Source organism: Agelaius phoeniceus, chromosome 4 (assembly GCF_051311805.1).
Source record: "Agelaius phoeniceus isolate bAgePho1 chromosome 4, bAgePho1.hap1, whole genome shotgun sequence".
Taxonomy (NCBI): Eukaryota; Metazoa; Chordata; class Aves; order Passeriformes; family Icteridae; genus Agelaius; species Agelaius phoeniceus.
The window spans coordinates 66,970,030-67,038,907 of NC_135268.1; the positions used below are offsets into that span (position 1 = coordinate 66,970,030).

The 68,878-nt window shown below is 42.2% G+C and overlaps 4 protein-coding genes across 18 annotated transcripts in view; 3 read left to right on the top strand and 1 right to left on the bottom strand.

Moving 5' to 3' along the window:
* Nucleotides 1–8,767: 8,767 nt before the first annotated feature.
* On the bottom strand, nt 8,768–28,622 carry TACC3 (transforming acidic coiled-coil containing protein 3). 3 transcript variants are annotated; one of them, XM_054632495.2, is made up of 16 exons: nt 28,513–28,622; nt 24,797–24,977; nt 24,513–24,658; nt 21,102–22,184; nt 19,862–19,961; nt 19,209–19,401; nt 18,174–18,220; nt 17,187–17,320; nt 16,452–16,563; nt 15,600–15,752; nt 13,205–13,281; nt 13,071–13,114; nt 11,957–12,117; nt 10,493–10,599; nt 10,169–10,289; nt 8,768–8,945 (listed from the first exon to the last, which is right to left on the bottom strand). In XM_054632495.2, the coding sequence occupies exons 2-16, from the start codon at nt 24,974–24,976 to the stop codon at nt 8,880–8,882; spliced, it is 2,724 nt and encodes a 907-aa protein (XP_054488470.2). In that variant the 5' UTR covers nt 24,977; nt 28,513–28,622; the 3' UTR covers nt 8,768–8,879. The 3 variants fall into 3 exon arrangements, with proteins under 3 accessions (XP_054488470.2, XP_054488471.2, XP_077033926.1); XM_054632496.2 differs by lacking the exons at nt 16,452–16,563; nt 17,187–17,320; XM_077177811.1 differs by lacking the exons at nt 24,513–24,658; nt 24,797–24,977; nt 28,513–28,622 and adding an exon at nt 23,198–23,263.
* Nucleotides 28,623–30,112: 1,490 nt separating this feature from the next.
* Nucleotides 30,113–38,577, top strand: TMEM129 (transmembrane protein 129, E3 ubiquitin ligase). The gene is made up of 4 exons (XM_054633036.2): nt 30,113–30,533; nt 31,620–32,094; nt 34,300–34,459; nt 36,956–38,577. Exons 1-4 carry the CDS (start codon nt 30,329–30,331, stop codon nt 37,202–37,204), a joined length of 1,089 nt encoding a protein of 362 aa, XP_054489011.1. The 5' UTR covers nt 30,113–30,328; the 3' UTR covers nt 37,205–38,577.
* Nucleotides 38,578–41,595: 3,018 nt separating this feature from the next.
* On the top strand, nt 41,596–60,649 carry LOC129120305 (uncharacterized). 13 transcript variants are annotated; one of them, XM_077177812.1, is made up of 19 exons: nt 41,596–41,731; nt 43,224–43,340; nt 44,582–44,686; nt 45,047–45,166; nt 45,912–46,061; nt 46,875–47,012; nt 47,621–47,740; nt 48,141–48,248; nt 51,603–51,719; nt 52,969–53,073; nt 53,434–53,553; nt 54,299–54,448; nt 55,220–55,384; nt 55,993–56,112; nt 56,512–56,619; nt 56,993–57,141; nt 57,425–57,538; nt 58,300–58,474; nt 59,349–60,649. In XM_077177812.1, the coding sequence occupies exons 1-17, from the start codon at nt 41,679–41,681 to the stop codon at nt 57,514–57,516; spliced, it is 2,037 nt and encodes a 678-aa protein (XP_077033927.1). In that variant the 5' UTR covers nt 41,596–41,678; the 3' UTR covers nt 57,517–57,538; nt 58,300–58,474; nt 59,349–60,649. The 13 variants fall into 13 exon arrangements, with proteins under 13 accessions (XP_077033927.1, XP_077033928.1, XP_077033929.1 ...); XM_077177813.1 differs by having other exon boundaries at nt 58,332–58,474; XM_077177814.1 differs by having other exon boundaries at nt 46,878–47,012; nt 58,283–58,474.
* Nucleotides 60,650–63,619: 2,970 nt separating this feature from the next.
* The window catches only part of LOC129120576 (histone RNA hairpin-binding protein-like), a 7,723-nt gene continuing 2,464 nt past the window's right edge, over nt 63,620–68,878 (top strand). Inside the window, exons 1-6 of the mRNA XM_054633242.2 lie at nt 63,620–63,961; nt 64,319–64,450; nt 66,606–66,710; nt 67,242–67,301; nt 67,551–67,682; nt 68,265–68,414. Of these exons, the coding sequence (XP_054489217.1) occupies nt 63,918–63,961; nt 64,319–64,450; nt 66,606–66,710; nt 67,242–67,301; nt 67,551–67,682; nt 68,265–68,414 (623 nt within the window). The 5' untranslated portion in view covers nt 63,620–63,917. The remainder of the gene's footprint in view (nt 63,962–64,318; nt 64,451–66,605; nt 66,711–67,241; nt 67,302–67,550; nt 67,683–68,264; nt 68,415–68,878) is intronic.

A 68,878-nucleotide genomic window follows, 5' to 3' on the forward strand; every position in this document is an offset into this window, starting at 1 on the left:
GGTGCTGGAAGCAGTGCTGATAACCCAGGGGTGTTTTGGTTGCTGCTGCCCAGGACTCACACACAGCCAAGGCCTTTCCTGCTCCTCACCCCACCCCAGCAGGAGGAGGCCAGGGGTGCACAAGGAGCTGGGAGGGGACACAGCTGGGGCAGCTGACCCCACATGGCCCAAGGATGTTCCACACCATATAGATGGCATCAGGCTCAGGATATAAAGCTGGGGCAGGGAGGAGCAAAGGGGGGTGTTTGGAGGGGTGGCATTTCTCTTCCCAGGTCACCATTACGTGTGATGGAGCCCGGCTGTCCTGGGCATGGCTGAATTCAGCCTGGGGAAGGGCTGAGTTTATTCCTTGCTCTGCTCTGTTGCATGCACAGCTTTTGCTTTACCCATTACACTGGCAGTATCCCAGCCCATGAATTGTCTCACTTTCACTCTTCTGATTGTGCCCCCAAACCCACTGGAGGGATGAGGGAACAGCTGCCTAGGGCTGAGCAGCCAGCTGGGGTTGAGCACCACAGCAGGATTTCTGGGAGCTGCTGAGCCCCAGTGGGGCTGTGAGGGGCACTTCACATCCCTGGCAGTGGAGGGCATGGGGGGATGAGACCAGGCTGCCTGACAAAACCACTGCTGTTTTGTCGTGGGACCTCTGAGACAAACTTATCATCACCTGCCTGTGAACTTCTCTCATCCACAGCACACAAAGATTTTGGGATATCACTTGTAGAGTCAAGAACCTTGGCTACTTGTACTCAGGAGACAGTTGGACTAAAAGTTGCACACCTATTTTTCACAGAGGGCTTTGAAACTCTCTTCTTGTGCAAAGGGGAGTAGTCAATTCTCTGCAGCCAGACTCTTGCTCAGAGATCCCCCAAAAACAACACCAGAGACCAGCAGCTCCAGCTCTGATTGCACTTGCCACAAGTGGCATCTTGCCCAGCCAGTGCTGGGATAAAAATGAAAAGATGGATTTTAAAAACATGCTTAACTTTCTAGCAAACAGATGCACACTTCCTCTGCTTCTGATGTCCTAGGAAGCTTTGGTAAAACAGCAAGGAGTGAAATCTACAGATATGTGCATATACATATGGACACAGGTACATCCATATGTACACATAGATGAGCAGAAAAAAGGCAAACATGCTGCCAATATTTCCAGCTGCAGTTCTTTTCCTGACCAAGTTATCATAGATGTTCAGATTAGATCTAATCCTGGAAATTAGGATTAGGTACTGCTAACCCCAAAAGTCTCTGGAAGACTAATTTCTTTCCAGATGGGATTCCTCCTCTCTCAGGAGCCAGCCAAAAAAATATCAATGTTTACTCTCAAGTGTACACAGTTACTTCCTAATTTATTTTGTGTGTGTGTGTGGTCTGAATGAACATAATCTTCTCAGTCCAGACCAAGGACAGCTCATGGTACGTTCACACCTGGTACAGATATTTATCACACACACATTTCTCTGTCACCTCATTCCACATCACCAGCTGGTGTCACCACCAGCATCCTCCTCCTGCCTCTGAGCTCTGTCATTATCCAAGTGCTTTCCCTGGGCTCCTCAAATGGGGTTTATGGTACAACAGGACAACAGCACTTGGAAGAATGAATTACACATCCCTGCCAGACAAACAGACTCCAGGCTACACTTTGCATAATTGCCACTGCAGGGACCTCAGGCTCCAGAAGGAGGTTAATAATAACTCTCACTGCTTGTGAAGAGCCACTCCAAGCACTGAAATATCCTGAGCTGGAGTCATGGATTTGTCAGTACCAGCTGCTCTGGGCTCTACAAAGGGATGCCATTTGCCACACCTTAGAAACTCCTTAAAAGCACTCATTTTACAGAAAACATGGAGCTGTTTCCACTTTAATTTTGCAACGTCACATTTTGCTCATTATAAATATGTGATGTTTTACCACATGATCTAAGAACAGACATAGCTCCTCCATGGCTTGTCACAGGTACTGCAAAAAGCACCCAAAAAATTTAGGTCAGGTTTCTCTTTGGAAGGGGGGTTTTGGGCATCAACAACATTAAAGAGTTAAATCCACAGCAAATCTACCAGCCCTGCTGTCCCAGATTCCTGTCATACTAGATCTGGTCTGGAGACTTCAGATTTGGGACCCAGATATGAGTTCTATTGTTTGGAAACCAACTGCTGGTCAAAACACTCTTTGGAAAGGATTTTATTTATTTACAGAAATCTCCATAGAAACTACAGCAGAGATTTTTCAACCAGATGTGATGCTTCATTGTTAATTAGTTCATCTATTGGAACAACAGCTTTCCTATCAAAAGATCTGGGCAGCTAAAATTTGAAGTGCTAACTCCAGGCTGCCCCTCAGATGGAAAATATTAGCAACACACTCAGCTTTTGGAACTGAAAACCTCAAGTGTGTGGTGTGCAAGCAGCAGACACTGTTAATCTCCAGACACCTCCATGGAAAAGAGAGGGGCAGAGCACCAAAGTGATTTCTCCCAGAGCATGTTACTACTCAGATCCCTGTGCTCCAATTCACCTCCTATCATCTAGATCATTAAACCCTGAAATGAACTAAACCCCATCTTCACTGCAACATCCAATAAACAACATCATTTACTGATATTATGGATTATATCTGGTGACTTTCTGCATCTAAACTCTGGGGGCCAGGGTGAATACCATGAAAAAAGATCAGAGTAGCAGCAGATGATGCTGTGATTGGGAAAACAAAGCAGTCATTGCATCTGAGTCTCCTCAGTTTACGAGCCAGGCTGGATGTATTTTTAGACCAACATCTACCTCTCTTCCAACCCAAACATAGTTCTATGTAACACCAACAATGCCTTCAAACAGAACAGTGAAGTGTGGTGCCATGATCATAAATAAAATTATCAGCTGTCAGGCACAGGCTCTCACAAAACTCCTCAGTGTAAGCCAGGGGAGCTCTTGTCACTTGCCTCCCAGGCCAGTTGGCTTTGCCAAGGGAAGAAAGGCAGGGAATGGTGTTTAAAATGCCAAGAGACAGACAACCAATGGAACTTCCTGCGTATTGAAATGTTGCATAACTAACTCTCCCAAAAATGTTCAATTCCTGGATCTACCATCAAGTGCTGGTTTGTTTCATTGTTTTTGTTTCTTTAATGCTACCTGTCCATTAAATTGGAGACAAATCCCAGACATGAGATGCATGGGAAACATTTGGATTTCCTCATCACCTTGACTGGCACCTTCCTGAGCTCCAGGAAGCACAGCCTGTTCATACTGACTAATGTGGGCTGCTTGATCCCCAAAGCTTTCAGTTATCTTTGTTCTCTTTTTAGTTGGTGCATTCCCCAGAGGAACTAATGGATAACTGGTCTGAAGAACTTATTCTAAAGGAAATGGCTTCATTGAATTTGACACACACATTTACTTGTGTTGGGAGGAAGTGATATAGGCTCTTGATTTAGAGAAAAAAATTATATGGCACATGGAGAGAAGGTATTAGAAGGAATGAAAAAGTAAAAAGTACAGTAGTTAACTGGGCTCCAGGATGCAGTGCTGCTTAGCAAGCTTGGAAAACAGAGATTAAAAAAAAATAAATTACTCATTAGCTAATTCAGTGCCATCCTGCACCATTTCCTCCAGAAGAACCTGAAGTTGATCCTGGCATTGCAGAAAAGTCATCAAGTTTGGGGCTGAGGTGATACAGAAATTAGCATGGAAGGGTTTGATCTCCCCACATAGTCTTGTGCTGCAAGTGTAAGTGGATTTAAAGAGGAGAGAGGAAGATTCACCATATTTGTGTCCCCAGTGGCTCTTGCCTCAAGCCAAACAAGCCATACAAGACCAGTGAGCAGCCCTGGTGCCACAGCCTGTGTCAGCCCACTGAGCAGCCCCAGCTGCTCCTGGGCCACTGAGACCCATCACACACACACAGCCAGACAGGTCCCCAGCCCCAGCAGCTCCTGCAGTGGGCTGACAGGGAGCACACCCAAGGGACTGTCCCCTTCCACACCCAGAGCCAGGAGAGATGGAGAAAGTTACACCACAAACCCCTTGAGGACAGCAGAACTTCATTGTGAAACCCTCTCACAACAGGGAGAAAAAAAACCCAGGGTTTGACCCAGGTTCTGTCTGCAAAGTACAAGAGAGACTTTCAAACAGCAAAGACATCACCAGCAAAAATCTGGTAGCAGGAGCTGAAAAGCAAATAGCTGGTGTAAATTGATGTTAATTTTACATGCACTATCATCAAAAATAGGACAAAATTCACAAGGACCTTCCTTCCCCATGACCAATACAGAGGATTTAGTTTGTCTGTATTAGATGTGCTGGAGAGGAAAAGAAATCTGTAAGAAAGTAGATGCTGTGACTGATCAATTTGTCAAAGTCAAACCACACAGATTCTTTCAAAACCATAAAAGGATTATTCATGTCATGATCTAATGACTTTTAAAGAGATGGAGAGCTCCTCATACAGCCAAAGATAACATGCTAAAATTAAAAGCTTTCACCATTTGTTTTCTAATGGAAAACTAGCACTAATTCCCCTTTTCTGCTTTAAGATATTCTGTTGGTTAATAAATTCATCCTCCAAACTGAGTAAAAAAAAGGAGACTGTTAATTATTTTTCTGATTTTCATCTGTGTTTTAATTTTTACATCAGGGAAGAGAAAAATACTTGATTTGGAGGTGTAACTTGCAACCTAAGAAGTAGAGCTGTATGTTTAGAAGTCCAGCTGAAGTCAGAGTTTGAGCCCTTGCCTGGTTTCAATGTCATACCAAGGTGACTCCTGAAATTCCCTCATGTCAAACTGTGACATTTCTTTACATACTTTGTGCTGTCAAAGCTGCAAAACAGGACTGGAAAATTGATCACCATATAACCCACTGACTCTAGAATCAATTTGGAGAGATTCCCTGACTCCAAAGAGGTTTAAGCCCCAATTTCTGAACTGAAGTCTTTACTTGTGCAAGAGACTAAAGTCTGTGCTTGGACCATGATGAATGCTCTGCTGAAAATTGGTTTTGGTGGAACAGGAGTGGAAATGGCTGGGAAGAAGGTCCAGTACCTTTGTTCCACCTTAATCATCTCTGAGATAAAATACATCCTCCCAAGTCCTTCAGCTGGAACAGGCTGTCTGGAGCAGGAACTGTCATCCTCTGTTTGTACAGCACCTGACAGTTTTTCATATCAGTTATAAATAAAACTAAGTGGGCAGAGGCACCAAGTAGTATCACTTTTCTGTCCTATAACCTGCTTGCAGAGCAGGCAGTTCATCAGTAAGTAAATGGCAATAATGCAAAAAACAAGACAGCTTAATTCTTATCTTAGTAAGAAAACACTAATTCTACTGAAACCCATGGGTATTTTCCACACAACAGTTCACACAAATTGCCTAACATGTGTTAGGCACCTCCATTGTACACCATAAAGGTGAGTTCTGAGGGGACTGTCCAGCTTTAGGATAGTAACAAGAACAATTCTTTAAATAAGGAAGGCAGCACTTAAATGATGCTTTCAGGTAGGAATTACAGAATACCAAATTCTTACAGATGGTGGGAGTGTTAAGTTGGTGGTACACATTGCACCTGCAGAGAAAAATCAACCATCCTTTCTGAGCAGCTTAAAATGCAGAGGCCTTCCCTGCCCCACAGCCTCTGGCAAGGAAAAGAATTATCCAAGGCAGTGCATTGAAGTCAAGCCTCAGGGGCTCTTACATACAACAGCTGCTCACTCATCCTGCTCAGTGCCCTGGCATTTTACAGCCATCTCCATTCAAGCATTGCTTTCCATGTACTGTCAGGTTTCTTGTAGGTACTGACACAAGCAGCAAACAAGAGAGCCCCAGGCAGATTTCCCGGGGGAGGGGTCACAGATTACAGTAGGAATGTGGCAATTTCCAGTATTTAATATCAACAGGCAGTAACTGGACACACAAGGTGCAATTCCTAAGAAAACTTTTGATATCAGACAAGAATTTTCAGGCACCCAAACAATGCTTGCACCTGTATCTGGCATCCTGGTCTCTACTGGCCTTCTGTATTCACCTCCATCAATACACTGGGGATGGTGGTGTCTCTACAACTGCTATATTCAAGAAACAACAAAATACATTTTAAGTCTCCCCTCTCTTCACCCAGCAAACTGGACCAGAGATATGCTGCATAAATAACAGAAAGCTAGGGGGAAGAGTAGAAAGTAATTTTACCCTGAAAGAATACAGGAAGGTAAGGAAGAGCCCAGTGCTCCCTGATGCAGCAGTTTCCTAAAGGTACACAAGTGGTGTAATGCTTTGCCACCTGTAGCACAAAATCTCCAAAGAGCATTGTCACTATTTACAGTTTACTATTTATCATACATCCCTGTGCAGCTCTTTATCCATTCCAACAGAAATGCATAAAAGCAATTGTCTTACTAGCATTAAGCACAACTCGAGAAGAGGGGAAACCTCCAGCTCTGACACCATAAAGCACCACCCCATAAAGCCTCTATTTCACAGAGCAGCAGCTACATCTTGTGGAAATATTTAGGATTGCAGGCTTATCCCTAATAAATATCCATTTATCCCTGAAATGCTCTGCCCTTTGCTGCCCTCTTTTTGTGCACAATGTACAAAGTGAACCTGCAGCACACATTGATCTGTTGTAGAACAGCAGCTGCAGCCAATCACTCAATCCCCCAGAGCAGTCTGGCTCATCACACCACAGCAATGATCCAACACCAGGGAGCAAAGCTCAGCTCTGGCCTCTGGGGCTGAATGCTGAGCCTTTGCTAATTGTAGCCTAATAGAAGCAGCAGCTCCGGTGCCAGCCTCGTGTGTTGCCCAGAGATTCCGTGGATAATTCACCCCTGGAAGTGTTCAAGGCCAGGCTGGACAGAGCTCCAAGCAACCTGGTCTCATGACCAGGGGTTGGAATGAGATGATCTTGATGTCCCTTTCAAACCATTCCATTGCAAATCTAGTGAAAATCTGTTTCCATAACTAAGACATTTCCAAATTAGACCAAGTACAATATTTCTCATTGTCAGAGCCCAGGACATTCCTCTGGCTGCCCTGGAGGACTCAAGACTCTGGGAGGGGGCTCAGAGACTTTGGCACGGAGTCAAAGACACCCGTGCCTTTGATTTTAGCCCGTGGAAAAAATTATCAACTTTGTGTGAGGAGTTACAAGCCACAAGAGTTTGAGTAGAACGTTAGTGAATTTATCACAGGGTGGAAAAGTAGGATTTTGGGGCTTTTAGAATGGGGGTCCAAGAGGCAAAGATGGAGGAATCTGGGCATGTCCTGTGTTTCTCCTTCTGGTCCTCCATCTTCTGCTGTGATAGTGGTACTTTTGGATTGGTTTAGAGTAGAGACAGACTGTTAAACATAGGTGATAGGTATTGGAAAATTGTTATAAATAAAGTACATGTAGTTTTTAGTATAAAACGATAACACTGTCCTGAGGGCAGTCAGTGTGCCTCAACCCAACCTGCCAGACAGACCTCAGCAGGTCAGAAAGACAATGTATTAGATAAGAGCAAATAAACAACCTTGAGAACAAGAGCCAAGGAATCTCAACTTCTTCAGTCTTGGGGCTGGGAAAAAGACTTTCTAACACCTCAGGGTCATCTCAACACCAGAGACCTCACCATCTCATAAATATGGTTATTTACCAAGGAACAGCCCAAGGCATGCTACAGCCTGAAGTTAAGGCAGGGGATAGTGAACTTTGGTTTTGTGTACTCTTCTATGGCTATTTCTTCTCCTCTCCCACCTGCCACTTTCCTAAGCTGTAAGTTAAAAAGTACAGCACAACTTCCACAAGAGCCAGGCATTTAATATTACCACTGCTGTCCCCTCTCACATTAGTGCAGGAATCACAAAGAAAACCCCACAAATCACAAACCTGAAGCATGTTTATTAACTAGCTTTGATCTATAGGGAGTTCCTGCTACCTACACTGAGCAGGAGCTGCCTCACAGAGGAGTGGACTCTGGACTTGAAGGCACTGCTGCTCATTTTTCCACCTGCCCAGGCAGACCACCCTGATTTAAGGGAAGGGCTCCAAGTGCAGCTCAGCACAGTCAGCAGCAACAGCCCTTCTGAGGGAGCTGCACCTGCAAGTCAGGGAAGTGGGGGAATAACCTCCCAAGTAATGTTAGAAATCAGAAGCTGTAGCTTGCACTGAGACAATCCTGCTGTCTGCCAGGTAATAACAGCTTATCCCAGATGTCTGCTATTGCCTAGGGCTGATTTCATCATGGCCTGTGACCTGCAGCCCACAGCTCTCAAGGCTCTCCACTACAGGCAGGGCCAGGGAGATTGATAGAACATTTTATAGCCTAGAGTGTCAGACAGACTGATGACATGGAAAACCCCAGAGAAGGAGAGCAGCAATCAGTCCTGCCATCAAACCCTCTGCTTAGCTGATCTGCAAAAACAAAATCACTCCAGCTCCTCTTAATAATAAAAACCCAAACCCACAAACCAAAGCTCCAAATCTTTTTACATTACTAAATACTTTATAGCATTTGTGCAGGTTCAGTTTTACTTCAGTCTGGTAACTCTGGAATGCCTTAAGTGAAAGAGCAGCAAGGGCAAAATAGAGACAATGCCCATAGCAACCCTCCCCAGCAAAGCCAGGTCAGGAGTATAGAACTCTGAAGTTCTTATACAGGGCACAGACTGAAGGTACACTGATTAAAAGTTTTTCCTTTGAGCAATGTGTGAAAATGCTATGAAAGACATTGTTAATTGGAAGCAGCAATTAAACATAAGTTAATAGATGTTTCCTACAAAAGATACAGCCAACAATATGGAAGTGTGAATCAAGAATTTTATTTTTTCCCCACATACATTAAAAAAGTGAATGAACACACAAGACAGCAAGTCAGAGAAAATAAACATATTTACAAGACAGTTAAGATATCAATTTTTTTCCATCTTCAAGATCAAGTCATCACAGATTTTCGTTAATTCATCATTTTCTTTAGTCTGTGGAAGAAAAAAAGAGTGAGTTTCAGGTATGTCCAAACTATGTTAGAACCTCGTAGTGAGCTGATTGCAGTAAGTCCTGTTTGCCAGTATATGCAATAGGAAGTCCATTTACATGATGGTGGCTCATGCAAATTTAATGTAAAGGAGAGTCTACTATGCCAAAGATCACATGGCATCCTTAGGAGCCTCAGGAAATGAGAAATGAAACCCAGTGTACTGTTTCTGCTTCTTCCACAGACATTCCCATAACACGTGGAGACCAACTGATCCAAGGAAATAAGGCTTTTGGGGCTCCGCCTTTGTTAGGTACACCAAAATTCAGGACATGGACAATTTAGATTTTAATCTTCACAAAACAGACTCTGCAAAATGATGCCTTTTACTGACATGTGACAATTTCCAGTTTGTATAATTCCTTATGGAACAGTTAAGCCATTTTAATAAGAGCTCTTATAGTGTTACTGTATTTATGACAAGCCCAAACTTAGTTCTGTGTTAAATGGCTTGTCTCATCTCTCCAGTTACAGGCCTACTGTTTCCTCTGCTATGCAAACTTCAGCCATAAACCTGAAGACTCACAAATATGGGTTTTTTCCATAATAGGAATCTGCCAGCATTATCAATTTTTGAGTCTTCAATATTGGCAGCAACAACAATGATGCAGTAAAACTAACAGCATGCACTTCCAGCAGTGACTTTTAATCTTCAAAAAGCTTATTCCTTTGAAGGGTTACAACAAAGGATATGCCTTTACAAAACATTCTAAGACTTTACCTATGGAATATGAAACAAGATAAAGTACAAGGACTAATGGCCTGAACAACATTGAAATCTTGAGTCACATACAGTTAAATATGTGCTAACAGCTTACATGTCATGTTCATGAACAAGCTGAGCCAGACAGTTATTCAAATTACTGCCAGATTATGCTCTGCACCATGTGTAACTGTTAGTCACCACCTCCTTCAGCAACCTCCTGACACAGGAGCCCAGACTGGTTTGGAAATGAACCTTGTGCTCCAAAAAAATCTAAACATACAGACAAGTCCTGACATGACACTTATGTCAGGTCTCAATGCTAATTTCCCAAAGCCTGCCAGGAGAGCAGCCATCAAAACCAGCACAGTTAGCAAGGCTCCTCCTAGCCCTGATGCAAGGGAGTTCTTAACTGAGTCCAAGGCAATAGCTTGAGTAGACTCACCCATGGTGTTGTGACTCACCTTTTGTTCAAGGCTCCTCTCTAAAGACTGGATCCTCATCTGCTCTTTGCGCAGAGTGGCTTGAAGTGCTGCAGTCTCTGACTTCGCTTTGCTGCGGACCTGAGCAATTTCCTCATTGGCTCTGAAACAGGCACAAGATGGTGTTTATATCCCTTCAGACAGCAAGCAGACCTCTCAGAATCACATTAGATGCTTGTACTTGAGATTAATTAGTAAATGAAGTATGTTTAAACCAGGTTTTGGCACTATTGAATCACATTCTGCAGCTACTGTGAAAACTATGTATGCCATTCCTGGTACCTGGCTTTTTTACATGGTACTTACTGCTGCAGCTTTTCTTCAGCATGTGCTTTCAGTGCCTGGTATCTCTGCTCCTCTTTTTTAATTCTAGCCAAGTAATCTTCTGCACATTTCTTCAGAACTTCTTCATTCTGTCCCAAAACCCAAATAAGTTCAATTAGTTGTTTAAGCTAGTAGAGGGAGGAGTTTCCCCACTTGACAAAGGGGTTATTTGACTACACCTGAGGGGCAGTATTTGCTCACTGCAGTTACAGAAACAACTATGAAATCCCACAGGCCTATATGGACTAAACTGCTTCCTTTCAACTATCTTAACTTTGCAGACATTTATTCACCATATTTGCCCCCAATAAATTATTCAGTAGCAAACTCTAGTAAAAGAAGGCCACTAAAACAACAGTAACTAATTGGTTTTGGTTTGCTCCATTTTTTTAAAATCAGCTTTGTATTAAGTTGCAAATGTCACAAGAATAGCTAGAAATCCAACTTTTCCAAAGAACCCACAGAAACATTCAGGCTTTGGACCCTGATATAAAAAAATCCAACACTAACAGCAAGGAAGTTACCTTGGCAGTCACACTACAAAGATATTTTATTAGCCATTGTAGGAAGTTGGAACTGTTTGAAACAATTGCTAGGACTCTACTAATTGTAGGCCTTGAATTTAGTAATTGTGTCTCCAAGCAATGTTTATCTCCATGCTAAGGAAAGGGCTCCTGAACTTAGGGTGGAGATGGAAGGGACACAAGATGAAGGAAGCCTGACATGTTAGCAAAGAAGAAACTGAAGTTTTAACAGACACTATGCCTATTTCTAAAACCTAGACTAGCATGAAACTTCTAAGGGACTAGTTTCTTAGTTTTAGTAAACAGGGACATTAAAAGATAATTGAATGAAAAAATCTGAAGGCACTTGTTAAAGCACTAACTGAATCAATTTTCAGGCATTTCATGAGTAAGAAACCATAGCTTATACTCATTACCTTCTTTCCTCCAGCCTCTGAAGAAGCTGCAGAAAAAGGCTTGACTTTAGCTTTAGAAAAAAGCCACAAGCATCTTAGTAGGGAGCACCTAATAATCTATTCTTCTGACTTGTGCACATCCTCTCCAGCATCCATTCAATATGGTGTAGGGGAAACAAGCTGCTCTTATGCAGCAGCTGCCACATGAGAGTATCTCTATGATTAGCAAAAAAAGATGTGCTGCAGCAAGAAAACAGCTCACTTCTGTTTGAAGAAACTTTGCCTTCTAAGGTATTATCTTACTTTAAGTCAGTCACTAAATACAACAAATTAGTATTTTTTAATAATCTTTAAATAAATAACTTAGCACATGGTTTTACCTTTTTAGGTAGTCCTTATACTGGTTTTCACCTTTTTAGGTAGTCCTTATACTACCTAATTAATGGCTGCTCTAGAAATTTCACCATTTCCTCTCCCAAAATAAATGAAATTTAGTGAAGAGTATTATTTGCATTAAATCATCTTACTTTGTGGTAACCCTCTAACACCTCTTTCTGTTTCTCAAGTCGCTTGAAGATTTCAGAGAAGGACTTCTCCATAGAGTTCAGATCTGAAATAGCCTGCTGCTTCTCTTCCATCAGCTTCTGTATTTCTTTCCTTGAGGCTTCCTTTTGCTTCTGAGCATCCTCTAGAGAAAGTGGAGTTAATCCATGATAGTCATTGCTTTAGCATAAAACCAGTTCCATAGTACAGACAGACAGATAATCCCCACACCTTCAATTCTTCCCCTTACAAGGGTTCCATAACATGGCCTCTCACCTGTAAGGGCACCATGTCTGTGCTTTTAAGAAGTCTTTGTATCTTGGTTACATATTTCCTCACACCAAACTTAAAGCCATTAAACACCATGACTATGTGCTTGCCAAAGGCATTTTTTCTCCTGCACTGTAGTCAAAATACTCCACTAGAGTTTACTGTTACAGGAGCCTTGAATGTTGTGATAGAAGCAAGGATCCAAAAATATTTTTCATTAAACATACACAGCAGCTGGAAGATCTGGAGGAGACTGGGATAACAAGTCAGACTAGCACAGCAGACCTTCAGAAGAGGTTTGGGTAGTACACCCAAGCTATGTTTCCCATGGCCTTAGAGAAGCACAAAAGAGCTGGGCCAGATGTGCCTAATTCAGCTTTGAGCTAAGAAAATGCAACTATACAAGAGCTTCACTGCATGCCTTTCCTAGTTTTGAAGCCACAAACTTGACTTAGGCAAAAGGCCAAATCTGTCCAGCAAGAACTTCTAGTGATACCTTGCCACTTAAATGATGCCAGAGAGTAAACAATCAAACAGAGTGCTGACAACTGCATCTGCCAGATTTAAAAAAACAACAGCTCCAGTGAAGAATAAGAAAAAGTTGTCTTCATGCCTGATTCAAAAAGTCATCATTACCTATCAATTGATATCATGTCTATATGGATATGCATAAAATTGTGAGTCTATCTTGTCTTAAACCTTACATTTATCCTGGAAGCACTTGAAATATTAATATTAGAGGTGAAGGAGTACTAACCTCATTTAGTAACTCTGGGCTAAGCACATCCCAGCCCCCCAAGGCACTCAAAATGTAAATAGGGAACTTACCCATAATTTGTGTTATTGTCTGTTCAAATTCAGCAACTATTTTTCTAAAAACCATGAAAAAGAAAAGTTGAACGTAAGTTAGAAAATGTATCTGGAATAACTAAGTAGATATAAAAGTCAGGACAGATTCATACCCCATTTCTTTGTATTCTGTATGAAGCTTATTATACTTCTGGTTCCATTTCTCAATCTCCAGCTCTTTCTCTTGAACCTTTGAGGGTGAAAAGGTAAGCCTTTACTTTTTGCACAAAAAGAGATAAAAGATTTGATACTAAAAACAGTCTGTAGGACAACTTGGCTATAACTTTAACTTAATACAGAGAGAGAAATAAGCTCTAATTGCTTAACAGAATCAAAATTGTTTAATTACAAACTTGACTCAAATAAAATTTAGATTAATACATAGATTTTGTATATATGATTCCCAGCACATTGCCAGTATCTGTTCAAGTGGCAAGATCAGAGTCAACTCAGCCAACCAACCTCTTACTCAGTGTCTGTGTAGACTATAACCTTAGAGAACACAATGGGCCAAGGAACATTTCTCAAGTGACACACATTTCCCTCTTATTTACAGGGCAGACAAAAAAAGCACTTCACAAACCTGCTAATATTAACACATGAGAGAACAAATACCAGAAGCCTGTTCAAGATCAAATTGCTCTTTGCAGTAACTTTTACTCAACACTAAATTAGGGAAAGTGGAAAGGGGGAGGATTAAAAGATGCCTCAATTCATTTGAGAATAATGATACCTATTTCACATCAGCTAAACTAAAGCAGAGCTCACAGTAACAGAATTAAGCAGCACAAATACCCTTTGCTAAACACTCTGTGCAAGCTCCATAACAATTTAAGAGCTGTAACCACAGAGCTGACTGCACTGTGGGAGGCCTTCAAAGACAAGAGGCTCAAAACACATAAAATGACCTGGAATTTAAAAAATATCAAAGAGAAAGTAGAAGCACATGATTACTGCTAGTTTGCTAGTTTTGTCACTAAACTACATAGTAAACTGTAGTACACTGATTTTTCAGTATTTTAGAGCAATCTAGTTTTAAATATATTGCAGTATTTCAGGTGACAGGAAGCAGGACACTAGCAAAAACAGAATGTACTATTAAGAGAAGGAGTGATAGCTAAGGAAAAAAATAAGCTAAGCTAGGAAAAAAATATTACAAAAGCAAAGGTATGTGAAGATGGAAACAAGTTAGAAACTTGCACGTGCAAGCTCAAAAAGGTTTCAGTAGACCCCAAAAAAGCAGGCTTCCCTAAGTCCTGTATTTGCTCAGAAGGAAAACAGGTTTTCACTTTCCTCCTACTCCTGAGTTGTTTCACAGATGAAAAAAAAAAAAACTTTGAAGTTTAGCCTGTCTTCCTTTCAGGTTGATATTGCAATTCCAGGCCTTTTTATTTAAGTGACATAGCTGGAGTCACCCAGTCACACCTACAACAGTGTTTGCAGGTTTAAAGTAGTTCTTTCCAACAGGAAAGAGCAGCATTTTAATGATATTACACAAGCTTAACCCCCTGCTATTATATAGGTTCTTAGTTTTACATCAATGAACTAGAAGCTGTCCCCTGTCAAAGCCACATTTATTTTCCTGTACTAGACAATATGCTGAGTGAAAGTCACCTCCTAAATGACAGAAAGTAAAAGTTATTCCTACAAAAGCCACTATCTCTGTACTCTAAAACAAAAGAACTTAAGCAGCAAATAATCACAGGTCATCCTTGATTGGTGTCCCTAATGCCACTGCCTGCAGTACAGCAGTCAGGAATTTTGGAAGCTCCATCTTTTGCTGAAGTGATACAATTAGCTTTAAGGACATTTATGCTTAAATGCTCCTCTTACATTATTTAGTGTTTGTAAGGTAACATAACTCAGAAGTCATAATGAATTGAGTACTCCAGTTGCTGAAGTAAGTGGATATATGTCTTCTTGCATCAGTCAGCAGATGGGCTTTTAAAGGCAATTTTTGCAATTATAGCACAGGCTTAAAATCTTACCAACTACTTCTTCCCTCCTTCACTAATGTCTTTGTCCTCTGGAGTGAGCTCCAGACCTCACCTTCACTTTATCAGCTGGACATGCTCTCGTGCATTCAGGTCCCACAAGAAAAGAACTGATCATAGCACTGAACTGGCACTACAGTTTTATCTTGTCTTAGGGGAGTTACATAAGTCACTCTCTTCCATTGGCATGAAAATGTATTCCTGCTTGCTGAGTAAGTATCCAGATGACTGATATTAAGCCTAACTATCCCATCTGATAACAGGTGCCTTTTAATAGTGACCAGATATAAGGCAGAACCTGACTAATAATGAAGTTTGTCCTATTTCCCTAAGTGTTAGCTCTAAAAAGTTCTATACCTATAGAACCCATCAAGTCCACAGCAAGCTTTTCATAATGACAAACTTAAGTCAAGTATGGTAAGAAAAACTGCAAAGTAGAGATTTATCCCAGATAATCCAAACAAAAGGACCTTCCAAGGCTCTGCCAAGTTCTGCTTTGGAAGGGCCACCATACCTCTCTCTTCACCAGTTCAACAGCTGCATCCATGTCTTTTTGGCTATATTTTAGCACATCTATAATAGCATCCACTGCAGTGTTTGTAGAAGCAGCAAAATGGACTGGAGGAACATGACTGCTCAGGGAGTCTGGAATTAGGGGACCAGCATCCTACAAAGAACAGAAAAATGCAAAGTTTCAACAGATTCCCTTGTCATACTACTGATTAGGTGCATGCATGTTATTTTAAGTCAATGTATCTCACTTAAACACACCAGATACCTCCACAACTTTGTTAGCATAAAACTTTCTTACCTTGAAGTTGACTACATAGCTCTAAGAAATACCTATAAGGTAGAACCAAAACTGCTACCCACCAATTACAGCTATGAAACAAAGCACATGACACCAGGCTGTTCCTCACAAGCAAAAGAGATAATTTCAGAATGAGCTGCTGCAGGCAGATCTGTTCAAACTATAAACCATAGATGCAAGAGCATCCAGTTTAACCTAAGTGCTTTTCACCCCACCAATGCAATTACAAAACATAGCTTGCCTTTTGTAGCTTAAATGGCATAAAAAAAAAGACTGCTTGACTAGAGCATTCTTAAAAACAGCTCAAATTCCCTTAGACTGTGTGCAATGGCATCAGCTTCCATAAAATACTTGTAATATTTAAGAGAATGTTCCTCACAAAGTTCAACTTCCATATAAATAAGTATCCAACCTGGTTAAAAACAATCATTTAAGAAAAGACTTATCAGATTCTGCAATCCCTAAAATACCTGCCTAAGTCTTAACTTCAGAACCTAGTCTATCCCCTTCCTAAACTATCAACATGAAACCTGATAGCATTCCAGACACCCTTACAGAAGTGGTAAATGTCCCCAGAAGATCTAGTCCTTTTGGTTTTTCTTCACTCTCAAGACTCACTAGAGGCTTTCCAGCTTCCTCAGGCACATTACTTAAATCAGCAACAGGACTAAAAATGAACAAACATAACACCATTAAATTCAAGTGTTGTCTTTCTTTGCAAAGCTCTTGTACCAGCAGCAGTCAGTCCAGAGGCCAGGGCAGTGATTGTCCCCCTGTACCCAGCACTGGTGAAGCCACACCTTGAATCCTGTGCTCAGTTTCAGGCCTCTCACTATAAGGACACTGAGGTGCTGGAGCATGTCCAGAGGAGGGCACAGAGCTGGGGAAGGGTCTGGAGCACAAATCTGATGAGGGGCAACTGAGGGGGCTCAGCCTGGAGAAAAGGAGGCTCAGGGGGACCTTCTCACTCTCCACTACCACCTGAGGGGAGTTTGTAGTGACAGGGGGGCTGGTCTCCCAAGGAACAAGGCTGGATGAAACAGCCTCAAATTGCACCAGGGGAGGTTTAGATTGGATATTAGGGGAAATGTCTTCACTGAAAGGGTGGTCAAGCATTGGAACAGGCAAGTCACCAGACCTGTAGTTATTTAAAAGATGTGTGGATGTTGCACTTGGGGACATGGTTTAGTGGTGAACTTCCCAATGCTGGGTTAACTGTTGGAGTTGACAATCTGAAAGGTCTTTTCTAAGCTAAACAACTCTAATTTTATGCACTAAGTCAATACCTACCCAGGCTGAGATGGAGCTGTCATGATACTCTCACTTGATTCAATAGTACCATAAACTGGTTTTCTTGGACTGTCTCTCAACAGGGGGTCAAACTTCAAATACAGTGACTGTTTTCTCAAGGCTGATTCTTTGAACTGAAGGGGGAAAAGAGGCATAAACTGACAGATCTGCTTCAGAGCTCAACACACACATCCCACCCACACACAAATAATCCTCTGAAGAGTGGGTGAGCCTATTCTTCAGTGGCCAGAGCACTGTTCTCAGGAGGAAAATTACATAAGAGAACTCTGTGCCCACATACTTAAGTCCTTATGTAATATCAGAAGAGCTCAATCTGCTCACAGACTGAATCAAAAGAGCAAACATTAATGAACTATTATTCCAAACTAGAAGACACAGGGAAAGAGAATTATAAGCTGAAAAACCAGTGTATGCCATTTTCTCTTCCCTTATAAAATCATAAGGACAAACACAGCATTACTAAAACAATTTCAATTCAGTGCATTCACTGTCAGAGATTCTCCTGCTTGGGTCCAGAATAACAGTAAGAATAACTAAACTGAACAGATTAAAATATGACAAGCCCTACTTAGAGACATTTCTGAAACTGGCCATAAAGCAAAAGAGATTAGAAAAACTGTTTTTGAAACAATGATCTGCACTCTTAAAGCATCATCTTCTAGCAGTTTTGGCCAGAAGTGAAACATCCTTCACCTCAGTTTCAGTGCTATTAAAGAAAAATAACACCTCTGCACACTGACAGCCAGAGACCATTGATTTTTGGTTAAATTGGTTATAACTGCATTTCCTTGCACCATCACCCCCTCCCCAGCCTTGTCATCACATTCCTTTGGAATAAATGACAATTTCTGTGGACAACTCAAAGTGAAGTTAATTCATGAAAACATTTAAGGCTTGACACTTTCATCTTTGCTTTCCTCTCCACATGGCCAGGAAGGTAAACAAAATATTTAATGTCATACTTACTGATGAAGACCCAAACTGTTCCAGATAGTCTATGCCCATTCCAAAAACTGGAAAATGAGGAAACAATACAATGAAGATGCAATACTGCCAAATTGTCCTACCACAGACAGAAACAAACACGTATAAAGTAAATCCCTGCTCTCTCTCAGTCTCATGACTTCTAGCTCTTCATTGGTTAAAATATCTTTCTATCCAGACCTGAAAAAAGCAAATATCTCTAAACTACGCAAACTGACAACTTCCATTTGTTCCCAGGCACTTGTAAGAATAGGTAGGATTTAACACACAGTGGAACTTGTGTGGTTCTATGGCTGAAGGGACAAGTACACTCACATGTTGTGTTACACACAATGCCCCATGAAAGAGCAAGATTGCCAATCTCACCATTAAAATTAGTACACAGCTCAGATTTGAAGGATGAAGTTATAACCATTTCCCAATACAGCAATTCCACTCCAATGTGAAGGTAATGACAGACTGAGCTGCAGCCCAACCATTTGCTCATCCTTCCACACCATGCTCCTACCAGGAGTAACCCTTCCAAGTGGTTAAATCACAGCCATGTAGGAAGCTCTCAAGACAAGCATCCTTGTCAGGAAGATCACTCACTGCAATATGAAACCAGTAGTGCTAAGGCCTGCAGTCACCTACAAGGCTCACAAACACAGCTGCCCAGCTCTCAAGCTCTCAGTTTACAAAGCCCTTAACACCAGAAATTACTTTAAGGGAGCAAATTTTCAGCCCAGAAACTGCCACTGCAACTCTAAAAAGACAGTTTCTGTACCAGCCTAAATTCCCATCCTCACAGGCCACTGAATTCTAATAGCCAGCTTTTTGAACTTAGCTTAAACCAGAGGAAGTTAGAAATAGGCTTAGATACATTTCCCAGCACTGCTAGTCTTTGTGGGGTCTGGAGTCCTTTCAGAAGGGCAGAATGAGAGAGAAAACTATCCATAATAGAACTTAAGCAGAAAAATATCTATACACATTACTGAAACAATACATTTTCAGTCTGTTTGAAAGAAATGCCCTTACCTTCTGATGATGGTCTGAAGAGCTCTTCAGGTTCAGCACCAGCTGTCTCATTTGCTGTTCCTTCAATTCTAGGGGAACTAGGTTTAATTTCTTCTGCAAACATTGCCATTTTTCCACTGTCAGTAGAAACCAAATTATCTTGAGAGGGGACAACCTTAGCTGGAGACGTTTTAGATGGGCTCATTTGCTTCTCCTGACAAAAAAAAAAAAACCAAAATCCTTTTAATTGTTAAAATAATTATTTTTAAATGTAATGAAAATCATTTTAATGATCAAATTGGTTTGTCATGAACTAACTGGGCAGCCAATATAATAAAACAAGAATTCACAAGCATAAAAATTAAACTACCAACAGTGAGCACAGCTCAGGAGTCACTTTTCTAGAAGCCACACCTTTATGTTTGTCCTTATATGCAATTGCTGATCAAAAAAGATACTAAACACCAAGGCACCAATTTGGCTGTCTCTGATGTTACCTTCAAAACACAGGTCTTCACAGCTGACACTCCTTCTGGAGCTGCTGAAGATGCATAAACCCACCAATTCTTAGACAAAATATCAGAAATAGCTTTCACAAGATTAAGTCATTAAGCCAGAGAACTCTGTTTCATGGAACAACTTTGTAAGATCTGTCTGTCTTTCCTATACCTTACCACTTCTCTTTTTCCTGGAAGTTCAGTTTCTGCTTGAACTCCTGGCTTCTCTTCTTGAGCTTTTGGCATGTCTTCTACCACACTCTGCTCAACAATTTCCCTAAAGAAAACAAACAAAATAAATTAAAAAAAAAAAATCAGTATTGACATCACACAGTTCAAATTCTGTATTATCAGATGAACTGAACAAAAGTAGCTTCCTTGAGAGGTTCTACTGCCACAGTACAGGAAACTTTACAGAGGGTGGGGATGTAAATTTACTGTCTTGCCTGGTGACAACTTAGGTGACAGAAAGCTCTCCCACCATGAGAAGCAGTGTTTCCTGGGAAGCAGAAAGTCACAGCAGCATCATTTATTTCTATTCACTTAACACTGCTCTCTTATTTTCATTTGTTAGGCTCATTGCTTTTTTTAAGTTCAAGATAGGCTCTTTGTTTAATTAAGAACAGAATTACAAGCAGCCTGCTCCTCTTTCCAAGGCCATGTTGTGATTATTGGTGTGAACTTCATTAGAGAAGCCCAATACTCCACTTGTGCTGTCAGCAGTAAGTAAACTTTTCACCTTGGTAAACAGTAACAGATCATGTTACAGGGATCACGAGTGCAAACATTTCTGTCAAATGAACAATTTGTGCCAGTCTAGTTCTGGCAAGCACCTGACCTGTCTATAGTAACATTAATAACCAGACTTTCTAGGAAAGGTAACAACATATTCCATCCTCCAGTAAAAAGTCTGTGTGCTGCCAAGAAAAATGCAGCTTCAGAGCCAGGTCTTTTTACTAGAGATAGCATTTAGATACAAAGAACATGCAGGGAAGAAACAGAAGAGTTCAGCAGAGAACAAAACTGCCTGATCCCTTCCCATGTTGCACCATGCACAACACTGCTGCCTACTTCCCTGTTTTATTTAAAGACAGTAGCAGTCACCTGATTCTCCACACTTTAATCTTGGAGAAGTGGGGAAAGCACCCCTTGAACAATGCTCTTTCCACCTAAGCCTGTTCTCTCCCATTCTCCCAGACTTAAAAACACCTTTTGCCTAAAGCTAGTCATCTCAGGAGTTTCCTTCCCAGTTATGATCTTTCCTGTTGCAACATTAACTGTGTTACAGATTACAACAGACTCTGCCAGCCTGGGAGGGATGCTGTCTAAGAAGTAGGAGTGGACTAATTTGAGATACTATCTAACTTTGCTCACATGAATTCAAGGTGCTCCTGCATTCAGCTACAGATTCACTTACACATTTTTGGGTTCTTCTTTCTCAAGAGTTTCACAGGTACTTGGCCTGTTATCCTGCTCCACTGGAAGAGGTTCCCTTCTTGGTGAGGCACTCTCCTGTTCCTCTGGCAGGTGAGCTTTCTGAGGGCTGGGTTTAGAACACTTGGGTGAGGTGGAAATTTTAGAGCCTCCTCCAAATGGATTAAAGTTTGGATCATCAAGTTTGTCCCAATCAAACTGATAAGATGCTTTAGGAACAGGGATTTCATCCTCCACATTACTTTTACTTCGCTCTTCAGTATTCTCTGGTTTTGTTTTGGTAATAGGAATTTTTTTGGAAGGTGGCTTAATTCCAGGTCTTTTACCTAGTTTCTTAGGAGGTGGTTTTCTAGCAGTGGTATTATCAAAGTCAAATTCCAGTTTTACTGGTCCAACCTTGGTGACATCAGGCTTTTCTGCAGGTTTCTCTTTGGAGACACTCAGCTCTTCACGAGGCTTTGACTCTTGTGCAGAGGCTTGTTCTGCTACTGAAACATTCTGAAGTTTTGATTCCTCAGTTTTAAAAGAGTTGCTCACATCAGAACTACTGGGACCTAAGCTGCCAGGTGACTGCACAGGAGGTGTAGGTGCCTCTGCTAATACCACTGAATTTTCAGTCTGGCTTGCATCTGTGGAAGCAGACTTCACACCCTGCTCAGAGCCACCAATTGCTTGCTTAGGTGACAGCTTGGATTTGTTAGACTCCAGCTCACTCAGTGCAGATTGTTTTTCAGAGATGAGAGCTTTGTCTTCACTTAAACACTCTGTACTTGCTGTGGTTGAAGCAAAAGGAGCTGCATCGTCCTGCAGAAGAGAATCATTACTTTTTTCAATAGTTTTCTCAGGGCTACTGGATACTTTTACAGGAGACTTTTGCAGATTTCCAGGAGAATGAGGCAACTGTACTGAACTTTGAAAAGGATTGATGTCATTTAAGTTATCAAAATCAAGATTGTAGGAACCTCGACTCCTCACTGGCATCTCATCATCTGGGTAAGCAGCCACGCTGACCTTCTCTGGCATTTGTGTATTGCTTGTTTCAGCTTCAGGCTTTTGTTGACATGTGCTGCATTAAAAAAAAAAAAAAAAAAAGACAGTTACTTTGCAGGCATAGTTTGAAATTAGAAAAATTTGCACAAGTAGATTTGCACGGTCAGAGTAATCAGTTGGGTTTTTTGGTTTGTTTTTTTTTTGCAATATGACAGCTGACAGCAAAATATAACAGCAAAAATTCAGTTGTCACCTAAACAGCCAAGGCTTATGAGCTCTGGTACTTATGAAACATAGGGAGATCAACCCCTGAAGTTAGCCAGTGTTCCTAAGCTACCTGTTCTACACAGCCTTGATACCTCATGCTGGTCATCCCTGGAGACTGCTGCACCCAGCACAGCATTTGGACACTGCCCTTTCACCAGGCAGTGAAACACACACTGCTTAGGAGCAGTTATTGACAGTCAGCAGCTCAAAAACAAACACAGCTTGTGGTACCATCTTCATGCAGATCCATGTGAGTCATGACAGACTCGAGTCTGGGACCAAACCAAGTCATGATTCAGGTCCTCCCACACTAGTCATTACTTTGTCTGGGCAGTCTGGCAAATATTTTACCCCCTGAAAGTATGCACCACCATTTGATTTTTGAGGGCCTACATACAAAACCAGACCCTGAACTTCAGGCACTCTAAATTCTGTACAACAGCACATGTGAAGAGCAGAGCAATACACAAGAAAACACTTCTCCAGTAAGAGAATGGTTAAGATTTTCTAGTGAAAGACAAAGATTAAAGAGTTTGTGTACTCGCTATTGCTGAATATTCTACAAGTTATTGCTGCCCACTTTATTTCTCCAAACTCCACACAACTTCTGAAAGCTTAGCCTCAGACTACAGAGAGTTAAGCCATTACTTCCTGAAAGAGGATTTCCTCCCATTGTTTTGTCCCTCCATAAAGTTATTATTTCTATATGCCATCCTTATCTGCTGCAGAACAGAACATGATTAAAAGCCACTCACTAAAAACTCCACTTTGATAAACTCGAAAGCAGAGGAGGGAGGTAAGAGCTGAAGAAGTTGTTCTCACCCGGTTTGAGCACCTCTTCCCGGCAATAGCTCAGCCCCAGGCTGCGACTACTCAGGTCCCTCCCACTCTCCTTCAGCGTTTAACCTAATAAATGCCAGGCAGGAGCGAGACACCTGCTTGGAACGCCAATCGCTTGTGCCCGGGCCAAAGTGACCCCGTTCAGCAACACGGAGCCCTTTCACGGATTTGTTACAAACGAATCCTCACATTTTAAAACCAGAGAGGACACGTTCAGCACAAGCAGTGCATTGATACAATCATGCCCTAACTAAAGCAATTCTGTGCTGATCCTTTAAACTCACTTGAACTTCATAAGTACTAAATCTTTGTTTATTTGTGCATACAATGAATTTGGGGCATAAATACCATAACATTATTTAATTGTGGTGATTAGTTCAGAAATAGCTTTCTGAGCTAGACTGGACATGGAAATAAACAGCTGAAGCAAACATATACACTTAAACATTTAAGTGTTGCCACCTTTTTCCCTTTCTACCCCTCCCAACAACAAAAACACAGATCAAATGAAAGTATTGGGTAGTTAAAAACAAATAAAAGGGTGTATTTGCTTGCAGAAGGCAAAACTAAGACCTGAAACTTCTTGCTGGTGGGAATTACAGATGTCTATGCTAGTTTAAAGGGGGGGCTAAAAGGCACTAACAAAATTTGCATTTAATATTGTCATGATACCACCAAATTGAAACATTACAGATTTTATGCTCTTCTACAAACAGCTATTATGAGCCACTTTGAGACTAAGGCTGCTAGACTATAAAGGCACATAAACATGTTTACACTTGTGACTGATGGTATATTCACTTTGTGCTGCTAGATTAAAGAAAATCTTCATACTCTCTGACTCAAGGTGTCAATCCAAGCTAACCCTTCAGAAGATTCATCTCTTTAGATTTTACTCCTCAAGATACAACAGTACTTCACATACAAGATAAGATATTTTAAGGCTTAGCTTCAGAATAGTTGTATTCTCACACAGAAACCTTACATCAAGTAGAGAATACAAGACTGTTTCTTACAGTATTTCTTCTCAAGCTATTTACCCATACCATAAGCTACCTTAATGAAATCAGTTACAGAGGAGTAAGGAATAAAGTTCAATAACTAATAATACAATCAAGATAAAATTTCTTAAAAGTAATGACAGTTTTCCTTGGAAAAGTTCATGCATTGGTCAATCTTAATTTTGTTCTTCTTGCATAGTTTACATCTTGCTATAGAATATTATACTTTAACTATCCAGGATTAAATTAGGGAATGTTAACTTGAGCATGCCCCAGATGGGTAACACACGACTCACCCAGCATCAGGGGGTGTAAATAAAACATCATCTGCCACATCTTCACGGCAGTCGTCAAGTGCAAAAGTAGGCTGAAGTTTGTCTGTCATAGCAGGACTCAGAATTTTTCTAGTGTGAGGATCTCTTTGAGGAGTTTGAAAGGTTACCTTTAAGAAAGGGGTGGGGGGGAAAGAAAAAGGAAAAATATGAGCACAGTATTTTTCAAACACCAAACAGCACATGCATTCAGTGGCAGCTCTCATAGAAAGAGAAAGAATAAAAAGAATACAGAACCAGAAGTTTACCTTCATCACTTTTCCTCCACTTTTTGGTGGCAAGTTTTCTTTCTGGGACAGGCGGAGAATAGAAGGTCTCCCTGTGGGTTCCGGCGGCGCAAAGAAAAAGTCGCAGTCTTCCGCTGTTAAATCATCCTTAAGGCTTCCTCCGTTTTCTCCATTTTCTGCATTTAAAATCTGCAGACTCATTCTAGGACATCAACACACACAGCACCGCAGCATGAATGAGAGGGTGTGGTCAGCCAGATGCACTTGGAGATAATGGAAGAAGTTGGCAGCCTGGCACTGGCTAGCCAGGACTAACAGCTTCAAAGGGAAAGTTGGAAGCATGGAAGGGCTTCGCAGGGAAAGGTCTATCTCAGGAGACTCTGAAGTACCTAAAAGCAGCACTTACAGCCCCTCTGCTTTGGTAAGGGCTTGAGAAGCTAATTGTTGATATTATGCCTTCTACAGCTCACATTCTAGCCTGCCTGTGCTCTAAAGGGAGCTCTGTCACCTGCAGTGTTTCCTCCCTCCCAGCCCCTTCAGGCAGTGACGTTCAGCCGTGTGTCCTGTGACAGGGCAGCCAGCTGAGCAGCACAACTGCTCCTGCAAGGGCCACATGAGAGATGACAATCATCTCTCTACTCCCATGCTCTCATTACTACATTGCACCCCAGCTAACAGCAGAAACAAGTGTGGTTAGTTAGGGTGTGTTTGGGATCAGAGTCCTGAACCAAATCAGCCTTTTCCTGCACTGAGTGTATGCTGCTCTTGTAAAGCAGATAGTACTTAGGAATCCTTTGCAGCATAGACATTACTGGTATGCAAGTGAGAAAAGTCATCATGAGAAAGGTGTTTCTGAAATATTGTTCTTACACTGGACATGCACAAGCTTTAGTAGACTGTTAAATACTGGTCTAATTGTACTAATGTGAAAGACTTGAAACTAAAGCCTGGGCTGCAACTAATATTAAGGATGAAAATAAACTAGAACTAGAGAGAAAGCACATTTAAAACACACCAGGCAAGCCACCATGTAGTATTTGAACTCTGCCTGCTTTTTATTCCCATTGGAGCCACTGCTGTTCTTAAAGGTTTAACACTATCACTCAGTGATGCACAGCTGCTTTTAAAAAAAAGAGCTGGACAGAAGGCAAGGAAGATCTAAGCATAACCACTGTCCATGAAGAATGACACCTGTGCAGTTATTTACCTGGAAAACCGCTGTCAAAGCAATTTATTTCATGTGAGCTGATGTATTATCACCTGTGCAAGATCACCAGTATCAAGTGGAAGAGACTTTGACTTTCTGCAATGTGTAACCATTCTAAGTGATCTCAAATGCTTGATTTGACCCAACATGTAATCCTTAGCCTGTTTTTCCATCATATATTCAGGATTAATCTATACATACAATTGTTTTCAGTGTCATAAAGAGGTAACAAGAACACTTGGACTGAAAATTTTAAGTCATGCTTTCAATCTCCTTGCCCCTATGTATTTAAATTTCTGTACATAAGCCTGCAAACATTTCTGCACATTAATGTAGGCATTAATCCCTATGGGAAAATTTGCTTCCTACTTTCCATAGAATTCAGCTGCTTTGCCTGCAAGCCTGACAGTAGCACTTTCAATCAGCAATGGAATGCAAACAATAGCTGCAGAAGCAATGGCATGCAAAGCATGCCAGTATTAGTGATTTCTTCATTCCTTCTTTATTCATCATATTAATGCTTCAGTTCAGCTTGGTCTTTGTATTAAGCATTTTTATATTAACCACTTGTAGAACTTGAAGTGAACTTCACTGCTTTCCTTTATTCCAAACTAAAATTGAGACAACAGATGAAGCAAATCTTTACAAATTGTATTTTTTACTGTAATTACTTTAGAAGCAAGCCTAGGACATGGTAAAGTTGTCAACACCTTCTAAAACAAGCTCCATAAGCAGGGGAGGGTTGTTTAAAGACTTTTTCAGCTTTGTCATTGAGCTACTTGTGCACCATTGCTAATTGCAAATTGACACCATATACCACTTTAGATATTAAATCTAAAAATCAAATTTCTTTCTAGGATTAAAATACTAAAAGTAATTTATTGTTTTATTTTAAAAATTTGCAGTCAAGATTTGATCCAAATAATATTCCACAAGTTCATTAGCTAGCAGCTGTGACAAAGTGAAAGGGTGGCCTAATTCATATCTTTGTTTGAAGTGATCAGCATCTGAGGCACATAAGTATTATGAAAGGCAGAAGGTTCTCCCACCATTGCAAAACAAAGCTCAAGGCCAGGCTGGATGGGGCTTGGAGCAGCCTGGTCTATTGGAAGGTGTCCATGTTCCTGTGAGGGAGGTTGGACATAGATGATATTCAAGGTCCCTTTCAACCCAAACTTTTCCATGGATCTATCAAAGTTCACAAAAATGGAAATGCTCCTTATTTTGGAAGGATATTTATGTGGCACATACCAGAACCTGCCATTCTACAGTTCAGAATTGACATAAATTCAGTGACATGACATCAGGTAACTAATCCTCAGATAACTATCATTTGTAAAGTGCTTCAACCTAACCTGTTGTTTAACAAATTCCAGGACACAATATCCAAAACACCAACGTGGTCTCAAATGCCTGAAAAGCCACTGAACATGCAGGGCAGAGATGGAATTTTTATACTTAATTATCCTTCTGAACTCCTCCAGCAGCCAATATGCAGAGCACTCGCTGCTGGCAAAGCAAATTGGTACGTGCTGTGAATATTTCCATACAAACTAACACATAGCTGACTGATGAATTTATTTATTTTAGTGCAAATATCTCACTTCAGAACAAATAAACACTCTCCTGAGAAGCAGCTCTCTCATAATCACCTTCTCCTGACTGCAGGGGAGGAGCAGCAAGGCCAGGGAAGGAGCAGCAGGTCCACCCCTGCCCATCATGGCACCGAGACATGTTTTAAGTCAAAAAAACAAGCTCCAAAAAAAACCCCAAAAACCCAACCCTGCCTCGGTCCCTCTTTATTCCTGTCTCACCCCGGGTTTCCCATCAACCCCATACCATCCTGCAAACACACAGAGATGGCCCCAAGAGCCTCACCTCGCCCCCCACTTCAGTGGGGCGGAGCACCTGAGCTCCACCCCGTACCCCCAAGTTCCTGCCTTCTCTTCATCCTTAAATTGACAGAAATAACCCTCAAATATCTTAATCTGAAACTCACAGAGCTGCCCCAGACACCTCTAGACAAGGAGATAGCCCCGGTCCCACAGCACCTCAAGCGTGAATTTCACAAAGGGGTCGCTAAACTCCCCAAACACCACAGCACCCCAAGCTCACTGAGGGGCCCTCAGCCAGCCCCCCATCAAATTCAAACCATCCCAAGACCAGAGGGGTCACCAAGCCTTCCCCCAAACTCACAGAGTAACCTCGGCACTCCAGGGTCACAGAAAGGCCCCTGAACCCTCCCCCAACCCCAAGCTCCCAAAGAGGCCCCACAGCTCACCCCTATAGCACCCCAAGCTCCCAGAGCGGTCCCCGAGCCCTCCAATCTCACAAAGAGGTGCCGACATAGCCCCTCCCAGCCCCACATTGCCTCAAGCGCTTACAGAGCCCGAACTTCCCCGAGCCTGTCCCTCCCCCTCCCTCGCAGAGGGCTCACCGAGATTGCAGCAGCCAGTCTCACAAAGGGAAACCCAAACACTTCGCCCCAGCCTCACACCACCTTACAGCGGGGTCCCCCAAGCGCCCATACCTGCCGGCAGATCCCAGGTCGAGCCCTGAGGGCGCTCAGCCGCGACAGCACCGTACACCCACCACCGATCGCAGCCACTCCGCCGCCGCCTCACGATTTCAAACCCAACGGAAGCCCCGGCCCGCCAATGAGGGAGCGGCGTTCGGGGCGCGCCCGCCAATCAGAAAAGCGTCCTGCGGAGGGGCGGGGCCAGCGCCACGCGTGACCGTTGCGTCCCCCCGAGCCCGCCCCCGCGCGGGCAGAGCGGGCGGTGCGGGTGCGGCTCCGCCCGGGACAAACCCTGCTGGCTGCACCGTGTTCCCGTGTCCCGACGGACAGACCCGCACCGGAGGCTGCCCCATGTCCCCACGGACAGACCCGCTCCGGAGGCTGCTCCATCCCCGGCAGCGTTCAGGGCCGGGCTGGATGGGGCGCTGAGCAACCTGGGCTAGTGGAAGGTGTCCCTGCCCATGACGGGAGGTTGGAATGAGATGAGTTTAAGGTTCCTTCCAACACAAACGTTTCTATGATTCTACAGTCTCAGCTGTTCTGCTTCATTCTTTTGCATGAAATCACAGAAAGAAAACTTGCTGCTTCAACAAGCCGTTTTTTATTACTGGACTTCACAGTCTATTTAGCACATTAAAACAGTCCTTACTGTTGAGTCATCAAACAGCAACAACGAAGTGATTGTTAAAACAATAAAGTTAACAATGATGTCTTTTAGAATGAAGTAAGATGCACAGAATCCAAGCATGCTTTTACTGATTTAACCATCCTCAAGAGTCACTAAACCACCATGAATTCCCGATCTCCATCACAGCAGCAACGCATCAGCCATCTGCCAGCATTAGAATGTCACACACTCCATGGGTGGTATTTACTTGGTTTTCCATCATTAGTAGCATATAACATCACATGCTGTTTTCTGTGCTGTGCTTTTCCAGTTATACAATCTCCTCTTTCTCTAAAAGAGAGAAATATGGAAGTTTGCGGTTATAACAGGATGTGTGCAGGGGGTTTCCTACATTCTGTAAGAAACAGCAAATCTTGTGGCTATTTGCTATTGTTTATACTTCAATAGTAACAAGATATTCCTGTCAGGCCTCTCCCTTTACTGTGTTTGGGGGTGTACGAAGATAGCTTGAAACACACCTCCCTTTAAGGCATTTTAAGATGCTACATCCCTGTCTTATTAGAAAATATTAGAAAACATTACATAAAATACACAAGGAAAAGCAAAGAGAAGCTTTTCCCGACGCTTAAATAAAACAGGCCATTTCCCTGCTTCAGAAAGACGCTGCCCTCATCCAGCAGAGCTCTTTTACGTGCATAAAGAACTGGAATCGGTTCCTTCTGCCAGGCCTGTGGAGCATGACCTCGAGCATGGACAATGCCTGGGGCCACGGGCAGGGGCTGCGCGTCCCGGCTGGCCTGGGCTGGGCTGGGCGGCCGCGGGGTGCGGGCTCGGTCCGGCCCCGGCTGGAACGCGGACGTGGCTTGGGGCTGGCGGCCGGGCAGGCGCGGAGGGGCGGGAGGAGATGGATGGAGGGGCGGGGACCATCCGTGCGAGGAGAGGCGGGTCCCGCCACGGCGGCCCTGCCAGCCCGGCAGCGCCCGCGCCGCGCATCCGGGGGTGCGGCGGGAACTGCCGCTGGAGCGGGGGGAACTGCCGCTGGAGCATCCGGGCCTGCGGGGGAACTACAACAACTGGAGCATCCGGGGCTGCGGGGGAACTACCGCTGGAGCGGCGGGAAGCACCGCTCCCCGCTGGAGCATCCGGGGCTGCGGCGGGAACTACCGCTCCCGGGGACCCCAGCGCCCCGCGGGGCGCAGCATGGAGAGCCCCGCGGTGACCTTCACGCTGGCCTACCTTGTGTTCGCCGTGTGCTTCGTGTTCCCGCCCGACGAGGTGCGCTCGGCGGGGCTGACGGTGCAGAGCCTGCTGTCCGCCTGGCTGGGCAGCGAGGACGCGGCCTTCGTGCAGTACCACCTGCGGCGCAGCACCGGCACGCTGCTGGCGCACTCCCTGCTGCCCCTCGGTGAGTAGCGCCCCGGCTTCCCGGAGTGAGCCCCCGAGCTTTGTAACCAGCGGGCTGCAGCGCTGCACATGCACTCACAAAGGAATTGCAGTTTGAGTACAGCCTGGGGAATGAGGGGCTGGAGAGCAGTGCCAGGGAAAGGCACCTGGGGCTCCTGGGCAGTGGGAAGTTGAAGGTGAGCCAGCAGTGCCCTGGCAGCCAGCAGGGACATCCCTGTGCCGGGGACATCGGGCCCAGCATGGCCAGCCGGGCAAGGGAGGGATTGTCCCGCTCTGCTCGGGGCTGGGGCGGCCTCACCTCGAGTGCTGGGACAGCTTTGGGTGCCACAAGATAACAAAAACATGAAACTGTCAGAGAGTGCCCAAAGGAGGGCACGAGGATGGTGAAGGGCCGTGAGGGGAAGCCGTGTGAGGAGAGGCTGAGGGCACTTGGTCTGTTCGGCCTGGAGGGGACAGAGAGGAGACCTCAGTGCAGTTACAAATTCCTCGTGAGGGGAACAGGAGGGACAGACCCTGATCTCTGCTCTCTGGTGACAGGGACAGGAGCCAGGGAATGGCCTGAAGCCGTGTCAGGGGAGGTTTTGTGTGGGATATCAGGAAAAGATTCTGCCCCCAGAGGGTGGCTGGGCACTGACTCCAGCCTGATGGAGTTCAAGGGGTGTTTGGACAATGCTCTCATGCACATGGTGTGACTCCTGGGGTGTCCTGTGCAGGGCTAAGTGTTGGACTTGATGATCCTTGTGAGTCCCTTCCAGTGCATCATCTTCTGTGATTTAACCAAGGAATGCAAATCAGCTTCCTTTAGCCATATAATTCTCCTAAAACTAAGTGGCATCGCACAGGTAATTTTTTTTAACAACCAAATTCAGATGGCTTTCCTTTAGGTATATAATTCTGGTAAAAGTCATCGATGCCTAAGAATTTACCTCAGCTTGCTTGAGACAAGAGGCTTGACTTTGAAGTCATCCAGAAATACAATACCTCTCTTGGAGGTGAGCTCACTGGTTAGATAACCATATGATTCAAGGGTATCTCTTTTGCAGATATTTAATTGTTTTCTGAAAGTAAGTTCTTTTTTCCCTTGCAGGTTATTACCTTGGTATGTGCTTTGCTGCACCTGAAAAACATCTTTGTTTTTTCTACCTGGCTTCAAAAGAGTGGAAAACTTTCTTCTTCTTCGCCATTCTCCTCCCAGCAATCACCAGTGCCCTGGCATATTACTGGTCCCGGAAAGGTTGGAATAATCATCCACTAGCCCGGACACTCGCTGTTCACGCCCTCCCACAGTCAGGCTGGAGGGCAGTAGCTTCTTCCATCAACACAGAATTCAGGAGAATCGACAAATTTGCTACCGGGGCGCCAGGAGCCAGGGTGATCGTCACGGACACGTGGGTGATTAAAGTGACCACCTACTGTTTACATGTTGCCCAGCAGCAGGACATTCACTTGACGGTGACAGACTCCAGACAGCACGAGCTCACCCCAGACTCCAACGTGCCCGTGCAGTTCCTCACCATCCGCGTTGCCAGCGTTAATCCCTACGTCAAGGCATTCGATATCCGGTAAAACGACTGCTAAACCTGTTATGTTACGTAGGTGCTGTTTTGATGGTGCTGAGGGAGCACTTCTGTGACCAATCTGGAGACTCATCCCTTCCTTTCTGGTCCCTGCCTGGTGTTCAGGGCTGCTGTATGTGCATTTCTGCCATGCAGTGCAGGGAAGGTTGTTTAGTGCAACACTGAATACACAACGGATAAACAAAGGGATTGGCCTCTTTGATCCATTCTTAGGGAGAGGATTGTGCTGGATGCAGAAAGAAGTAACTGGATAAAATTAGGTGAGAGATGGAGAACAGGAATGAAAGGTAGAATTTTTAGTCTTTTAAATTTTGGGTGAGGAGAAATAGCTATTTGTCTAAAACTGTTGTTCATCCATGACTTTGGGTTTTTCCCTGTGCTTAAGGCCCACAATTTCATCACTGCTCAGAAGAGCTCTCACTGAGCTACTGCAAGCCAACTGCCCCTAAAACAAGGAAGAAATGTTGGTCCCTTTCTGACTTAGGTGTTCTCATAACAATAAATCATAACAATTGTGAACTGTGAGGGCTTGTTTTGCAAGGGCCCATGCTGTTTATCTCATCGGTCTCTGTGTAACCAGGCTTAAGTACAAGTTTGGCAGAAACCTCTGAGTAGAAGGATGCTCAAGTCCTTGGTGTTGTGTTATTAAAAGCCATCTTAGTGCTCCTAAAATTACATTTGAAAAGGTGTCTTTTTGCTGTAAATTTGTATGTCAGGAGCATTTATTAGGTACTTAAAAGCATGCATATCACCAGACTTGTAGGTGTGCAATGGGACAGGCACGAGGAAGGCAAAGAGGTGATTATGGTAGAGATCCAGGTGAACAGAACTCAGAACAAGAGGGTGGTTAAGGTCAGCATGACAATGCTAAGAAAAGAGACTTTTATAGACCTGTGACAGTGATGACCAAATTAGTATTAAACAATTAATGATTTTCTTCTGCAAGCACTTCAGTGCCAGAATACACCACAGCTGAGAAAAACATGACTTGTTTGACAATTCCTTTTATAGAAAAAAAGTCCTAAGCCCAAATTGTATTTTGTGACTAAACAGAATAGCATCAAGAACAGTGTTTAAAAGCTGTTCTAATAAGATGTCAGTGATAGTAAATCTCTGCTAGAATGTAGCAGAATCATACAGGGTCATTGTATATATCCAGAATCAGAATCAAATATAGTGAGGTGTTTCTGGAAGAAAAATGCTTTTGTGCAGGTGGGCCACATTTCTCTGCTTGTTCAGTGTGAATTGTTCCTCTGGTTATAAATGTCTCTGATTTGTATGGACAGCATCTGTTAAGTGACATTATCCCGTAGCAGTAAAAACTAAGCCAGCCTTGCATTGTGCTGGGCTCTGGGAATTCAGAGAGTGGTAGGAAAATGAGGGCAGTGTTCCAGGGACTTCTCCCTGAAAGCTGTTTAATGAGTGGAAACATTGAGCTGGAGAGTTTTGACACTACAGTTCAGAACTCTTAAAAAGGGATGACAACAGTAATATATCACTGTAGGATTTGTGTGAGGTCTCAGGTGCCACTTGAGTGCTGTGGACATCACTTAAATTTAATTTACAGAAGCAGCTGGTGTGAAACACAGCTTGCTGCAGCCTTAAATCAGCAGTGGTTTGTGACCTTTGTGAAATTTCTGTGATTTAGATTGTATCATAAAATCACAGAACCTGATAGATTGACATTCCTCTTCTACTTGTGTAGAACTGTATCACCTTGAGATGCCTGCTGCATGATACAACTAATTTCTCCTAATTAAATTCCTCAGGAGTTTATAATTGAGAATTTAGATATTGTCTAAGTAAACAGGCATTAAAAAGGTGACAGAGATGGTGCAAACAGCATTGTGCAGTTAATGCATGATTTACATACCTACATGGCTTTTTGTTCATGCTGATTACTTCAAAATCCTTTGGTTTTGTATGATGTTTTAGCTGATCTCTGACATACCCTGCTGGCAATCTTACACAGATATGAACGAGGACAGCATGTTCTGTTGACCAAGTTGTGCCAAAACCAATAACTAAATAGCAGAAGAAAACAAGAAAACACAATTCTGTGTATTTATTCTGACTAATAAGTACCAGCTTTCCTGTGGATTCACTTCAGATGTTAACCTCTGCAAGCTACTATCAAGGTATTTGGGTGGATAATCATGGTAACATTTTGCTCCATCTTCTCTTCTTCAGGTTGAACTCCACAGAGTATGGGGAGCTCCGGGAGAAGCTCCGTGCTCCTATCAGCAATGCAGCTAATGTTGTGATCCATCAAAGCCTTAGTGATTTGTTTTTAGAAACCTTTACATCTCTGGTGGAAATAAACCAGACATACCACGTTCCAAGCACTCAGGTGAAACTTTCTATCCATGTGAGACTGTAACAATTATACTTTCAATATAGATAGAGCCTGTGATTACTGTGTAAATGATAAATGTTTACCTAGGGCTATCTCCAGTGAATTATTAAGAGAATTCAGGGTTGTGAGGTTAACAAAAAGGTTTTATTAAAAATATGGATTAAATAACAAATTATGATTAAATTATATTTATCATGTGATTACTGCTTAATAATCCTCATTTAATAATTAAGCAGTATTCAGTCAGTAATTAAATAGTAATTGAACAGCAGTTAAACACCCTGCTACTCTCTACATTTCTAATCATTCAGCTAGCTTGCATAAAATATGTTTGAGATCTAATATAAACTGTTACTCTCCTTTCTGTAGATAACAAATACCAAGTAAGGGATACCAAGTAAGGTCTCCTACCTACCTGAGGCTGCCCTACAGGAGAGCTCTATGGGCCTGGGAGCTGCAGTCACTTACTTAGAGTGTGACTGGTGGTTAAAGTGCCCCTTGCTGTGGGTACAGCTGTAGGACTTAGAGTTTCATCTTGTGATACTGATAAGCCCCTGAGAAGACATGACCTAGATTCCTTAACTTCCGGAGAAGATACAGCCAAGCACAATTTCTTAGGGTGTGCACAGCCAAGGCTGGCTCCAGTCAGGCATCCTAGTCAGTGATGCCAGGAACCCAAGTGCTCTTTGCTCAGTCAGGGTGATGCTTCCTTCACAAATGCTCACCTGCTGCATCAGTAAACTCATCACAAACCTTAACTTCTGTTCCTGCTACGAGGAACAAACTGTATTGTGAGCATTATGGTTTTGAGACATGAGAAATGGCATTGTGAAATAAAGTCCCCTGTAATAATTGCTACTAAAATGTTACATGAACACATTTGGAAATGATGACCTTGCACTTGCAGAAGTGCAGGGTCATCATTTATGGGGAGCCAGAGCCACAGCTGCTGTTGCTGTTCTTTAGGCAGTTTGCTCCAATACAGCTTGCTTTTCCAGACAGCCAGGTTTTGGTGGATCTACTGCTGAAATAAACTAATAATTCTTAATTGGGGTTTGCTTTGATTATAATTATTATGGCTATTATTATACGGTGTTAATTATAACAGCACAGAGTCCTACTTCCAGTAATAGTCACAGAGACCTGGTCATTATTATACTTGTGCAGCAGCTGGAAGTGTGACTGCAGCACTGTCCAGTGTACCAGAGGGAACCAATTAAACCAGTACTGGTGACCCTGCAGGGAGTCTGTGCCCACTGGTTCAGCTCATGGAGTGAGGGGTTGGTACCTTTGGCAGTGCTGTGCAGCTTATATGGTTTGTGAACTAGCTAAAATAAAACTGGATCAGGTGTGTCTGCACATTATGTTGTGTGTGTGATTGCACTGCCAGCAAAAAGAGATGGTCACAGTAAAGAGAATATATTAAAGCTGCTTTCTTGGAGAGTATTTAATTTGTGACACATTTAAGTGGCAGCTGAGCTGCTGAACTTGGGTTTGACATTGGGTGATAAATTACATCACAGATGATGATAAGGACGTTAAAAATACAATATTGAATTTTCCCCCATTCTGAAGCTCCATTAATATTTTTAAAAGTTAGTTAATCTTTCTATGATAGAATTTTTCCTGCTTAAAAGCTAAGACCTAATTTCACAAGTTAAATCTGAGTAGCTTTTGTTCATCTGGATCTGCTCCACAGCCCAGCTCACAGGGCAGCTGAGCAGGCACTTGAGCTGACAAGGGAAGAGTCACTAGAGATGGGAACTAGAGACCACATAGAGAGCTGATTTTTGTTCCACCAGGAGCATTTTGAACAGATTCTGGTCTCTGTGCCTATTCAGTGTGCTGTCTTTTGAGCTTTGTCAAGTTCTTGGACAGCTGGAAGATGTGGGAAATGCTAATAATTGTTTATTAATTGTAAAACACTTCATAGCAAGATGTTGTCCCCATATGCAACTGCAAGTTCATGTGGCATTATTAACTGTGGGCAAAATCAGTTATTCCAATTTTATCAAAAAAAAATTAAGTACATTTCTGGACCTTCAGGTTGAGCATCCTTGTGTTCAGTACAGCCCTAGTTTCCTCATTTATGCCTCTTACTTAGATGGAAGATAGGAACAGCCATTTGCTGTTTCAGTGTTTTGGTTTGTTTTCCTTACTTTATACTGGTCCATTTTTTGAAAAACAGCTTGAATGACAAATCTGGCTGCTTGCTTACCTTGCTGTGGCTGCTGGAAGCTCTTCAGAGAGTGAAAGAACATTTATTTTTCAGTCATTTATGCTTAATCAGTAGTGTCATGCAGCAGTTCTGAGTTTTCTGTTCAGAGACAAGCTTTGCTGTCATTTGTTAGAGAGCATTCTAGTGAAACCATTTGATACCCTGTGGTGGGGCAGTCCTGCCACAGATGATTTTCTAAAAGCCTTTAAAAAAGCAGTAACAGGAACCATTCTGTGCAGTTCACAACTTTGATGGTTTTTCTCCTCCCTCAGGAGCTGGAGCCATGCATAGGCTGTATGCAGACTATTGCCAACATCAAGCTCATCAAGAACTGCCAGGAGCCCAACGAGGGGGAGTGCCAGCAGTGCTACTGCCGGCCCATGTGGTGCCTCACCTGCATGGGCAAGTGGTTTGCCAGCAGGCAGGACCAGCAGCACCCAGAGACCTGGCTGTCGAGCCAAGTGCCTTGCCCGACTTGCCGAGCCAAGTTTTGCATTCTAGATGTTTGCCTAATACGATGAGTAGTAACTTGGGTATGTTTTAACTTTTTTAATTTGACTGTGTTTCATAGTGGGTTTGGTTTAAGGCCTGCTAGATCTGTTTCTGAGACTTCATGTTCGACCAGGGTACAAACTCTAAAGGTTTCTTTTACAGTGTTGAAAACAGATGTAAATCTTTTCAGTTCCTTTCCACTTTTACCTTATCTGTGGATTTTACTCACACGATGTCAGCTTCTGGATTTTAATTTTGTTTAAACCCCTGTTTTCCTTTCTTACCTTTTGGATGGAATAAGGTTATCCTATATTTGCAGTACCGTTGTTTTTTCAGGTTTTAACGTAGGTTAAATTCTTTCTATTTTTAAATTTAACTTGGGTTTTGATTTTTTAATAAAGGGCTAACTGAGAAAATTGCTTTGGTTAGACTTCATTGATACTTTTGTTATTCTTTAATCCAGTTGTAAAGTTATTATTAATCTTTGCAGTTGTTTTTCAAACAAGTGCACCAGTTGTGTTCCTTCAGCTGGAAGGAGCTACTTCCACTACATCTACCACAAAGGGTTGCTGTAGGCTGAGAAATGTAATCCCTGAAGATTTACAAGTCCTGTATGGACCTTTTATTCCATTAATTTGCCTCTAGCATACCTTTTGATGGATGACTTTATTGAAAACAGAAAGGATTTGTCAACCCATTTACCTCCACTGCTAATACATGGTTAAAATCTGTTGGTTTCCAGGAGCTACATTGCTTAGGGTTTCAATGTTCTTTAGGTGATTAGACTTTTTTTTTACATACATTTGAAGAGCGTGCAGCAAACATCTGAGCTATAATTTGTAAATTAATATCACAGGTGGGACAAATAGAGAAAGAAATACTTTAAAGCTTTGGTCTACAAGAATAAAAGCTCTTAATACCTTCCACCTGAATAATCACAAGGATCTCACCAGTAAATCATGGGCAGAGGTGGCATGCCAGTGCTTACATGACAGCCTCTTGATTACCATGACAGGCAACTGGTTTGAGCAGGATCAGATGGCAGGATGTAAAAATGGTACAAGTATTGGAAGTACAGCTGTGAAACATTTCATGAGTCTCAGCTGAGCTACAGGTGGTGAATGCACCTACCTGCACTTGCAACCAGCCAGGAAATGGTTACAAATGTGGCTGCAAGCAAGAATTCATAGAGGGGTAAGGAACTGAAGACAGATCTGACAGCATTGCTTGAAAACTAACATTTAATTGTTGGTGTTGGATTTTAACTTTGGAATTTTTAAATAATATTCATTTGTAAAAGTCCAAACTGGTTGAGCTAAAGAACACTTATTGCTTCAGCATATCTCAGTTGCTTTATAGACAACATCTACTATGCAATTAAGTAAATTACCTGTTAATAACAGTGGCTTCTCTGTTTTCCATTACATGCTGTTTTGGATTTTATGGATGTACAGAGTGAAAATTTGACACTGAGACAGGTTGTGTGGATTTATCTCTCTTTCCCAAAGAGATCTTCAGTGACACGTTACTCTTCATCTGAATAGAATTAAATGGAGTTCTGGAGTTTCAGGCAGATTTGTTGCTAAGTCTGAAAACCAATAAAAAAATCTAGAAGTCAATTAGCAATTGAATTTAAAATATTTCCTTAGTACTTCTGTGGGAAAGTTATTTCCAGATTTAAAATGGTCTCTGCAGGATTTTTTAACCTTTGGAAGGTTCTTGCAGGGCAGGGTGGTGTGTCTGACATGCACCTATCACTACACAGCAGCCTTCACAAATCAGCATTTTGTAACATTTGCTTCTGAAAAGTTTACATAATGTGTCACCAATACAAGGGATGTGGTCCTTGAAATAGTTGCAGAAGAGAGGGTATGATTTTGGAGCTGTGGTTTTGCCACCCCCATTCAGTTCCTACAGCACTTTGCCTGTTCAGAATAAAAATATTCATTGCAAAGAATGTGAGGCTAAAATCATAAAGGCCTTGAGAATCTCAGATGCTGGTAGGTGCAGATGGTTTTATAGACTAATGCCAGGTCAGTTGCCAATAGTATCTCATGTAATAAAAGCTTTAAATTCCTAATTTCTACTGCAGTGGAATCTACTCTGAGTTGACTGGAAGTTTTCACTTCAGTGGAATTTTGCTTTTGTTCATCCTACCTCTTTTGTCAATATAAAAGTACAACAGAGTAACAGTCATTAGTGTTTTATACCCTTGCATCTTTTAATGCACAGAAGTGCCTCTTAAAAAACTTAGTAATAATTACCAAAACAAAATTATGATTTCTGTTAATGATAGTACTTGACTTATATTCCTTAAAACAAGTAGTTTTCCCCAACTAAATTCTCAAAGTAATCTGACATGCCTCTGACATTTGTGAGCTTCTTAAAAGCTGTGTTAGAGAAACAACTTGGTAAAAATCCAAATGAACATGAAACTAATAGAGTACAAAAATAGGCATTTTTCAATGTGATAGCTTCAGGTTATCATCCAAAGAGCCACAGGGCCATTTCTTTAAGGTCCCTTCCACCTCAAACCTTTCTCTGATATTGTAAAACTTGCTGGACTGCAGCTAAGCACCATTCCATTCAGGACAAACCTCAGTAAGACTGAGGTTCTCAGTGCCATTATTAAATTTGAAATTTTTAAATTTGAAATGTTTGTGGACTTTGAGCTGTTTAAGGAGTTGAGATAGAAATACTCAAGCTCTTACATGGATTACAAGACAGTTTCTTCCAAAGACATCCTGCAGGATTTCTCATTTGTGGTTTTTGGGGTTGGTGGGGTTTTTTGCATGATAGCTTGCCTGTTTAAAATGAGCAGTATTATTTGGATAGCCCTTAGGGAAAAGGCTTAATGAATCCATGCAGTTAATGTTAAAACCCACTGAAGAGCTCAATAAAAATACAGTCAGTTCTTTGTAAGACGTCTGGCTTTAATTTTAAAGTTATGTTTACCAGGTAAAACTTTATATGAGTGGAAATCAGTCTGGCTTATCTGTATGCAGTGTCTTACCTGAGAACATGGGAATAAATACAAATAGGGCTTAAATTCTCCTAAAGGTGTTCATGCTAAATCCTCCTTGGATGGCCTTTCCTACTACAGCCTGAATGCAGAGGCTTGCATAAATGGAAGAAGGTGTATATGAAATCTCTATAAGAACCTCAGGGGAAAAAAAACCTCCAAATACTTTTCACAACTACCAGATGGGAAGGGGTGACACTGGATGTCATGAAATCAGCAGGGGCAATGACTCAAAATTTGTTTTTCCAAGGAAGCACTGGCATTGTAGCACTGACATTGTAGCAATATATAAAACACTTATTTCGTTGTGACTTTGCTCAGATGTATTACTGAGCACCAGCAATAAACAATCTGTCACATTCCTATATCACATTCCTGTGGTAGTGGACCTGTTAGAGTGCATTCAGAGGAGAACCATGAAGATGTTCAGAGGGCTGGAGCACCTCTGCTGTGGACACAGCCTGAGAGAGCAGAAGGTGCTCAGCCTGGAGAAGAGAAGGCTGCAGGGAGTCCTTGGAGCACCTTCCACTACCTAAAGGGTCTCCAGGAGGGCTGGAGAGGGACTTCTGACAAGGCCATGGCATGACAGGACAAGGGGGAATGGCTTTAAACTGAAAGGGAGTAGGTTCAGATTAGATACAGGGGAAGAAATTCTTCACTGTGAGGGTGGTGAGGCACTGGCAGAGGTGACCAGAGAAGCTGTGGATGCCCCATCCCTGGAAGGGATCCTGTTCATGGCCAGGCTGGATGGGGCTCTGAGCATCCTGCTCTAGGGGAAGGTGTCCCTGGCCATAGCAGGCGAGTTGTAAGGAGATGGTCTTCAGTGTCCCTTCCAACCCAAACCATTCTGTGATTTTGTGAAACTAGCTAGCCTGCAGCTAAGTGCCATTCCAGTCAGAATAACCTCAGTAAGACTAAAGTTCAGAGTGCCTTTCTTAAGAAATGTTTGTTGACTTCGAGCTATTTAAGGAATTGAGATATAAATATTTGAGCAAGTTATCTTTAGGGTCCTTTTCAAGCCAAACTGTTCTATGATTCCATTAATGGTATGAAATGTGGGATACATTCCTATAGCGTGTACACTGTGGTGGCCACCAAGCCCTCACGACATCTAGGAGAAACATTACTTGTCCCAAAATGAACCCTTGGCTATTGCGTGAGGTAACGCCGTGATGTGGGAGCTGGGTTTTCCCTGCATTTGCGAGCGGAGTGGGCCGGGGATGCAGCCAGAGGGAGAGGGTGTGAGGGCACTGGTGTCCCTGGTGTGAGGGAAGCTGCGCCGGTGCCCTCACAGGGGCGCCGGACGCTTTCCTCTCCTCCGGACCGAGCAGCGCTCCCTCAGCACCATCGCCGTCCTGGGCTATCCTGGCCGCGCCTGCGCTCCCCGCGGGAGGACGGGCCGCGCCTGCGCTGCCGCCGCAGCCGGGCCGGGGCCGTGTTGGGCTGGGCCGGGCCGGGCCGGGCCGCCGCCCGCCCCAGCCATGTCCGGCGGGCCGCATCGCCCGGGTGCAGCGGAGCCGGGCGGGCTGCGCAGGTGAGAGCGGCCGCGGGGGAACGGGAGAGCGGGGCGGGCAGCGCTGGGCGGGCGGGGGTGCGGCGTTGCCCGTCCGGAGCGGCTCCGGAGGCAGTGCCGGTGTGCAGCCCCTGCTCCTCCGGCAAACGGCCCCGTCTCCTGCGGCCTCCTCTGTCAGTGGCGAGGGACTCGCCAGCAGTCCCGGGCAGGGCGTGTGGGCTCGGCGAGACGCCCCAGCCCGGCTGGTAGCACTGGGGCTTGGTGTCAGGCTGGAGGGGGCGGGCAGTGCAAAGCAAATACGGGAATGTTTCTAAAAGACATAATTTTCGGTCATCATTTCCCCTTACTAACAGTGTCGTACTTATGGTATGTGTTGTAGTGTACCTAAGCTGGTTTAAAAATTGTTTTCTTTCAAGTCGTTAAACCGAGTGATTGTTTAAGGTGGTTAGGGATGGGTTGTAATCGTTTATTGCCTTGCTGAAAACTGAGCGGGTTGGAAAGTGGAGCCTTTGCCTGGTCTGTGATTCTGGGGAAGCTGTTTGTGCTGTTCGTGCTGTGTGGTGCTGGTAACTTCGAGCCCTCTGGGAGCAGGAAATTCCCAAAGCCCGGCAGGGTGGAGGAGGAAGGGAAAGAAAACATGGGCGGTTAACAAAGGAGTAAAACATCAGAAATCCTTTATTCTTCCTTGTTGAGCTAAGGGCAGAGACCTGGCCCGTACAGAGCAGCGTGTTTGCTGTTAGTCACACATACAAAAATGTGTAACAGACGCTGCCGTGCCAGAGCGTTCTCTCGGGCAGGTGTGGGGTGGATCTGCAGCTGCCGTCCTCAGCCCAGAAGCCACCTCAGGTGTTGGGAGACACTACAGTGATGTTTTGTTTAGTAAGCTGTCATTTAAGGTGTCAAAGGCTACAGAACCAAGGAGGAGAATGTAGACAGCTCAAGCCTTAAGCAATCCCTGGCTGAGCTGCCAGTGTGTTGTGAGCACTAGAGGCAGCTCCTTGTCCCAGGTTTCCTTGTGAGGGCTCCAGAATTTCCTGTGTAAAAGTGATTCCACATAAACATTTCACCTACTTCTCCCTAGCCATTATGTTGAAATGTAGTTTCTGGACTTGCCTTTTCTGTGAGTTTACTACTGGATGGAACAGTAATTAAATATCAAATAATACGCTGCTGACAAGGATGGACATGTCCACAAGTCCATAAACGGTGGTAGCAGTCCTCAATTAGGTTTTTCTTCCCCACCAATTTGTTTGCAAAAAGAGTCTATTTTTCTGTTATCAAAATATTAAGTGTTCAATTCATAATTTTGATGTCTTAATTGTACTTATTTTCTGTTAAGTTATTTATTTTCTCAGCAATTGCACCAAGACCATTGTTAAGTATGTGTTGCCTGAGTAAGCTGATATGAATCATGTATCTGTATGCCAAATCAAACTGTCCATCTTTGATTTTTAGAGGCCATGTTCAATGGCTACCAGTGACTTGATTTTAGATGAAAATTCTTCTTTTCTAGTTCTGTGCCACATCCACACTGCTGGCATCAGGAGCAGGAGCATAGAAACTGCAATGATTCCGATTCTCTGGTGTTGGAGGAATATCAATGTGGCCATTCAGACCACTGGCTGGAGAGGTAAGGAATAAGTGTACATTTTTTCTAAATCTCTCCTTTGCTGGGCTGTTCTTTAGGACTCCAAGAAAAGCTTGGATGTGTTTAGGTTGAGTGTTCTCTTGTAATGGAGTAGCACAGAGTGAGGAGATGATACCTGCATCATGCCTAAAGCAGACCATCCAGTGTGTCTCATGGAAATACCTGCCACAGCATTAGCAAGTGTTCAAAGTGAAAGGGAGAAGGGCTGTGTGCTGAAGCAGTAGTTTGAGCCCTTTATTGCTGAAGTCTTCAATATTAGTATAAAACTCCCAATGAAGCCATTTGCTGTTATTCTTACACTTTGCTCCTGCATCTTTCTGTGTAAAAGTGAGCAGACCATCTTTATCTCTTCACCGTCCACTTGGTATATTGAGCTGTACTACAGATTTTAGTGAGCACCTTTTTTTTCCTGTAGTCCATTCCTGAGGACAAAATGAGATGAGCTAGAACTCTATACTTAGGTAATTCTATGAATATTTTCTTGGCTTTTGGATATTCTAGACTAAAGACCCAAGGTGGGGGAAGTGATTGAGACTGGTTGAGAGTTAGTGTCTGATAGCAAGGGTGAAAGTGGTGAGTGCTGAGATATGTGCAGCAAACTGAACAGAATGTAAGAGGAAATGTTTTACTAAGGGTACATGAAAATATTTTCTATGTAATTCGTACATTTCTGAGTATTCCACTGTATGAAGGTGATTTTAATTTTTGATGGCATGTTTAATATTGCTTTGTTAAGGAATTAATTAGTGTTTTGAAGAGCTTAGGAAAGGCCTTGTATTCAGGAGTGTTTTCTGTGTCTTTGATGTGGTCATAAAAAGTACTAAGAGTAGGGCATGAGTGTGAGACTTAAGTGGATGTGCCAGGAGTGTTTTGTGTTTCTCTTTTGCTGAGTAGGTTTGTTCCTTTTCAGTGTGGGGTCTTTGTCCTGTGTTACAATGAGATTATCAGCTTGCATGGTAATTTCATCTGTTGATGTGAAACCATTTAGGGAAAGTAAGACTGTCAGCTAAATCTGCTTCTGTATTATTCACATGACTTGTTAAATGTTGAGGCCTTAAAATTGACAGAAGAGGACAGGCTGAAGGTCACCTCAGAACTGAAATAGAGAAGGAACATGCCCATGGTTTTACAGTTGTGGAGCTGGTTTTGTCCATTCTTGATGTTTCTGTTGATTAAATGTGTAACATGCAACAAAGTCATGTTGAATTCTCATTATTTTTTAGCTCTGCAACATCAGAACATTCTAGGCCACTTTCCAGTTGCCTGAATTGGGAAGGTAGAACTGAAGAAGGCAAAACAATGAGGACATCAAATAAAAAAATGACCCAGTAGGTATTGAGCTCTTGCTGCCTATTGTTACATTGGTTTTAGCAAAAGCCATCTGATGGTCCCTGGCTCGTTCATATGCAGTAATGAAGATTTGAAGCCACAGACAGGCTGTTTCATATCAAGCCTGAAGGATGCTTCAGGGAGGGAGTAGCACTGAGAGGTTTTAACTCACAAGTTACTTGTGTGATTTGATTAGCAGAGCTTTCACTTCTGTGAACTAGGGAGGTAAGAGTTGTGCTCACTGTCTGTCATTAAGAATAGAGGGCAGTTCTAGAATATGTGTTTATGTAAATTCCTATAGTGCTATTAAGGTTGCTTTCAACTTTATTTTTATTTTTATTTTCAAATTCTTTTACAAGCAACTCTGCCAATCCAGCAGAAAGGGAAACTGATGAGGTGGTCCTGAGGAGAAGACAAAAACAGATCAATTTTGGCAAGAATACTCTGGCATATGACAGATACATTAAAGAAGTTCCAAAGTAAGTTGTCCTGTGTTGCAGATTTCCAGGTGAACCCTTAGTTGTTCCTGGTGGGTGTTTGTGTGTGTAGAATAGCACACAGCCTTAGCTCTCTTGAAATTCTTCCTGTGGTTTTTACAGCTGAGTGTGACATTATATGATGTGTGATATCTCTGGGTAATTTGAGTCAGCTGTCCCAGCACTTTTCCCTCTCAACTTAGTGTTCCCTCTCACCTTATTGTGTGTGGGGTGGGGAGTGGAGAAGACCTTGAAGCTGTGCAAGCACTGTTCAGTCATGCCCAAAAATCAGTGTGTTTATCAGCTCTGTTTTAGTGATTAGTACAAAACACAGCACTACAGGGACTGCTGGGGAGGAAGGTAACTCCATCCTTGAGAGACTGAGTCCAATACTAAATAAAAGGAGCTGCACTTAGGAAAAGTAAAGCAGGAGGAGCTGGAGGTTAGGATAATATTGAAGCAGTGTGAGTTATGCTTCTGTTTCATCTTTGTTCATGGGCAGTGGGGCTCTGCTTCTGGCAGCTGTCAGAGTGCTGGACTGGATGAGCCTCCAGTCTGACTCAGCACGTTATGGTGTGTTGTTGCTTTTGTGATTTAGTTTTGGTAACACATTTCAGTGAAGTGATTAAAAATATGAATGGTTCTTTATTAGACCACTGATGCTTGTGTGACCTGAAGGACTGAGGATTCTTTTGAAGAAAAACACTCCTTATGCTCTGAAATAACAAATGTCACTGTGTGTTCCCAGGAGCCAGCGACTTCCAGGGGTTCACCCTACAACTCCCAACAAGTTCAAGAAGTACAGCCGCAGGTCCTGGGACCGGCAGATCAAGCTGTGGAAGATTGCACTGCATGCCTGGGATCCTCCTGCTGAAGAAACCTGGGATCTGCAGCCTGTGTATGTTCTGTGGGTCAATCAAGTCAGGGCTTAAGGAATTTAAGGTGGGCTCTGTAGTTCCTTTAGAGCATTCCTGACTGGGAGAGAAAAGATCAGACTCAACAATGGGAGTAGCCTTGAATGCTTTGTTTTCCATTCTATTAGTCTTCAAGGTATTGCAATTATTTAGTCCAAGTTAATCTGCAGTCAGGTGTTATGGGGAGAAAGGCATTTGGTCTGCCTGCAGCAGCACATTGCCTTCCCCTTTGTATTTACACTGCTGGGCACAAGGTAATGCTACTTTTCTGGAAAGCGACAGACACGAGCAGAAACTTGGCAATTATTGTTCCTTGACTTGAATAACTTTCCATCTTTCCTTTTCCTGATGTCAGTGGAGCCACATGTCTCCTACACTGACAATATGTGAGAGGATTTGAGATGTTTAAGTAGTTGAGAGAGAGAGAGATTTCTGTGTTCTCTGCAGGATGGTGGCAACTGTGTTCAAGAAAGAAATATTTTTATCTTTTCAGAAGTTTAATTTTCCATATCAAGGCTGGTTCTGCTACTTAATGCCACGTCATTCTTTACACGATTTGGACTAGTAAATTGGGAGGAGAAGAGTGAATGGAATTCTCTTGCCTGTGTTACTGCACTGTGTAAATAGTTTTACCTGTGTTGGAATTGACCTGTGGTAGAAGTTTCAGTTTTTCTATCATTTGGGTGTCACATGGGATTAACTGTTACTTCTTACTGCAGCTAAATTGTTTTCTGTTTGGAACAGTAAGCCAGATTAATCGTTTTTAAAAGTTTTTTCTCTTTTCCTGCTGTGTTTAGCAGTACAGAACCTTCAGGTAGTTCCCAGGAATGGTTCTGCAAAGATGAGGATGCTCCTGGCTCCTTTGTGTTTGACGAAAAGCAGATGAGAAATGAGTGTGAAGATGAATGCAGGCAGACTGCCCACACACCTGAGAGGTATCAGAGCAAACTTCTGTGCTTAACTTAGGGAAATAATTCTGTACAGGTCAGTGCTGTCAGGTTTTTGGAGGAAATGTTTGGTGTGCAAGGGCAGTTAATACTCAGCTCTGGAGTTTGACACCTTTGCTGTTGAATGTAATCCATCAGAGGTACAGAGCAATAAATATGGAAAGTTTACCAGCATTGCTGAATTACATGATTTAACAGAAGGAAATGCAGTGTTTTTTCAGCTTCTCAGTTTATACAGCAGAGTACTGAGGTTTCTTTAACCATTGCTGGTATGTTCTGAAAGTAGAGGAGCTTTTTCAGGAGCAGGAGTCCCCATCCTTCTTAGAGTTGTGCCTGTCTGGAGCACAGCAGGGAGGCTGACTGTGACAGGCACTTCCCTGTTTAGTGAAATATCTTGTCCTGGGGTGATGTGTGTGAAGCTCAAAATGGTTTTGTTTCCAAACTGTGAGAGATTTCCTCAGGGTTCCTCTGTGTGACTGAGGAATCATAGCCCAAAAGAAAACTTCCTCAGCAGCATATGCTGTTGTTTAGCAGGACAGTGATAAACATTTAAACAGAGATAAGAAGTGTTATGTGTGTAAAATCTGTTTTTGTAGTTCCTGTTCTCCCAATTCTTCTCCAGTATGGAAACGCAGAAGAAGAAACAATTCTGACTCCTCTGTGGTTTCAGAGAGCAAAAACCATTATCTGCACATGTACCACACTGCACTGGAAAGGTATGAAGTGATTCTCCATGTGGGAAATCATTGATACCATGGACTGACTTTTGGAACATGACTGGTATTTTTCTCTCCCTTAGTCAATAGCTTTAATTTTATCTAAATGTGTGCAATGTAATGAGGAAGGGAGATCATGTCAGAATAATTGTGCTGTATGATAGCAAATATTTACAGTACTCCATTGCAAAGTGTCAGAAGACACAGCCCAGGTTGTGTTTTGTGTGTAGATTTAGGCAACACTAAGGATTTTGGCAGTTTAGTAGAGATTTCACTCTAACCTTAGTGAAAATGTTCCTGCAGGTATGGTTTCTTCTCTCTGCTTAGCCCCCTTCTGTAAAATTAAGAGGAACTGTGTTACCACAGTGTATGGACTCAGGCATTTTCATTTTCTTTCCAGCCTTACTGCCTCAGGACATCAGGATGCTTTTTCCAAGTGCTCAGAGTGGGAAACCTTTGGTGCAAAAGATGAAGTCATGGCAGTGCAACAAAGTATAGAAATAACAAGGTAAATACCCCAGTGATTTTGTTGTTTTTTGTTACTGATGCTGTAGTGGTGTCCTTTCCTTTTCTTTTTCTTCTTTTCCTTCATTGGTCTCTACTTTTTTTTTTTCCTCCCTTTTTACCTTTCTTCCAGCACATGGTATGTTTGGTTGTTATTTCTGTTCTTTGAGTTTATTTGGCTTTTTCCAGTCTGTCTCTCCATCTGTTGCTTTCTGCTGCTTCTACCCTCCCAGGTGATGCTGGAAAATGATGAGCCCCTTTCAAACTCTGTCTTGTGGAAAGTTTGCCTCTCACTTCCTCAGCCTAAGAGCTGGAAGCTTCCCCCATCTGTCTCCCTAGAGATTAAGTTGTTTTGTTGTTGCAACAAACCAACAAACAAAAAAACTAAAGAAAAAAAGGCCAGGAAAAAACCCTAAGTTATGCAAGCGACTAAAATATTTATTTAAAGATTTTTTTTTTTATTTTTGTGTGTAAATCACTAATAGTGATTTATTTTTTCATTTCCACCTGTGTGTATATTTTTCCACATCACTGATTTGTGGGTGAGCAATGTTAGTAATCTGAAGTATATTATATAAATGTGATGTCATTAAACTAAAGACAGTCTGTGGGTGGACTGTGTCAGTGCAAATACCCCATGTGATTGTATCATGGATAGCCCATATTTCCCAGTGTGCTGCAGCTCAACAGGTCTTTCTCAAAACATGGCTTATGGCTATATTACTTATTTCCACAGTTTGTAGTTCCAGAGCATACTGGGGAAATATCTTACCTGTTGTTTTTTTAGATTAACATAATTTCTCAACCCAAAAAAACCTTTTTTTCCCAAGCAGAAGATATTTTTAATCCATTATATGAGTACAGTTTTTCTACTGTGAGGTTTAGCACAGCCTGAAACCAAAATACCAAGTTATCATGTAATCTCTAAAGTATGAGGGGCTTTTTGTGTCTTTGTAAACTGGATTAAATTGCCCAGAGAAGTTGTGGCTGCCCCATTCTTGGAAGTGCTAAAGGGATTGAACAGAACTTTGAGCAACCTGGTCTAGTGGAAGGTGTCCCTTCCTATGGCAGAGGGTGGGAACTGGATGATCTTTAAGGTCACCTCCAAGTCAAACCTTTCTCTGATATGGTAAAACGTGCTAGACTGCAGCTAAGCACCATTCCATTCAGGACAAACCTCAGTAAGACTGAGGTTCTCAGTGCCATTTTTAAATTTTTAAATTTGAAATGTTTGTGGACTTTGAGCTGTTTAAGGAGTTGAGATAGAAATACTCAAGCTCTTACATGGATTACAAGACAGTTTCTTCCAAAGACATCCTGCAGGATTTCTCATTTGTGGTTTTTGGGGTTGGTGGGGTTTTTTGCATGATAGCTTGCCTGTTTAAAATGAGCAGTATTATTTGGATAGCCCTTAGGGAAAAGGCTTAATGAATCCATGCAGTTAATGTTAAAACCCACTGAAGAGCTCAATAAAAATACAGTCAGTTCTTTGTAAGACGTCTGGCTTTAATTTTAAAGTTATGTTTACCAGGTAAAACTTTATATGAGTGGAAATCAGTCTGGCTTATCTGTATGCAGTGTCTTACCTGAGAACATGGGAATAAATACAAATAGGGCTTAAATTCTCCTAAAGGTGTTCATGCTAAATCCTCCTTGGATGGCCTTTCCTACTACAGCCTGAATGCAGAGGCTTGCATAAATGGAAGAAGGTGTATATGAAATCTCTGTAAGAACCTCAGGGGAAAAAAAGCCTCCAAATACTTCTCACAGCTACCAGATGGGAAGGGGTGACACTGGATGTCATGAAATCAGCAGGGGCAATGACTCAAAATTTGTTTTTCCAAGGAAGCACTGGCATTGTAGCAATGGTGTGTCCTATATAAAATATTTATTTAATCGTGTGAGTAACATGGCTCGCTATTTAAAATTTTTAAAAAGTTTATTAAGGGATAAGAGTGTTAAAATCCAGCTCTGGTGTGCTTGGTTGTTTGACAAAAGCCACAGTTAACTTTAACCATGTTCTCTATATTCTGTTTCATTGCAGGTGGTACATGAGTATTGATAAGGGTTTATATATATTCAAACAATGTTTTGAGTTTAGATGTTCTTTTGCTTGGTTTTAAACTTTGACTTGTCTTCATGCCATCTTGTAGCTTAAACTAATGTGTTTTATTTCTTCTTGTGGTTCCATCCTGTTGTATTTTCACTCCCTGATAATGAGATTTAATAAATTCTTCTTCTTTTTCGTGATCTGGTTTCTGTTTCAGTTATCTTGTCTTTTAGATAAGATAGTCCCCGAATGTGGGAAATCACCTAATCATTTTACATCATTTTCTGAGTTAGTTAAATGAAAAATCACTACAACATTTCGCAGTCTCTGTTATGCTATGGTCTAAAATATTATAGATTACACTACTATTTATAAAAGCTATACAGTACATATATAAACAGACAGATTATACTCTATCAAAAGCAGTAATTACAAATTTTACTGTATGAGGATTTTTCTGATCAATAGTATCATGCAAAACAAAAGTTAATATATAACTGTGAAAGCCAATAACTACATTTATTATTTATAACACACACATACAGAAACATGGTGGATTTAGAGTGCAGAGGCTGCTGTTCCAGAGCGTTCTCTCAGGCAGGTGTGGGGTGGATCTGCAGCTGCCCTCCTTGGACCAGCAGCCAGCTCTGGTGTTGGGAGATGCTACGGTTGTGTTTTGTTTAGTAAGCTGTCATTTAAGGTGTCAAAGGCTCCAGAACCAAGGAGGAGAATGTAGACAGCCCAAGCCTTAAGCAATCCCTGGCTGAGCTGCCAGTGTGTTGTGAGCACTAGAGGCAGCTCCTTGTCCCAGGTTTCCTTGTGAGGGCTCCAGAATTTCCTGTGTAAAAGTGTTTCCACATAAACATTTCACCTACTTCTCACTAGCCATTATGTTAAAATGTACTCTGTGGACTTGCCTTTTCTGTGAGTTTACTACTGGATGGAACAGTAAATAAATGTCAAATTTATTTACTGCTGACAGAGGATGGACGTGTCCACAAGTCCATAAACGGTGGTGGCAGTCCTCAATTAGGTTTTTCTTCCCCACCAATTTGTTTGCAAAAAGAGTGTAATTTTTGTTAACAAAATATTAAGTGTTTATTTGAAAATGTTGATGTCTTCATTTCATTAGTCAAAGTTATTTTCTGAGCAGTTCCACTAACACCTTTGTTAAGTATGTGTTGCCTGAGTAAGCTGATATGAATCATGTGTCTGTATGCCAAATCAAATTGTCCATCTTTGATTTTTAGAGGCCATGTTCAATGGCTACCAGTGACCTGATTTCAGATGAAAATTCTTCTTTTCTAGTTCTGTGCAACATCCACACTGCTGGCATCAGGAGCAGGAGCATAGAAACTGCAATGATTCCGATTCTCTGGTGTTGGAGGAATATCAATGTGGCCATTCAGACCACTGGCTGGAGAGGTAAGGAATAAGTGTACATTTTTTCTAAATCTCTCCTTTGCTGGGCTGTTCTTTAGGACTCCAAGAAAAGCTTGGATGTGTTTAGGTTGAGTGTTCTCTTGTAATGGAGTAGCACAGAGTGAGGAGATGATACCTGCATCATGCCCAAAGCAGACCATCCAGTGTGTCTCATGGAAATACCTGCCACAGCATTAGCAAGTGTTCAAAGTGAAAGGGAGAAGGGCTGTGTGCTGAAGCAGTAGTTTGAGCCCTTTATTGCTGAAGTCTTCAATATTAGTATAAAACTCCCAGTGAAGCCATTTGCTGTTATTCTTACACTTTGCTCCTGCATCTTTCTGTGTAAAAGTGAGCAGACCATCTTTGTCTCTTCACAGTCCACTTGGTATATTGAACTGTACTACAGATTTTAGTGAGCACCTTTTTTTTCCTGTAGTCCATTCCTGAGGACAATTTAAGATGAGCTAGAACTCTATACTTAGGTAATTCTATGAATATTTTCTTGGCTTTCGGATATTCTAGACTAAAGACCCAAGGTGGAGGAAGTGGTTGAGACTGGTTGAGAGTTAGTGTCTGATAGCAAGGGTGAAAAGTGCTGAGTGCTGAGATATGAGCAGCTGAGCAGCAAACTGAACAGAATGTAAGAGGACATGTTTTACTAAGGGTACATGAAAATATTTTCTATGTAATTCGTACATTTCTGAGTATTCCACTGTATGAAGGTGATTTTAATTTTTGATGGCATGTTTAATATTGCTTTGTTAAGGAATTAATTAGTGTTTTGAAGAGCTTAGGAAAGGCCTTGTATTCAGGAGTGTTTTCTGTGTCTTTGATGTGGTCATAAAAAGTACTGAGAGTATGGCATGAGTGTGAGACTTAAGTGGATGTGCCAGGAGTGTTTTGTGTTTTCTTTTGCTGAGTAGGTTTGTTCCTTTTCAGTGTGGAGTCTTTGTCCTGTGTTACAATGAGATTGTCAGCTTGCATGGTAATTTCATCCGTTGATGTGAAACCATTTAGGGAAAGTAAGACTGTCAGCTAAATCTGCTTCTGTATTATTCACATGACTTGTTAAATGTTGAGGCCTTAAAATTGACAGAAGAGGACAGGCTGAAGGTGACCTTAGAAGTGAAATAGAGAAGGAACATGCCCATGGTTTTACAGTTGTGGAGCTGGTTTGGTCCATTCTTGATGTTTCTGTTGATTAATTGTGTAACATGCAGCAAAGTCATGTGGAATTCCCATTATTTTTTAGCTCTGCAACGTCAGAACATTCTAGGCCACTTTCCCGTTGCCTGAATTGGGAAGGTAGAACTGAAGAAGGCAAAACAATGAGGACATCAAATAAAAAAATGACCCAGTAGGTATTGAGCTATTGCTGCTTATTATTGTACTGGTTTTAGCAACAACCATCTGATGGTCCCTGACTCATTCACATGCAGTAATGAAGATTTGAAACCCCAGACAGGCTGTTTCATATCAAGCCTGAAGGATGCTTCAGGGAGGGAGTAGCACTGAGAGGTTTTAACTCACAAGTTACTTGTGTGATTTGATTAGCAGAGCTTTCACTTCTTTGAACTAGGGAGGTAAGAGTTGTGCTCACTGTCTGTCATTAAGAATAGAGGGCAGTTCTAGAATATGTGTTTATTACACTTCCTATAATGCTATTAAGGTTGCTTTCAACTTTATTTTTATTTTTATTTTCAAATTCTGTTACAAGCAACTCTGCCAATCCAGCAGAAAGGGAAACTGATGAGGTGGTCCTGAGGAGAAGACAAAAACAGATCAATTTTGGCAAGAATACTCTGGCATATGACAGATACATTAAAGAAGTTCCAAAGTAAGTTGCCCTGTGTTGCAGATTTCCAGGTGAACCCTTAGTTGTTCCTGGTGGGTGTTTGTGTGTGTAGCATAGCACACAGCCTTAGCTCTCTTGAAATTCTTCCTGTGGTTTTTACAGCTGAGTGTGACATGATATGATGTGTGATATCTCTGGGTAATTTGAGTCAGCTGTCCCAGCACTTTTCCCTCTCAACTTAGTGTTCCCTCTCACCTTATTGTGTGTGGGGTGGGGAGAGGAGAAGACCTTGAAGCTGTGCAAGCACTGCTCAGTCATGCCCAAAAATCAGTGTGTTTATCAGCATTGTTTTAGTGATTAGTACAAAATACAGCACTACAGGGACTGCTGGGGAGGAAGGTAACTCCATCCTTGAGAGACTGAGTCCAATACTAAAGAAAAGGAGCTGCACTCAGGAAAAGTAAAGCAGGAGGAGCTGGAGGTTAGGATAATATTGAAGCAGTGTGAGTTATGCTTCTGTTTCATCTTTGTTCATGGGCAGTGGGGCTCTGCTTCTGGCAGCTGTCAGAGTGCTGGACTGGATGAGCCTCCAGTCTGACTCAGCACGTTATGGTGTGTTGTTGCTTTTGTGATTTAGTTTTGGTAACACATTTCAGTGAAGTGATTAAAAATATGAATGGTTCTTTATTAGACCACTGATGCTTGTGTGACCTGAAGGACTGAGGATTCTTTTTAAGGAAAACTCTCCTTATGCTCTGAAATAACAAATGTCACTGTGTGTTCCCAGGAGCCAGCGACTTCCAGGGGTTCACCCTACAACTCCCAACAAGTTCAAGAAGTACAGCCGCAGGTCCTGGGACCGGCAGATCAAGCTGTGGAAGATTGCACTGCATGCCTGGGATCCTCCTGCTGAAGAAACCTGGGATCTGCAGCCTGTGTATGTTCTGTGGGTCAATCAAGTCAGGGCTTAAGGAATTTAAGGTGGGCTCTGTAGTTCCTTTAGAGCATTCCTGACTGGGAGGAAAAAGATCAGACTCAACAGTCAGAGTAGCCTTGAATGCTTTGTTTTCCATTCTATTAGTCTTCAAGGTATTGCAGTTATTGAGTCTAAGTTAATCTGCAGTCAGGTGTTATGGGGAGAAAGGCATTTGGTCTGCCTGCAGCAGCACGTTCCCTTCCCCTTTGTATTTACACTGCTGGGCACAAGGTAATGCTACTTTTCTGGAAAGCAACAGACACGAGCAGAAACTTGGCAATTATTGTTCCTTGACTTGAATAACTTTCCATCTTTCCTTTTCCTGATGTCAGTGGAGCCACATGTCTCCTACATTGACAATATGTGAGAGGATTGGAGATGTTTAAGTAGTTGAGAGAGAGAGAGATTTCTGTGCTCTCTGCAGGATGGTGGCAACTGTGTTCAAGAAGAAAATATTTTTATCTTTTCCATATCAAGGCTAGTTCTGCTACTTAATGCCACGTCATTCCTTACAAGATTTGGACTAGTAAATTGGGAGGAGAAGAGTGAATGGAATTCTCTTGCCTGTGTTACTGCACTGTGTAAATAGTTTTACCTGTGTTGGAATTGACCTGTGGTAGAAGTTGCAGGTTTTCTATCATTTGGGTGTCATATGGGATTAACTGTTACTTCTTACTGCAGCTAAATTGTTTTCTGTTTGGAGCAGTAAGCCAGATTAATAGTTTTTAAAAGTTTTTTCTTTTTCCCTGCTGTGTTTAGCAGTACAGAACCTTCAGGTAGTTCCCAGGAATGGTTCTGCAAAAATGAGGATGCTCCTGGCTCCTTTGTGTTTGACGAAAAGCAGATGAGAAATGAGTGTGAAGATGAATGCAGGCAGACTGCCCACACACCTGAGAGGTATCAGAGCAAACTTCTGTGCTTAACTTAGGGAAATAATTCTGTACAGGTCAGTGCTGTCAGGCTTTTGGAGGAAATGTTTGGTGTGCAAGGGCAGTTAATACTCAGCCCTGGGGTTTGACACCTTTGCTGTTGAATGTAATCCATGAGAGGTACAGAGCAATAAATATGGAAAATTTACCAGCATTGCTGAATTACCTGATTTAACAGAAGGAAATGCAGTGTTTTTTCAGCTTCTCAGTTTATACAGCAGAGTACTGAGGTTTCTTTAACCATTGCTGGTATGTTCTGAAAGTAGAGGAGCTTTTCCAGGAGCAGGAGTCCCCATCCTTCTTAGAGTTGTGCCTGTCTGGAGCACAGCAGGGAGGCTGGCTGTGACAGGCACTTCCCTGTTTAGTGAAATATCTTGTCCTGGGGTGATGTGTGTGAAACTCAAAATGGTTTTGTTTCCAAACTGTGAGAGATTTCCTCAGGGTTCCTCTGTGTGACTGAGGAATCATAGCCCAAAAGAAAACTTCCTCAGCAGCATATGCTCTTGTTTAGCAGGACAGTGATAAACATTTAAACAGAGATAAGAAGTGTTATGTGTGTAAAATCTGTTTTTGTAGTTCCTGTTCTCCCAATTCTTCTCCAGTATGGAAACGCAGAAGAAGAAACAATTCTGACTCCTCTGTGGTTTCAGAGAGCAAAAACCATTATCTGCACATGTACCACACTGCACTGGAAAGGTATGAAGTGATTCTCCATGTGGGAATCATTGATACCATGAACTGAGTTTTGGAACATGACTGGTATTTTCCCCTCCATTTGTTAATAGCTTTAATTTTATCTAAATATGTACAATGTAATGAGGAAGGGAGATCATGTCAGAATAATTGTGCTGTATGATAGCAAATATTTACAGTACTCCATTGCAAAGTGTCAGAAGACACAGCACAGGTTGTGTTTTGTGTGTAGATTTAGGCAACACTAAGGATTTTGGCAGTTTAGTAGACATTTCACACTAACTTTAGTGAAAATGTTCCTGCAGGTATGGTTTCTTCTCTCTGCTTAGCCCCCTTCTGAAAAATTAAGAGGAACTGTGTTACCACAGTGTATGGACTCAGGCATTTTCATTTTCTTTCCAGCCTTACTGCCTCAGGACATCAGGATGCTTTTTCCCAGTGCTCAGAGTGGGAAGCCTTTGGTGCAAAAGATGAAGTCATGACAGTGCAGCAAAGTATAGAAATAACAAGGTAAATACCCCAGTGATTTTGTTGTTTTTGTTGCTGATGCTGTAGCGGTGTCCTTTCCTTTCCTTTTTCATCTTTTCCTTCTGTCTTTTTTTTCCCCTTCTTAAATTTCCTCCAGCCATGGTATGTTTGGTTGTTATTTCTGTTCTTTGAGTTTATTTGGCTTTCTCCAGTCTGTCTCTCCATCTGTTGCTTTCTGCTGCCTCTGCCATCCCAGGTAATGCTGGAAAATGATGGGCCCCTTTCAAACTCTGTCTTGTGGCAAGAATTGGAAGTTTGCCTCTCACTTCCTCAGCCTAAGAGCTGGCAGTTTCCTCTCTGTCTCCCTAGAGATTGTTTTGTAGTGACAACAACAATAGCTGTTCATTTTATGCAGTGGCTTGATTCCAGCCAGTTTTTCTTCAGTATGGAACCATCCAAAACAGAAGAAATCCAGCTTCTTTCTGCCTGACAGCAAGACTTGCAGAGATGCAGACTTCAGGCTGGAGAGGTATCAAAGGCAGCTCATCAGCTGGGGTTTGAGGGGTATTTTTGCCTATTATTTTAGTAGCTTAGTTGCTTTCTTGCTGTAATTCAATCCAAGCATTTATTATAAAACATACGATTTTTAATTTTTGTTTTAGCTATTTTTTACTATTTGTCTTAGAGATATGTTGATCAATATTTATATGTTGTGTGGTAAAATTCTGTCTTTATGTTTTCATGTTATAGTCTGTGTTAATGTAAAAGGATTGTAGCTATATTTAGTATTCAAAAGTTACCATAGTAAAGCCACCTAGTCTTTGGTTTTTGTTTTTTTTATTTGTAGGCTTAAACTTTGTAGCAGTTTATTGGATGGACATCAGTCAGAATACCCTGACAGAGGATGGGAAAATGCAAATGCTGAAGATAAAATACTGAGGAAAAAAATCTAAATATGAAGGTGAGTTTGTGCTGACTGCTTACTTGATCTCTTCTGTTTCAGTCACCCATCCACAGGATCATTCTGCCAAATGCAACTGTTCAGTTCAGGCAGATCAGTTTCTCTTTTATTTTATTAGTGTTTTATCCCATCCTCTTGCACTTAATACAGCACCTTAATTAAAAGACCTAATGCTTCAGACTTGCTAAGTTGAAAGTGTTACCTGTCAGCCAGAAAATGTGTTTTTATCTCTCAAATGAAAAGTGCCAATTTTAAAGTATTTCAATAGCACCTTTTCTGAATCTTAATATTTTTGTGAAGAAGTAACAACTTGGCATTTGCAGCAGTAGATTTTAGTGAAAATTTTCTCTTGTACTGTAGATTCCTGTGGTGCATTAATAGGATGGTGGTTATCTGAGTTAAACAGATTTTATTAGCAGTTAGTCTTTTGTGTAATTAGATTGTGTTTGATCTGTATTTGGTGCAGGCTCTGAAACATGGACTAGGATATAAATGTCTGTTAATCAGTGATCTTTGAAAAGTTGTCCTTATAAAACTCATTAAGAATATGGCCAAAATTAGTTTTACTCTTAGATTTTGGATTATAGCAACGTGAGGAAAAGGCAGCTAGAGCTTTTAAAAATTATGCTGATGACATTTTTCTCTTGACTTTATTGATTTTTAATTTAAATTCTTTGAACATTAATAAGATTTAACATGCTTCCTCTTTTTTAAAGTGCTAATTCAATATTTGAAAATATCTAGTCTCTCTTTGTATATAGAAATATTGAAGAAAGAATTTCTCCTGTGACAGAAAAAGACTTGAAGAATAGGGATGTATTCTGAGATCAGCAGATCAAGTCTTGGAAAACTGGTGCTGTCATGTAGGACCTGCACTGAAAGGGAAGAGATTTACAGTCAGCATAAGTGCAATCAACACAAGGTGAAATTATTCAGGTAAAAGAAGCATCTCTGGGTCACAGTTAAGAGCCTGTCTGGTTTCCACATCGTTGATATCTAGCTTTTTTTGCAGTGGTCTTTGTTGTAAATTAGGCTGTATTAAGGAGTGTATATATGCAGTGGGTTTGTAATCACTTGTTCTAATTGAAAAAAAGGCTCTGTTAGTGTAGAATATATGAAGTGAATGCCTTCTCTGTGGAGCAATACATTGGTTTTCTGGGATGGAAAGATCAGTATTCAGAGCAGCATTGCCTTTAACCTTGGCTTTTAGGTGTTCTAAACTCTAACTGGGCTCTAACTCTCAAGTGTCAGGAACTTTATCTGTGGAAGTTTAATCTTGCTTGAAAATCAGATAGTGGTTTACATGGTAGAATTCCACACTACCTTCCCTTTTGCTAAAAGAAAGTTTCTTTCTTAAACAGTAAATGTGAATATATCTGGTTGATTTCTAGGGAAGAAACCTTAGTCCATAGGACACTGAAGATATGGCAGAAATTTGTTAATTAGAATTGAGATAAAAGTTTGTTTTATGAATTAATAATGACATTTAGACAAAAATGATGCAAGGGGTTGGGAAGAATAGGCTCAGCTGCTTCCTTTTTTCTCTGACAAATGCTTCAGGAATGTAGAGAATCTAGTAGTGTATTTTTTCAGTGATTTACATTCTCAAAATGTTCATACTAGTTCTAACACTTCATTTAGTATGGGCAGTATGGGTTTCTCCTTTATACTGTGCTAGAAGCTCACATGCTCTCTTCCATTTACTGCTACTGAACACTACAGCTTAAAAGAGGAAAAGAGGAGAATATTTTGTTGTTAATGCCTGGATATAGCATGTTTATAAAATGCTGTTACCTGCTTTTTTGTTTAGGTTTCTCCAGATCTTTATAAGGATAGATTGTTTTCTGCAAGCTGTGCCTCAAGTGTAAAACTCCAGATTTTGTGAAACCTGTGCTGCAATGACAATGGATGTTCCTTAAAGCTTTTGTGAGGACATTGCTGCTGTGCCTGCATTGGCAGGTGACACATCATATAATGTGCATTAGATTTCAAAAGCTGCTTCAGGTGATGGATCCTGCCATTCCTCTGGAGGTCTTGTTCCTCAGGATGTGCTGATGCTTCACCAGAGAATTGGTCCAGTGTCAAATCAGACTGAAAAATGAACCCCTCCAACCAAGGAACCTCCTCTGCTCCCCTGGACCAGAACTGGACATCCAGCCTGAAGAACTGCTTCAAAAGAATGTAGATCATTTCAGCCTTCCTCCAGCCATTAAAGACAAGCTGTTCATAACTTTTGGATTGGGTGATCACCCATTTGGCATATTTATTGTTCTCTGAGATGTATTAAGGTGGTGTTTGCCTAAGCCAGGTGAGAGAAGAGAAAGGAAAGGTAGATGGTTTATCAAAATCAGATCCATTTCTTGAAAGGGTTGAGTGACTGTTAGAACAGCAGCACAGCTCAAATACCTGGATTTTGCTTTTATGTGTTTTGCAGCCTGACCCAAAGAGCCAGTCTACAGTTAAAGAGTAGGAGAGGATGCATTCAGTGCCTGTTGTTCACACAACTGTTGGGGATAAATAGCAGTATTTGCAGGTGTGGAGCTGCTCTTGTCCAGGCTAAGGGTTGTGATGGTGTTGGGATAGGCTCTCTTTTTTTTGTTCTGCTAGCACTGTGTGCAGAAGTTTGAAGTGAGAGCTGTGGCTACAGTGGTTTGGACTAAATCCACGTGCCAGTTACAAGAATTTTACAGTCCTTGTGTAGCATGTACTGGGTTACCAATGGCTGCTAGAGCTGGGGGTTGTTTCTCTACAGGAGTTTGGTTTTGCTTTCCCTTGCTATGGGGCTGGCAGTACCCAGGGCCAAGAGCCCATTGTGCTGCTGATTTTGAAGTAAGCTGCTTCCTCAGAAACTACTCTCACTCCCAAAATGTAATTTCCAGACATGCTCAGGCATTTTTCCCAACACAAGGGTGTATCAGTCACACACCACAGAGCATGTGTGTGTACAAGGGACACATCTGTACAGCACTTTTCTAAGAGGTAATATTTAGAACCTTGTTGTTCCAGTGTGCATGTTTCCTTGTGATTTATGATGATTGTAAATAAGGGGATGTGTTACATTTTTGGCAATTTGCCTTTATGCAGAAGAATTAAAGACTTGAATTAAAAATCCTTGCTAGTCTGCTTTTGCAGTTGTGTTGTCAGTTTGATTATAAAAGGAATGTGTGGGTTCAGTAGTCCTTTCTTGTTTGTTTTAGGGTGTTTAGTTGGTTTGGGTAGTGATTTTGGATTTTTAGTCCTTGCTAAAAGTGGAAAAGAGGAGTCTTCAGAGATTCAAGCTAGACTCTTGAAGGCAGTTTACAATTCTGGTTTTGTCCAACCCCTCAGTTTTAAGGCATTGTAACTTGGTGGGAGGGAGCAGCTGAAGTCCCAGCACCCATTCTGCCATGGAAGGGGGTCCTGCTGGAGAAGGTGGAACTGCTAGGTGAGAGTAATGGGCTGTTGAGAAATACTTAAACTCAAGTATTTTATGAGTATTAAGAGCCCTTAAGCTTTTGCCTGTGATTGACAGGGCCTGCAATGGATTTAGGGACACATCCATAGGATTTTGCAATTCAGCAGTCCTTAAAAGATCTTTGTATTTCTTTGTTGAAGATATTAGACTAGACAAAGCATAACCAGTCTGCCTGTGGAAGTTAAATTTTGGGCAGGTTTATTCCCTAACCTGCCCAAATTCCCAGATTCTGTGTGCCTGAACAAGCTGTGGTAGCACAAGGGAAGGAATGAAACAGCAGATGAAGTTTGAGATCCACTGAAGTGATTTCATGCAGTGCTGCCAGTGGATGTAGGATCATCCTGTGTTCTAATTAGTAACCTCATTAGTCTAAATAGAGCAGTCAAAACTGGAATGCAGCCTGGCCATGCACTTGTTTACCTACCCAAGGCTGTCTGACACAGAGCTTGCAACTAAGTGAAGCAGAAGTCTGGCACTCCACCCCCAGTTTTTCCTTTAATTTTACCCAACTTAATTAAATCTCCCCTGCATAAATCTGTGCTCAGTTTATAATTAAACCAAAATATACCCTGAACTTCAGCAGACAGGTTTCAGTTTCTCCCTAGCAGTGACAAGTATCTTCTGTTGGCATGCTTCCACGGGGAGAATCTCCTTATAGACGATACATTATCTGTGTTTGTGGAAACCATCCTTCACTGCCAGTTCTGAAACGCCACGGGCTGTGTGTACTTCATTTTGTTTCTAAAACTCCTTTGAGGTCACAGCTGAGGATATCTCCTGATATCTCCTCCCCTTAAATTCCCACCGTGGTGTGAAACAGCTTTTGTGAAGGATTTTTGTTGCTGACAAGGACACAAAGATGCAGTGCAGCTGTAAGCCCTGAGGTGTGTCCCAGCAGATAGTGCTGCTGGATAAACTGAATTTAATTTGTAGATTGTGTCGTGCTAAAAGTACAGTGTGGCTTCCAGGCTGTAGCTGTCCTCTGTCTGCCTTGCTTGGGTGTGTTCAGGTAAACATGCTGGTCTAGCTTTTGGCAGAGCCAGGCTGAAGGGAGGGGAGTTTGTTTGTGCATGTTTTGAACCTCTGCTGTACCTCAAGCCTGACCTTGGTGCAAGAACACAGTTCTGTTTTCCATTGTAGTGTGTGGGAAAGGAGAGGTGCCAGCAGAGCAGACTTTTCTGCAGGAATGTGGATGTTCATGCAGATGCCACACAGAAAATGTGTGAGTTTGTACAAAATTTAACACAGTAAGGCCAGGCAACAGGAATGGAATTTTCAATGTAAATACCTTCATGCATAGCAAGGCTGAAGTGTATCTTTATTTAAAAAAAAAAAAAAATCAAAACCAAACACCACCTGTTGTTTCTGAGAAATTTTAGCTCAGAAAATTTCTCCAAAACCATTGCTGCACTTGGATAGTTGCTTTAGTGTTTTAAGCTGATAAGAAAAACCCACCAAACGAAGTTTTGTTTGCTACTTCTGCCATCTGTTTTACCAGATGTGGTACTTGGGGACATGGTTTAGCAATGGACTTAGCAGTGCCTTGTTAACAATGGTTGTGCTTGATCACCTTAGAGGGCTCTTCCAACCTTTATGAACCTGTTATTGAAAGGCTTTTTCAACCTGAGTAAGCCTGCCATTGTAAGGCCAGAAGAAAACCATCTCTCTGAAGTGTTCAGGCTGCAAATTTATTATTGTTTAAAGATGCTTGTGTTCTGCTGGAGTTCTCCAGGTTGTTTCTAAATTACTGTTCTAAAATGAGTGTATGCCCAATAGCAGGACCAACACGATCTCACTGTGCGTGCATCTGCAAGTAAAAAGGTCCATGAACCAAGGCATAACCACCTCATGCCATTACCCAACCTTCCTCACTATTGATAACTAAATTTGGACTCTTAGGATTTAGGACAATACAAGACAATAAAAACAATTAGGACAATACAAGACAATAAAAACAAAGAGTTACGGACAGTCCAGGTACCTTTTTCTGGGCAAAATAAGCCCGGAAAAGGACCCACGTTAACAGAGGATTAACCCTTAAAAGCAATAACCTGTTGCATATTCATACACCTCATACATGATGCATAAATTCCATTCAAATACAGGATTCTGCCTGGTCAGTGTCAACTTCTTCCTCTTAATCCTAATCACATCTTCAGAGCGAGGCAGGAAGAAATCAGTTTCTTCTGATAAGAGAGCAGTAAATTCTTTTTCTCTGAAAGATTTAAGCTGCTATTTCGATGCAAGTCCTTTCTTTAAAAAAAGTACCTTACATAGCATAGTTTCTATTTTAACGTTATGTTATAACCTAAAACTGTATTTAACACACTACTTAAGAAAATTAATACAGCATAACTTTCTAACTTTATAAGATATATAATATTAATTTTAATATTTGCAAAAGCCAATCATAAAATACGCATTTTTCACACCGCGGACCGTCATCCTTCATATTTAAATCGCGGGAATTTGTATTTTTCTTTTTGTTTGGGCTGGGTTTTTCCCTGTTGTTTCACGGGAGTCCCGCCGCCCCAGCGCGCCAAAACCGCGCGCCGCCGCGCTCGATTCTCCCGCCAACACGCCCCGGGGGCGGGGCCGGGCGGAGCGGGCTGAGCCATTGCCCTGGTGGGGGGGTGGGGGATGTCTGTGAGCGTCTGAGGGCGCGGGGCGGCCGCTGCGCCTTCCCGCTCTCCCCCCCTCCGCACCTGTCCCCGTGGAGGCGCCCCGCGGGGAGGCGGAGCGGGCGTGTCGCTCAGCGCCGGCGGGAGATGCGAAGGGGCTGAGCGGGAAGGCGGCAGCGCTCCCTCGGCTCTGCCTCACCGCTCAGTTCTGCCTCACTGCCCGGCTCTCCTTCCTCCTCCGGCCTCCTCAGCTCCCCGCGCCCGGCTCTGCCTCCAGCCCTCCCTCCCGAGGATACCCCGCGCCATGTCCTTCCGCCACAGGAGCCCGCACGGCAGCACCAAGAGCAGGTAAGGCCGCCGGGCTGAGGCGGGGGTGGCGGCGCCGGCCCTCGCTCCCCCCTATGCTCCCCGGGCCTCATTCCCCCTTTGCTCCCCGGGCCTCGTTCCCCCTTTGCTCCCCTGGCCTCGTTCCCCCTTTGCTCCCCGGGCTTCGCTCCCGCCGTCCCGCAGCGGAGCTCTCTGAGGGAGTGGGGGGGGGCAGAGCCCCCTCAGAGGGCCCGCAGAGCCCCCTCAGGGTGCCCGCAGCGAGTGGCGTCGCCTCCCTGCGTTTGGTGGCCGCGCACTCGGTAAATAGCGCGGTCTCTGAAGGAGGTTGAAGCCCTGAAGCCCACCCGGGCTCTCTTGTGTCGCTGTGTCTGTCCCCAGCCCGCAGCACCCGCCGCGCTGGGCCCAGGAGCGGAAACGCGGCGCCGATGGGAAGCGGCGGAGGCAGAACGAGCCCGAGTCCTCCGTGTTCGAGGAAAACAAGGCCAGGCCTGAGGACAGCCGGCTGGACAGGTGAGCATGGTGACAATGGCAGCGGCTTCCTGCTCTTTTGTTCGCCCGGAGCTGTTACACTGGCCCTTCTGCTCAGCTTTCCTAGCTCTGCCTGTTTATCAATCGCTCATCAGCCACAAATAGCTGGTCTTAAAGGAGGGAAAAGGATCGAGTGCAGTGCTCTTATCTTGGAGTCAGTTCTTAAGAGGCAGCATTTTTCATCCTTATCTCTTGAAATATATGTCCTTGATAATTTATATCCTATTTCGTGTTGGTCTACTGCTGTTTATCGAGAATTAATACTGTACAGGCCCATTATATTTGTAAATACAGGCTGTACAAACAGTTGTGGTAAAATTGAAGTAAATGACAAAAATTCAATTCTTAGAAATCATCTATTTTCTGTTTCTGAAGGGAGTACAGAGAAGTTGTGTTATATTTCAGCACATTTGTGGGGGGATGCAGTTTTGAGGTCACCCCATAGCACTGCCTTCCATGTCTGTCAGCACAGCTAGACTTAAGTATTTATTTTATATCACATTTTCAGTCTGAGCTATTCATGCCGTGGTCTCTTTAATCACTTTGATCTCTGGATGGGAGTTGGCCCCACAGCCCAGTTGATTGAATCAAGGTTTCTTGAACAGGGCTAGGTTGTGCCCACCCATTTTCCTTTGCTGACAATAAGCAGGGAACCTGTTGGTCAGTGGCTCAAGTTACATTATCCAGAGTAGCTTAAACTAATTCCAGGAAGCATAGTTGAACAGCAGTACAAGGATGGAACTTCACTGATAGTTTCAAAGTAAATAAGTGACACTTCTGTGTGTCTCCCAGTACTGAATTGTGCAGACATACTTCCTGGTTTCAGTTTGGATTGAGCTCTGAAATTATTCGCTTCCTCTGCCAAAACTTTTTATTTATGCCAATCCAACCATGTCAAAAGAAAATTCCCAAAAGTAAAGAGGATCAGGGTGGAGGCTTGTCATCTTGATAATCACAGCACAGGTACAGAATCAAACAAATATAAAAAGATATCACAGCACAGTGTTGAGGAAGAAACTCAGTTGGGACCAACTGGGATTCTGCTGTTTGTTCTCTACCATGGGAGAGCAATTACTGAATATGGTCTGTATTCTCTGCAAATCTAGAAATTGGTATAAGCAAAAGTTAAATTCCTTGGAGCTTGAACAAATCTTTGCAGAGGGACCTGTACTGTATGCTATGAATTTTTAATTTTGCCAAGTTGATAACTGGATTTCATCTAAAAATAACTTTTAGTTTGAATTTAACAAACCACTCAAAGTTGTGCAAACCAATTTAGGAGCAGGGAGGGAGTTGGAGCTGGTTTTAGTGCAGATGGCCCTAATTCCCTGACTCCAGGGGACATGTTTGCACAGAATCCTGGAAAGTCTCCAGAGCATTTCCAGATCTGCTGAAAAAGCTCTGCTCTGTAGGATACAGTTTTGAGTTTTACTTAGGGAAAATTGGTCATCAGGAAGACAGGCAGGGGAAACACTGAATAATGCAGGCAGCAGTAGATGGTTGGGAAGGAGTATGAGCTTATTCCCCACAAGAGTCTGAACCTGCTTGTGATGCTAATGGACTGCAATAAAGTTGTTAAACCAGTTTGCAAAGTCACAGCAAATCTGTTTCCTAGCTAAAATAAAATGGTTTTGTGCCTTCACCTTCTCTACCAGGCATATACACACATGGAGCAACTCCTGGTGCTATCATGTAATTTTAATTAATTAGCTTTGCAACTTAATTCTGTGCTCCAGCCTTTTATCTCTTATATAGCAAATGAGTCTGCAGTCATCAAAGTATAAATAATTGCTGAGTCATTTAGTGGAGTGAAAACAAGTGAGTAAATGAATAAAGTTGGTGTTTCATGTCCCATTTTCTGAAGAACACAAAGCTGGAAATTACTGAAAGCATGGGCTGGGTTATCAAGCTACAGTGGTATGTTTCTATAGATACCTACATCAATTTTAACCCAACACAAGGTGGGAGTCACAACTGATGCTTAATTTTACAGTGATAAAATTTTAATAAAGCACAAGGTTTTCACAGCCATTTTGAGTATTGTAAATAATCATGTTTAAGGGATCAAGCTGTGAGTGGTAAATACAATAACCCAAAGTTTTAACATAGAGCCTTAATTTTTTTTTTTTCTTTCTAGTTTTACAACACCAGAAGGTCCTGGACCCCTTCCCAGGTGTTTAGACTGGGGCACTGCAGTGGAAGAAGATGAAATGAGGACCAGTGTTCACAAAGAAATTGCAAGGTATGCCTGGGTGTCTAAGATGAAGTGGTAAAAGGAACAGAAATGGAAGTTATCTTGTAGAATCTGTTTCAGCTTGTATTTTTAACTTCACCATTGTGGTAAAATCAGGCCAACCTTAGCCTCTTTTCTGCTGCTTTCAGATCTGCTTTGGGTTCAGTCCTGCAGGAATGTCATGGGATACTCTCTGGAGATTGGATGTGTATCCCTAAATATCTCCCTTTTGGAAGAAGCTTTTCCTGAATCTCTTAGATTAAAATACTTAAAATACCCTCTCACTAATGACTGGGTTTTTTGTATCATTGCTATAAGAAGTTGCTTTAGGGAAAAATAGTCAGGAAAAGAAAGTCCTTGTATTTTTATTGGTTTTTAAGGGAAAACTGAAACATCCATTTCATAGCAAAAACGCCTTTGCAGTGTCTGGGGGTGCTGCTGCTTTTCTGAAAAGTTAATTCACCCATGAGCTGGGACAGTGCAGCCTTCATGTTCCTTTTTGTGTATATAATTTCTTAAAACTGATTTGAATTCTTACAGACACAGAAGAAAACTCCTGATAAATGAATTTTCAAGAGAAAGGAAGTCCTCCTCAGGAAGGTAGGTTACATTTCTAGCTTAGCTGAGGAGAATCTTGAAAATAGAATTTTCATTGTACAATGTTGTTTCTTAAAACACACAGTTTAAAATGCTTCATCTCAAGTCTGTTCCAACACCATGGTTTAGTAACACCCTGAGCATTTGTTTGAGAAGTTTTAACATGTTTATTTATAGCCTTTTACAAGTGGGTTTGTTTGAGTGTCACTGGTTTTCTAGTAGTCCCAAACCTACAATGTTTTTTTCCTTCAGTTCTGATTCAAAGGAGTCCACGGTGGCAGTAGAACTTGAGACAGATGAGGTGGTTTTGATGAGAAGACAAAAACAGATAAACTATGGAAAAAACACGATTGCATATGATAGATACATTAAAGAAGTTCCTAGGTAAGCTGCTTGACTTTCTAGAAACTAAATGTCCACCTCCAAGTCATACCTGTTCTTTATAAGCACATTAATGTACTAAACTTGGTATATAATACACATTTAAATAGAAGGTATCTACAAATTAAACTTTTTTAAGACATTCTTGAACTGTTAGATCGCACTAACAATCAACTGAGGTGTGGCTTAAGGGTTTATTTTAATGAGTCAGTATAAAAGAAACACCTCATGCTGCTGAAATGGAAATGAAAGTTCTTTTGGATGTGCTTGTCAATGAGAGGAAATGAAACTGCTTTTTTGCAGTCAGTTTTCACATGAGTTAACTTCAAGACAAAATGGGCTACAGTTGCTGTTGAGTTTGGAATTAAGTTTTCAAACCTATGAATGGTAATTCTTTATTGTTATTTCATTTGACTTGGAGTCAGAAAAACTAAGAAGTTTGTATGGAGCTGGCAAACCTTGGCTTGAGTGCTGGAATTGCACGTTGCTCTTTTCTCATAAATAATAAATCAGTTAACATTTAAAGGCATGTTATGTATGTGTGAATAAAGCACTGATCAATTTTCATGTCTGATATCTGAATAGATGCCATCGTATACCAGGAGTTCATCCCAGAACTCCAAACAAATTTAAGAAGTACAGCCGTAGGTCATGGGACCAGCAGATCAAACTGTGGAAAGTGGCACTGCATTCCTGGGATCCTCCAACTGAAGGAGGATGTGATCTGCAGGAAATGTATGTACACAGAGTATTCAAGATGCTGTTACAGAAATTATGATGTGAAGTCTCATGTTTAAGAAATAAACATCACCCCCAGCATAGTTCTTTTTGAGACAAGTCAGTGAGTGCTGAATGTTTTCCCTAATTATTTATCCACATTTAGTGGTGCTCAGTTCCTTCTCAATCAAAATATCCAACAGCTTCCTGGTCCTTGCCCAGTGTCCTTGGAAGGGCAAACATCCATATCCCTCTCTTTAGGTGAGGTGAAAGCAGAGCCAGTTCTGTGCTGCTCTGTAAAATAATCACCACACCATCAAGAGGAGGCAATTCTTTCAGACCAGTGTTCAGATTATCTGGCAGGAGCAGTGCTGGAGTGTTCTCACTAATGGCAGGTCTGAATATTGAGCTTGGACTAATCCAGTGTACAGGAACCTGCCTCTCTTCTCACTTGTTAGTTCAAGATCAGTGGTGTAAAATGT

Coding starts and splice junctions, on each gene's coding strand:
- LOC129120305 (XM_077177812.1), top strand. CDS start 41,679: ATGTCCGGCGGGCCGCATCGCCCGGGTGCAGCGGAGCCGGGCGGGCTG. Junction 43,341..44,581: donor TCAGACCACTGGCTGGAGAG/GTAAGGAATAAG, acceptor ATTATTTTTTAG/CTCTGCAACATCAGAACATT. Junction 56,113..56,511: donor TACCACACTGCACTGGAAAG/GTATGAAGTGAT, acceptor TTTTCTTTCCAG/CCTTACTGCCTCAGGACATC.
- TACC3 (XM_054632495.2), bottom strand. CDS start 24,976: ATGAGTCTGCAGATTTTAAATGCAGAAAATGGAGAAAACGGAGGAAGC. Junction 19,962..21,101: donor AAAGAAGAACCCAAAAATGT/GTAAGTGAATCT, acceptor TGTTTTCTTTAG/GGAAATTGTTGAGCAGAGTG. Junction 12,118..13,070: donor GACAATAACACAAATTATGG/GTAAGTTCCCTA, acceptor CACTTTCTCTAG/AGGATGCTCAGAAGCAAAAG.
- TMEM129 (XM_054633036.2), top strand. CDS start 30,329: ATGGAGAGCCCCGCGGTGACCTTCACGCTGGCCTACCTTGTGTTCGCC. Junction 30,534..31,619: donor GCACTCCCTGCTGCCCCTCG/GTGAGTAGCGCC, acceptor TTTCCCTTGCAG/GTTATTACCTTGGTATGTGC. Junction 34,460..36,955: donor ACCACGTTCCAAGCACTCAG/GTGAAACTTTCT, acceptor CTCCTCCCTCAG/GAGCTGGAGCCATGCATAGG.